The 61,566-nt window shown below is 39.5% G+C and overlaps 1 protein-coding gene across 2 annotated transcripts; it reads left to right on the top strand.

The window, feature by feature from the left end:
* Positions 1-23,841: 23,841 nt before the first annotated feature.
* On the top strand, positions 23,842-36,185 carry cxcl12b (chemokine (C-X-C motif) ligand 12b (stromal cell-derived factor 1)). 2 transcript variants are annotated; one of them, XM_012867016.3, is made up of 4 exons: positions 23,845-23,993; positions 26,180-26,297; positions 31,607-31,690; positions 33,420-36,185. In XM_012867016.3, exons 1-4 carry the CDS (start codon positions 23,927-23,929, stop codon positions 33,457-33,459), a joined length of 309 nt encoding a protein of 102 aa, XP_012722470.1. In that variant the 5' UTR covers positions 23,845-23,926; the 3' UTR covers positions 33,460-36,185. The 2 variants fall into 2 exon arrangements, with proteins under 2 accessions (XP_021174421.1, XP_012722470.1); XM_021318746.2 differs by lacking the exon at positions 33,420-36,185 and having other exon boundaries at positions 23,842-23,993; positions 31,607-31,694.
* The last annotated feature ends 25,381 nt before the right edge of the window (positions 36,186-61,566 follow it).

The raw sequence follows: 61,566 nt of genomic DNA, 5'->3' as shown, positions 1-61,566 counted from the left end.
CACGGTTAAGTGCCTCTCGGTTGTGGGCATAGCTGAGTGGTGATAATGTCTCCCAGATTTTCTGATACGCAGGTTGTGTACACGTAAGGCAGCACGTAGGCACACATTTCAACACAAGCGAGCCTCACACTTGAAGCTCTTGTCTGTGTCTCGGAGGTAAACACGGATGCTTCCGAATGCTTCCCGATGTCGAAGATGTCGAAACATGTCGAGTGTGTGTTTGTTGAGGAAGAAACTCCTCAATGTTCCTAAAATGTCCGAAATATTCCAATTATAGACCTAAACCTCCGCTTGCTCTTGGTATCCTCGCCAAATGTGGTGTTTATATCACATTCCCAGTTTATTTTCATATGGTGAAGGATGAGTCTTTATGCGCCGAGAATGTTCCGGCAGAATAAAGCAGGCGCATATATACAAACACCAACACAGCAAGTCTTCTTCCTTCTTCCATCTCACACTCCAGTGACCTCAGTCTCCACTGTAGTGACTTAAGCTGTCAACAGATGGCCGATCCCACTGGGTTGGTGTTGATTTAGTCGAAGATGTGAAAATAAAACCAGGTGTTCTCTTCTACTCTCCGCTGGCCAGCTCTGCTCAGATTTCTTCTTACTCAACTCGTCTAATGATCCCAATCTGTGGACAAGAATCTCATCACACCTTTTTATTGGCAGCAAATAGAGAAAGTCAATAAATCTTACAAAGGCCAACAGTCCTATCAAACACATTATTATAAAACATACAACCTTCAAACACAGATTTTATGAGATGCTAATTGTCGGTTTAAAATAGAATGAGTTTGATTTATGAATCAAATGTTTGGGAAAATAGTGATATGGATGATTGTCAAATATTTGCTTTTACTACAAGCCTTTTTTCATTGACTTTTTAAAGCATCAAAATCCAGTATTTTCTTGTCCGTCTAAAGTCTCCCGGAGATCAAGTCTCTTGAATAGTTTTAAAGTGCTTGAAAATAATGACATCTCTTTGCTTTTAAAACTTGTACTCACTGTTATTGTATGTGTAAATGTTTGAAATTATGTCTTAAACTATGTCAGTGCTGCTTTCTGGGCCAGGATCCACTTGTAAAACTTCTTTTTTTTATCTCAGTCAGTGTTTTTTGCTTTAATGAAGCAGAAATGAATGTTTTTTTTTCATTTAATTTTTACGTTTGTGCACCGTAAATTTTAACACTGTAGTGTATAACTGTTATTTTGTTGTTGTTGTTTTTTTGTAATTAAGCAAATATCATCATTTTTCAAATATTCAGGGGTGGGAAATACCAAACATTTTGCATCATACCTTTCCCATGAGTCAAAATCCGTTTACATAGATGCTACGTCGTGGAGTAAGCAGAATGTTGTGAAGCAAGACCCTACATGTTGATGCATTCTGTGAGTCAGATGACTGAAAGAATGCCAATAAACTTTTTCCCTTGCTTACAAATTTGGCTGTTTGAAAATATTTCCTGTCTATAACACAGAAAAGTCATAGTACAATACAAGGATGGGTGACACTGACTGAAAAAGTTACCACAACATCTTATATAAAATGTCTTGAGATTATAATAGAAAGAATACCTAACAATATCTGTAGCATACAGTCAGAGCCCCACGAACAAACATTGCTGTAAAATTAAAACATATGTACTACTAAACAGGCTACATTAGTATGCTAATTAAATAATGTAGTACTGTTGTACTGCTTGCAGATATCAGTGTATCATTATTCCGATAAATCTCAATTCTTATCACAGTTATTTTGTCCAGCACTAACAATATGATAATTACCCATACCTAGTGAGGAAACTAAAGGATTTTATTATAATCAGCTATTTTAAATCTTATGGTTAGTTAGGTGCTGGAGGACATTTTGACATCTTTTTGCCACTGCTACATTCTACTACTCTTCAGTTTTGCATCATTTGCTGTTATTTCAACAGTGCTCTCTGATATTTGCTTCTCTGCATAGTAGCTACAGCTTGCCTGACATCCTGTTTAGCTGTGACACCGTCCTGGAGGGGGTCAGCGGCTGGGCTACTGGTGCCAAAGGCTTCATGTTCTCCTTCAGAGTCAGAATGGTTTTTATTTTGTCATGATCATGTGCATATTCAATGAATTTGGCTTTGGTCAAAGCATTCACGCAGTACAGACGTATAAACGTATAAGAATAGTATTTTTTTTTTTTGTTTTTTCCTGATGCATCTCAATGATCCATACTAATGGGATGTCTGTCAGGCAGTTGGCAAAAGGTTGGCTCCAAGAGCAAATAACCCCTCTATTAAAGCAACTAATTTCCTCTTCCTTGTTATGTTAGTCGCTTCATAATTGCTGCGGTAGGTCCCATTAATTGCCTGAACCAGATGCAGAGTATTGCGCCTTTCCTTAAAAATAAATTTAAAACAACAGGAAGAATACCCCTCTTTATCCTACTTTTAACTAAATCTTCCCCAACACTGCAGGGAAACCGAGTCTGAACTTCCAAGATTGGACATAAAGAAAAATAATATATGACCAGGAAATATAAGCTCTTTTTAAAGGCTACATGCATTTCAACATAAAACCCAGAACAACAAAATAGGTAGCAATATTCTGCACAAAATTCTCCTGATATTATATTAATATATATTTGCTATAAATCAAAACAACAATAATTAGTTGCAAAATAAGTAATCAGTGACAAGAAAATAAAACCATTATATTACTTTGTTATATTATTTTATCAGGAGTATAAATAATCGCTGCTTTCCAGTTTCAAATAAAATCATTTAGCTCATTTTCTAAATTTCTGTTATAGGATTTCTTGTAAATATCATGATACACTAAAAACCTTCATATTTTTTCTCAACTTTGTAATACCGAGAAAAACTGGCACATACTTAGTTCTGTTTTATTTAACTGGGATATCACTAATAATTTCAATGCAGACTATAGAACTTTCACATTTAAAATATTACTCAGCCAATGGATTTGTTTTAGAAGTCCGTTGTTTTCTAAAATCAAGTTTACTTCTGCAGTCCAGGAGCTGTTGTCTCACTTTAAACTTTCTTGCATGAAAATTATCCACTTCAATTCAATGCTACTGTAAATGAACTGCATGCACAAAACGTACAAAAGACTAAATCCTTGACTTTAATCATCCAAAGCTGGGTCAGTCCTCCACCCTCAGGATGGCTACGAGTTTATTGTATTTCTGCATATTTTGACCTGTCATGTACTGCTGGTTAAACAGTGGACCTGTCAAGATGTGTGGGTTTGTGAAGGACCCACGTGCAGCCAGAATGGCAAACGCGGGATATTAATAATTAATAACAAGAAGCACACACAGAGTACAGGGCAGGGACACGAACCACGAGGATCAACGAAACATCCTGTAGAGCTACAGAAATATCCAGTAACAATGACAATGGGATAGCTTATATACAAAGGGAAGGGTGGAGAAAGACAAGACAACACAGGTGAGCATATTCAGTTGTAAAATGAGCAACAGCGGAGATCAATGAAGGCAGGAGAACAAAGGGGAGGAGAATAATGAGCAGGACCTGAGAAGAGGGAACAGGGAATAAAACTATAAAACAAACAAAAAAAACTGAACTAATAACTTAAAACTGCAACCATGGATTATAAACGAGGAAGAAATAGAGGCATAAAAAACCCAAAGACTCAAAGATCTCAGGATCTTTGAGAGGATGCTCTCTTATTCTGATTGAAAACAAGTAAAACATTTAGTTATGATCTGTGTTATTTTCGTAAATTCATAACACATGAAAATAAGCCCAGAGGAAGAAATATTTTTACTCTGTTTTGCTTCCTATGACCATCGGTTTGATTCTCGGAAAACTCAGTAGCCTATAGCCATTTTCCTTGATTGTGTCAACTGGGAAAGCAAATGTCCCTTGAGGGTTGCCGAAGCCACGGAAAATCTGCACCAATACGCAGCTTCAAGGTCAGGGCTGGCCACTATTTTAGGCACATTATCTTCTGAAGCATAGCTCTGCACCCTGGGACTTATCAGACACAAATCCAATGGAAACTTGGTTTGTGAATCTGTTTATAGAGACTGCTGAGTAAAGGAACCACCATGGGACACAGGAAAGATCCATATGTCCTTGTTGACATGAGAGATTAGAGGAAATGTTTTAAAAGGGTTTGAAGATGCCTCCCAACCGGCCGGCCAGCATTTTCTGGTAATCCATGTGCTCTGCTTCTTTGGAAAACAAACCATTTGGTAGCTGTGGTGATACGGGTTGTATCGAGTTTCGTAACCAACTTTAAATGTAGAGAGATTCAGAGGTAACAAGATTCAGCACGACACACAATGCACATTTGCGAACACGCAAACAAACGGCTTTCCGTTTTTCACCAGGGCCACCTCTGGACCATCTGCTCTTCTATTCAGCAGGGTCTTTGGACTGGGGCCTGGCGCTGGAGGTCATGGTGTGAATGCGTGTGTCACAGCAGACAATAACCTCTCTGGACAACCCCACCCCCCCCAAAAACACTTCAAACAGTTTGCTGAGACCTCACACCTCAACCAGACTATTGGCATCTTTCAGGACGGGTGTTAGGTATACAAAAAGAGCTGAGGGAGGAGGATCTGTTTAACTGCGTAATGCGTTTGTGTCTTTTCCACTTGAACCTTGTCCGCTCGCATTCACACATCTATCAGTCACGTATACACAAGAGAATGAAAGCTTTAAAGGTAGCTCGCTCACAAGCGAACGGATCGATGTACTCAGTCCTGCATTAAAAGTGTTAACATCTGCTTGTCGCCCGGGAGTAATTTAAGTCCTCGCACGTATTGATTTCTAAAGGAAAGATCAATCTGGGTAGCTGTCAGACACTTTAGGTGTGCATGTGTCTGCTCCTCCATTTCTTAGTGGACACTATCAGAGTTCAGTCTTTGTACAGCGCAAAAATCACATAAAAAGTTTAAAATTACTTTATTTGGTCCCTGAAAACAGGAGTCATATGTCAGTAGGTACATGAAGAGGTTTTGTCTTTCATTTCTTTTCATTTCTCTCTTTCAACACTCACCACTTTCTTCTATTCCTGACTAAACCAAAGGATATTTTTACTGGAATATCATCAAATATAGATCATTCTTGGAATGGCCTTTTCTCATCCACAACTAGAAAACATTATGCTTCAGCATTATGTTCACTGTCTTACAGTTGGAGACAAGGTCATTGGTGCAGTAAGGAGTGGCAAGAGTTGACTAATCGTTTTTGATCAAATAGAATCGCATGAAAAGACAGGCTTTGGTGTGAAAATCCAAAGCCAGCTCATTAAATCCACGAAGAACTCAGCTGTGAAACATTTTTGAAATGCTGGAAGTTCTCCAAAGCAGAACATTCCCTGATTTACTTTAAAAACAAAGGTCAGAAAGCACTCACAAACAGATGTGCTAGTAGCATTTCATAATCTTTGCAACAACAAAAAAATACACACATTAAAGATTTTTCTGAGCCTTTTTTACAGCAAAACCCTATACTTCACATTTTAAAGATCTACACCTTTAATGAATAGAAATAAACCAAATAGGATGGAGGAACGCTGAACTGTGCATATTTTGAAAAATATATTAGATTTGGGACATTAGAATTCGACAGTTATGCTAGATTTATGACTTGATTCTCTGCAGAAATGGCAGGCAGTAATAGGCTCTGTGGGGCATTACATAAGTGCTCTCACTTAGTTTAAATGAAGCTACGTCAGCTTAAAGCACAAGGAAAATTTATGACATTCTGTTATTACACACTGCCGCTCGATTACGAGTCTCATTAGCGTGGGAACTTCTGAAAGGACTGTCAGAATGAAGATAAATATCGATTTTGTTCCCCAGGATATCGTCGGCGAATGAATGTAGATTCTTTGGAAAGTAGATGGCATATTTCATAAAGTTAGAAATTCACATGTTGTTGGGGCTCGGCATGGCTCAGTGGTAGAGCAGGCGCACCATATACGGAGGTGAGAGTCCAGATAACCTAAGTTCGATTCCTAGACCCGGACCATTTTCTGCATGTCTTTCCCTTCTCACTCTGCCTCTCTTCCTGTCACGTTGTTGATTAATATGGGCCAGTGAAGCCACCAAATCTTAGAAAAACAATTAAAATATGGCAGACAGCTTTAGTTTGTCTCTTTGCTCTTGGTATTTTATTCGTCAGTTGCTGAGATAATTATAAAAATGCTCAAATCTGCCTATTGTTTAATCTAACTGAACAATATTTTTCTGAGGACCTTGTGGTACACCCTGCTTTATTTTATTTTGGTTTCCCACTCCTTTTTGAGCCAGTTAAATTAAAATAAACTTTGATACTATAAGTCAGAAGTACCTCTGTCCTGCATGATTTAGGTGTCTCCCTGCTGCCACACACCTGACTTAAATTAATGGATGATTGAGGGGTTTCTGCAGCACTTGATGGCATGCAGGGGAGACCCTGCGATCATTTGAATCAGGTGAGCAGGAACAGAAACGACCTACAAAACATGCAGGATAGGGGCCCCAGAGGACCAGGGTTGGGAACAACTGCTGCAAGTGATCAAATCAGAAAAATTCAACCCATCATAACCACATTTCCTTACAGGAGACTTTAAATACAATGGTACATGCCTGACTGTATCAAGCCAGTCAAAAAAAAAGTACAAAAGAAAACAACTGGACTTGTTTTTCGTAGTTGAAGACCTTTCGCTTCCTCTCCAGGAAGCTTTCTCAATTCAAAAAGTCTGGAGTAATGATGAGTACCAAGCTTTATACCATTGCCCAACAAAGGCCTTGTAAAGGCTTAGATAACATGCAAATTCATCATAAACAGGTCCACCCCTTAGTAATGGGCAGTCGTTAAAGCCATTAAGCCAGCAGATTGAACCGAAACTGGTCCACTCCTCTGTAACGAGGACTCGTTAGGGTCGTTATTGGCCTGGCTTAAAGGAACAATGTTTTGATCACCCGAATGAGGGTGAGAATTGAGGTGATGATAGGCCGGAATTAATTCTATAGCTGTATTGTAAGTTTTTGAGAGTTGGAACCTAAGGCCCCCTCCTCTGTTTAAGGTTGGTTTTTCTCTCTTAACATAGATGTCTTCCTTCACACCGCTTTCAAATCATGTATCAAGCCAGGTGTAAAGTTTTGTTGAAGGGGGATTCTGGTGTGGAGCTGTTGTTCAGGAGCTGGGCTTGGCCCCCTTAGTTCCAGTGAAATTATCTCTCAATGCTTCAGCAAACCGAAAGCTTTTTGGCAGGTCCACGCTCCGACCTTTGTGGGAAAAGTTTTGAGATGGCGCCATCCTCTTCCAACATGACCATGTCCATACAGACATGGAAATAAGTGTTTGGTGGTAGAACACCTTTGTGATGAATTAATGGGGAGACTGAGAGCCAGGCCTTCTTGTCCAACATCAGTGTATGTCTGAAGATTTCTGACCATTCTTCCTCTTCTTGAAGAATGGTCAATAATTCCTATAAACACACCTCAAAACTTTGCGGACAGCCTTCCCAGAAGATTTAGAGCTGCTATAGCCGCAAAGGGTATACCAGCGTCACATTGAACCGCATGGATTCAGAATACTTTTGTGCTCTACAGATATAGCTGCATCTGTCATTGCGATTGTTCCTGCCTGTATTTTGTTAGGGAGTGTTGCTTTTGTTTCGGGTAGCATCGAGTCCGTGGCACGACTTCGAGAAGAAGACCACATGTAGACTTTGATTTGTCACGTCACATTTGGTCTACAACTCTCCTCCATCTGGATAACGTCTTAATGGGACTTTAGTGAGCTGGTTGAGTTCGCCTCTAGCTGTTCCTTTCACCACAGAGGCAAAGGACGAGGAGGAGGAGGAGGTAGAAAGTCCTGCCATGTTTTCACAGGCAGGTCATAAATTGGAGATACTGCGAGTTACAGACCTATAATGGTATTTAATGGACCACAGTTGAGTGCATGAAACAATCAGAAAGAGTTCTTAGTCTCCATAAAAAAAGCTAAGTCTTTACATAAAAATATTTTACACATTAGCTAATGTATGGCAAACTTTACAATCAAACAGGAAATGTTTATGCCCTAACAGGTCTAAAATCTTTTTTATTTATGACAGAAGGTCTGTTTTCAAGTACAAAACCCTATTTTCTTGATGGAACCAATTTTGTCACATTTTCTCTTTTTTTTCTGCAGTCTAAATATACATGACCTGAAGTCAAAACATTCGCTGATTAATGGCTGGCGTTTCACTAACAACAGTGTCTGTAGTTTTAGAACAACTATTAACAGTAGAGCCCATCATTTAACCGGAGAATCCATGAGGACATACACTTGTTTCTGAGACAGACCTCGGAGTTTTAAGCCAGAAAACCCCAAATAGAGAATGTTTAGAGAGGTTATATGTATATGCAACAGAGCAGGAAAAGAGTCATGTTAGGACGAAGATATCTGAGCACAGGCTTTTTTTCTACTTTTTTCTACAAAATAGAACTAAAGTTTAAAAAAGCAAACGTAAAGTTATCAACTAATGTAAGCTGCTTTTATGAATAAGGAAGTTACTCAAGATCCCCTTCACACCATTATAGATCACTGTTCCAAAGCTGCTGGACTGACAAGTATTAGTATTATTAATTTGTTTATTTATTTTTGCCCTGCTGCTCTCCAGGGTATTCCATTGCAATGCTTACACACCACATATATAAAATCTGCTCTGTAACACTTTGGATATTTCCTAAGAGTTAGAGGGAGGGAAGCCTCCCACTTCAGTTTCAGCCTTGCTGTAAAAAAGGCAACAATATCAATACTTTCATCAGTTTTTCTGCAGCATAAGACGATGTTTGTGAGGTACGGTATTTTTAAATAGAGTTGCCCATTCTATGCTCAACATTAATGCTGGCAAAGCATTCTGTGGGGATCACTTCATGCCTTCAGTCAAAAAGAAATATCCATAGAAAATTCAAAATCTTTGCAAAATCATTTTTTTATTGATGACTTTGAGCACAAACACTTATGCCTTGCTCACATTGAATGCGGCCTGGGTTGTGGTCCTGATCTGGTTCCGGTTTTCCGCAAACCCCGAAGAATATACAGTATTATTTAATACGACATGTATAAAGTGACAGCTGAAGATAATAATAGGGGTTTTCTGTATAGTAGTGAGTCTGTAAGTACCTGGATCCAAGCACCTGTAGGTGTTTGTGAGTTTGCACTTCTTTATGTAAGGTTTATCCATGAGAAAAATGCTCAATAGTGGTTGTGAAGAGCCAAAGACTTAACCCCCCCCCCCCCCCCCCCCCCCAGAGCACCGAGGCAGACACCAGGGGAACCAAAACCCCAGATGCCCAAAGGGTTCCCCAGATTAAAGGTGCCTAAGAGAGCCCAACACAGGAAATCTGCCTCCCCCACCCAAGGGAAGACGGCCCCAGGGACCCCCACCCCCACCCCCAACAGCCACGATGTCAAAGTCTCCACATTTAGTGGAGACCTGAGATGTCCTGGGAGAGGGGGCAGGACAAACCCAACCTGATAAATAAACAAACAGAAAACTGCACAGTCACACACAGTCGCAGTCACTCGTTCCCACCCTTGTGCCCCCACACGCAAACACTCCTACAAAAAAAAAGAAAAAAAAGGAACGCAGTACATGCACTAGCACTTACCACCCACCCTATACTCCCCTATATTCCCAGGTCCAGGCTCCACCATGTTGGTAGCAACCACAGTGCCAGCAGTGTTACAATGAATCACTTCGAGCACTGCCAGCCTAATGTGAGCACAGTGAGGTTGTAGGTATTAGGCCATTCTCTGATGACCAATCCATACAGGTGTGCCGGCCACAGCTTATGTCGCTGTAGTTACCAGGGCCCTGATATGCCACATTGATAAATCACTACAAAAACTCTGCAGAAGATTTAAAATAATCCATATTTTGGCAGTTTTTTTAATGCTGTGGAGTGGTCTTAATCTGGCATGAAGAGAAGATAAAATAGTACCCAAGTTTAGTATCATTTCTTCTGAGAAATCCACTTCACAGCATACGGTGCGTGAGCTGTTGCGATGGGAAATATGAAAGAAGTCAATGCAGTAGAGCACATAAACCCCATGGGATGCAGGAAATAAAAAGAAATATGACGAATGCAGTTATATCATTAGATATGACATTAGTAGTGTGCTTTTGATATTTTTTTGTAAATCAAAAAGCGAGCAGAAAGTAGAATTGTGGATGAAACAACATTCATATGGCCACATTTGTCAACAGGATCCTTGGAAAGGACGTTGCAGAAGATTTTTTTGCTACATCTGCTCCCTGTTTTTTTCATGCTGATCTCCTGGACGGTTCATTCCTGCAGTATTACCTCTCTGCGAGAAGTCCAAATACTGCGGACATTTGCATTCTTTGTTGTCATCTTTTTGGAACTGTAGAAGACTGCAGTTGGATGGCCTAAGCAGTTGAAGCTACAACGAGACACCAAACTTTATTTTTACATTGGTGAGACTCATTTTGCAGCAAACTCTCTACTGCTTCCTTTGCTCTCAGATAGATAGATAGATAGATAGATAGATAGATAGATAGATAGATAGATAGATAGATAGATAGATAGATAGATAGATAGATATCTTTATTGTCATTTTGTATGCACAAAGTGCGTACAGAACGAAATTTCGTAGATTGCACTATTTTTCAGGATAAAGATGCAGCAGCGATTTATGTAAACAATTGAGATGAAACATAATATAACACTGTAAGCAATAGTCTATTTGTGGCTTCAGCATTTCAGAATCCATTTTGTGGCTTCATCAGTTCAGCAGAATGAAGCATATGAAGCATGTACATTTCTTTCAATGCAGTTTACACTAATAACAATAAATGGTAAATGGACTACAAGTAGGGTTCCTCAGAAAATGATGGGCAATTCTATTAAAGGAATATTCGTCCATCTAAATCTATTTTAGCTGCAGCTATATGTGCAGGACGGTTGTCCTGTTGGATCAGTCACTTGTTTCGTCTGCATTTAACTCTGACTAGCTTACTTGTGCTTGTGAGACCACCTTTGGTTAAACTGGATTATATTAGCTGTATCTGAAAAAAGGGGGTTGAATACAAATTCTCACCACACTTTCAGAGTGTTATTTGTAAAACTTAGTAAGAGTAAGTAAAGTGCCATTTTACATAAATATCACGTGTACCAGGAAAAAGTTCTTTGGATATGGTTAAATTTGCAACATATCCAAAAAGCACCTTTTTTCTTCAGTTTCAATGTGTAAGGTTTCTTAGAGTCCAGCAATGGCACTAAAAATGAGCAAAAACGAGAAGCATAACAGACATGACTGATGCCAAAAAGCACAAATCGTTGTTCAGTCTTACCTAATTATTCATTTAGCATTTCTTATGGCCAAGAACCTGAAGTGAAAGACGTGTGATACATCTAACATATCTCCAGCTCTGATTCGTGGTGGTTTCTAAACGTGTTTTCGACACCGTACTCCGTCCACCATCAGCAGCCAAAGATGACATTTCATGTAATGAAATATAATGTGTGAGAAATGAATATCTGTTAAATCATGCAAATACAGGAGCTAGAGATATGCTATGCCACTAAATGCTTTCATATGTGACCCTTAGTGTTGGGTACATCTGTAGATGTTTGCTGCTGTGCATTAATGTGTCTGAACAGCCAGTCTGGTTGGTCTCATTGCTCATACAGTCGCTCTCGAATATGTTGACGGAACAACCGCTGAGTTCTCGTAGATCCGATCGAGTGCTGACAGTGAGAACAGGCTCTAATGCTCTGAAAACAAGCGCTTTGTGACCTAAAGATGGATGAAATAAATTACTGGTAACCCTAGAAGAAGCAAAGGAATGTGACAAAAACACACTCGATGAGGTGGATGGCGGAAAGAGAAGAAGCAATTTGACCAAATCTGAGACGTCAAACAGCTTGGCATGAAGTGAGAGTCGTTAGATGTTTTAACTCACAGAAATATAGTACTGTTATAAACTCATACACATTTTTCTGAAGGCTAGAAGTGTGGATCAAAGCATTTTGTGGCATAATCATGACATGCTGCAAGTTATTTGTCCGTATCTGGATGGAAATCATCCTGCTGGGCTGTGCTTCCTTAGTTTCAGAATGTCTTGCAATATTCTAAACTTCTCAATAGTTCTGGAGGTTTTCTTTTGCCCATTTCTGTTATTTTTTTTAATCAAACCACTTAACTCCAGGGCTTTAAATCATTTTCTTCCCAGCAGCCTGTCACAAATACCCATTTTTTTTTCTAATTCTGTAGTAGAGTCTGAAATGAATGAAATGCTGTATTTGATATTTTTTTTAACATCATGCAAGATATCCATCCATTTAAGTCTATTTTACTAAATTTAGCATTGCACAAGGTGGAGCAACATTTACCCCAAATAAATCTTGATTGACAACAAGATTGGATCCAGTGAGGCTGTCCAAATTCTAACTAAAGTACTTTGCAGTCGGTTGAGGCAGATGACCGTTGACACTGAGCCTGGTTCTGCTGGAGGTTTTTCCTCCCTGTTAAAGAGGAGTTTTCCTTTCCACTGTTGCTTCATGCTTGCTCAGTATGAGGGATTGCTGCAAAGCCATGGACAATGCAGGCGCCTGTCCCTGTGGCTCTACGCTCCTTCGGGAGAAGTGAATGCAGCTTATGCACATTTACACATTTACACATTTGCACATATGCTTCAGACTGCTGAACTGCTGAAGCCACAAATGGACTCTGTACCACATTTGTATATTGCACATCTGCGCACATGCCATCAAACTGTTGAACTACTGAAGCCACAAAATGGACACTGTATCACATTAGTAAATCTGCACATTTACACATGCGCAGATATGCCATCAGACTGTTGAACTGCTGAAGCCACAAAATGGACTCTGTATCACATTCGTATATTGCACGGTTCTAATAACACTCACCTGTACACTGTGAAATCGCACACTGTCTATTTCCCCTGCATTGTTTACATTTCAGTTGTTTACATAAATTACTGCTGCACCTTATCCTGAAATGTACTGCAATTTACTCTGATTTTTCAAGCTGTATGCAAGCGAAATTTCGTTCTGTACGCACTCTGTGCATACAAAATGACAAATAAAGTTTGTCATTTTGCAATCTTGGTGCAAGATTGCATCCAAGTCTTGTCAAGACTTGGATGCAATCTGATGGGTTTCCTTAGATAGGACATTTTTTTGACCAATCTGTATAATCTGATTGAATTGTATTATACAGATTATACAATCTGTATAATCTCATTGAATCTGATTGAATTTGACTTGGAAAGTGTCTTGAGATGACATTTATCATGAATTGGCGCTATATAAATAAAATAAAATTGAATTGAATTGAATTGAATTGAATTGAATGGTAACAACATCAAACATTTTTACATAAAGTGGTCAAATCCCTTGTCTGTGTAACACTTGTAGATTCAGACTGGGTTGGTTGTAGACGCACAAACACTGTCAAACACTGTTGCGTCAGTGAAAGTACCGGCTGCCTCCCACCTGCCACATTGTCAGGGGTGCCCAGACTGAAAGAAGTGCTGAAGTCTCACACTAATACTGGTTGTCCAATCTGCTGGGGTCACGACCTCCCCCCCAGTCCCAGTTCAGAGATCTCACCGCCGCATGGCCTCAGATCTGGCCTCCTCGGAGTTGCTCTGCTCTGTTCAGTATCTGTGTGTGGCATTTAAATGAAGTTGTGCGTGCGTGCGTCGATGTGTACGTGTGAGAAACGCATTTGTTCCTGATGTGCCAGACATACAACCCATTAAGCCTTCATATGCCATCAGGGATTTACATCACAAAGACTGCATCCATGACTGAGCAGGTTTTAACTCGGTGGATTGTCTCAAGGAGAGCAACATGTGAACTCAAAACAAACTTTTTTTTAGATCTGTTGCTATTAAAAGCTGGAGCTGGATTAACAGGTGGACTAATTCCTCTTGATTTTCAACTCTGACATTCAACAGAGGCATGTTAGCCTTGACTCTAGGCTGTGGTATTTGATGTTTACAGATTCTCTCTTCATTGCTTGCCAAGCCCCCTGGCCTTCATTGGCTCTGGTTTGAGACAAACTAGAGGAAATTAAACTTGTCAATCTTAACGCAGCCCTTCGATCCTATGTCACTGAGTGGGATGTTGTGTGGAAGAGATGGAACTGAAAATATCTTGTTTTTGTTTTTCATGTTTGCTGCAGAGGTGACGATAAGGAAACAGGCAGATTTATCCTAAAACTGTATATAGTTGCATTAAAATGCCTGATTTGGGTAACTGTCTTGGTGACGTCATACAACAGGACTGACAACTCATGACTTAGAATAATTTTTTGTATAAATCTACCCCTTATCAGCTGTACAGAAAGGAGACTAAGTGACTCTGTAAACAACATCTACCTGCAGGATGTTGCTCAGAGTTATTTTCGTTTGAATCATACTTCACCGTAGTTAATTGACGTAGTTGTCAGTTATCATATCCACGATGAATGCAAATAGGGCACAATATGAAATCTTAAACATTAGGAGGTATTTGATGTATTTCAAAATTTTTCTATTTTCTTATTTTTTTTTCACATCCATGTGCTTCAGATCGTCAGAATAATTTATATATCCGATAAACGTAACCAGAGCAAACACAAAATGCAGTTTTAAAATGATCTTGTTTATTAAGGGGGAAAAGCTCATCTCCGCCAAGATGGTTCTATATGAAAGTAATCTCCCACTGTTCTTGTTAAATTATAAGTTAACAGTGTTTAATCACTTTTTTTTTTTAAAAGCTGAGTTTAGTTTGAATTGCCATATCCACACATGATTAACGCCAGACCCCTAGAATCATGAATTCACTTTAATAGTCACCAACCTACAGAAATTCCTCCAAAAAGTGCCTTGACAACTCATCCAGGAGGTCACAAAAAACAGAATAACATTTAAAGCACTGCAGGCCATGTGTGTGTCTGGTAAGTTAAAACTAGACTAGTTAAGGACAACTCCAGTCCACCTGTCTCACAAAAAAAAAAAAAATAAAATAAAATCCTGATGATCCTTTGATTTTTGGGAAAATATTCTGTGGAGCAAAAGAACATAAATGGGTTTCTCTTCCAAAATGTGGAATGCATCATCACCTCATAAGACCATAGAAATGAAAGCTTTAATTAAAAAAAAAAACATATTGTTTCTAGATGCCATTAGGGAAACCTAAATTTAACGATTGAGGGGGTGAAAAAAAGAAATTGTTTCTTTCCCCTTTTGTTTGAGATTTGTTTATCGTGGTTCACTTATGTTTGCCCAAAGCCGGCGTGTAATAAAAACAGATAAGGGGGCAACCTTAACAAACAGACATTCACACAGCCTCGCTGGATCGACCACACATTTATTTTAGCGGAGTAGTCACGGTGCATCCCATCCAATTAGAGTTTGCCTTGTGATGTCTATCCCTTTACACGGCCTCCCTGCTCTCTGCATTTCCCTGAGAAAAAGAGCCGACAATTACCAGCTTCTGAAAACACACTTAAATGCAGCACCAAAGGACACAGGCACTCAAGTCCACCCTCTCCTTTTTTTTTTTTTGGGCATCCTCTAATATATACAGTAAACACATGTCCTTCCCCATAGAAAGCCTGAAACTATGGCAACGGGGATCACATGCAAACTGCGCTCTTGACAAATAAATGAAAGACGTGGCGGATTTCAATGTGCTCGTCAAGCGGGTGACAAGGACAGAGGAGGAGGAGAGGAGGGGCGGCCACTTTTTTGCCTTTGTTTGGTAGAAGCATCTATTGAGTGGCATTTGGTGTCATGCCAGATTCTCTCCTCCGCGGACGGCCACAAAGTAAACTGGATTTGTCATTGAGGCCATTCTCCATTAATGACGGCGAGGAGAGCTGGAGACTTCAAACGCATTCAGTGCATTCCTGCCCCAAAAACCAGCCGCATATTCAAATGGAAATGTATTCAACGTCAGTCTCTGTAGGTCCCCGTAGCTTTTTGACTGTATGTGCTGTACATCGAAAAGGGGGATTAAAACTGTCAAGGGTTTTATTCAGCGGAGAGCGTTTCATACATTATGTTCAGCTAAGACCTTTTTTATTCAGTCTTTAATCTTTGTTAATTTCCTGGCTAAGTGCGCTGCTACAGCCTTTCGGGCTCCACCTTTGCATCAATGTTTATCGTTCTTCAACCTTTAAAGTGTAGCCTGTAACATTGATTTTGTGTTTTATAATGGAAACACTGTTGCATGTCTGTTGCATGTCTTTGTATTTCAATGACATGGAGAGACGGGCCATTTTAATGTCATAAAACTTGTTCAGTTCACTTTGTCAATTTGTACCACCACTTGGTAGTCATGGGGAGCAATTTTTCCCCTTTGTTCTTTCATTTGTACTTAAATAAACCATTTCATTCCTACATACGTTTTTTTTACCTAAGTATGTTTAATAATTAAAAAAGAACTGTGATTAAAAACTGGCACCATGTGTATTATTGAATTTAATTTCAAATTTCTGAAAATAATGTATTACACCCCTTTTCCATCAATTTATGTCGTGATCCCTGTTTAGATCAGTGGAGTCTTGGAATATGACAGATTATGACACCTGACTAAAAACATACTAAACTGAGTAACCTCGTGTTAGTAGTCCTCATTCATCTGAGTCACAATCACAGTTCTTTACACAAGTATAACTAAAATATAAAACATCACTTTTCATTGCAAAGGGATTATTAGAAAAACATCCCGACTGCAGGTGCAAATTAACACGTTAACCTATTCTATCGCAAACAGCTCCACTTTATACCCAACAAAAAGTGGGATATTAAAAATGACAAAAACAAATGGTGGAACGAGCAAAATGCACCAGTATAAAATAACGTGTGGCATGTATTTGGAGCACACTGCAGCAGAATGAAAGCAAATGCATTTTGACAATCTGATTGAGCGTAAATCTTTACTCTTGTTATTATTTTTACAAGTACCTACCCAATCATTGGCAGTTAAGTGTCTGTTTTGAAATTACTGCACAATGATGTGAACTGACCCTTTAATAATTTAACGCACGATTATTGCAGACCGTTAAGAATGCTTGAATATTTAATGAATTCACAGAAACTTCATCCTACCTAATCAATGCTTGTGTGTGTGTGTGTGTGTGTGTGTGTGTGTGTGTGTGTGTGTGTGTGTGTGTGTGTGTGTGTGTGTGTGTGTGTGTGTGTGTGTGTGTGTGTGTGTGTGTGTGTGTGTGTGTGTGTGTGGTGCCCCCCTGAGAAGCCAGATGTTGAGACTAAACCTGTTAACTGATAAAGGCGACCCCGAAAAACACTGTATTACATACTTATCCCCCACATCAGCACCCACCACAGATCTTAAACCCCCATTCGACCTTTTTGTGGGACCAAAAGCCAAAAAGGCAAAAAGTGCATCCTTCTCAGAAACATACAGTCTTTTTAATTAAGCTCAAGCAAAAAATCCAAATTCGGTCAATATGCCAGATAATTTACATGTTTCTTTACATGTTCATTTATAAAACTCAATGTAAATCTTGCTTGTATTGTTGCTCAAAGAAATTGAAAATAAAAAAAAACTGCTTTAACTCAACACTTTTTACTTTTTATGATTCAGCTACTGACTTGCAGGCTTTGCTCCTCTTAAACATTTCTCATGTTGATTAATGTTTGCTTACATGTCTCACTTTGAACCTCTCATTCAGCACAGGCCCGATCGCCAACTACTGTTTATCTAAGCCCGGGAAAAACCTTTCATCTGCGCAGCCACAAAATAAAACTTGTCGCCAGGGTGAAACGGCTGAACCAACAGCGTACACCCGGAGCGCAGATCTATCCTCAAATAGATCTGCAAAAAGGAACGGAGATCCGCCGTCAGGCAGGGCATTACCAGAAAGATTAGTCTTGGTTTATTTGGGTTCGTTTTTTGGCGAGTAATGGTTTCAGAAGACGTTAATGACGTGTTTGCATGGCGTTGGTTTGTTGAAAGTGCGGTGAAAACCCGTGCAAATTTACGAGGAGCGACAAGTGAAAGCAAACCAACAGAGTGGCAGTTAAATGTTTTTGTACTCTCGGTTACAGCCCCATTACTTCCCAAACATTCTCAGATCTTACAAGAAACTGTCACATCTGTTATGTGAGTAATAGAATAACTAAACTATTGCCCTTTACTTTTCCAGTCGCCTTCTTCTAATTGTGCGCTGTTACATGTTTGGACCCATGTGCCGCTCGTCTGCTTTCTGTCATATCCCTCATCGGGACACCCATTTGTGCATTCACGTCTATCAGGAACAGTCCAGAACAAAGACCTGGAAGCTCAGGGCCTGTAAACCAAAACAGAGACATGAAACGCTGACCTTTGACCTTACGTGTGATAGAAGTGACAGTGTTGGCCCACAGGTCGTTGATAAAGGTTCCACTGAAGGCAATATTGCAGCATGTTGGTGTCTGTCATTTGCGTGTTTGTGGCTTAGTAAATAAAAATCCTAAATACGCTAGAGACGCTTGTTTTTTTTTTTTTTGTTTTTTTTCATTTTAACAAACAGTATCAAAACTGATTGGTTTACATCCTGTTCTCGATGCATGAACACTGGATATTTGATGTAAAGTCAAACATTAACCCTTAATGTCATATCTTGAATTTAATGGAGCCAAATGTTGGAAACTATGACATTATTATGAGTATTAGGGTCATTGTAGATAGAAAGAAATAAAAACAGCAGTACATTTCCGCCAAAAAAACTCAGAACTTTTGAGATCGATTTCACATATTTTCAAGAAAAAAATAATTCTCTGATGTCAAAAAGTCGTAAATTTGCACAAAAACTACCATGATAAATCTCATCGATTAAAGGCCAAAATGTCCCTCTTTTCACCTTGTTACTTATTATTTTCTTCCATTGTAAAGTCAGAAATTGACAAGAATAAAACTCATGTATCGCGGGAAAACTAAGAGGTTTGCTAAGAATTGAAATCGGATATTTACGACAAGAGAAAATGCTAGAAGTCTTCTAAGATTTAAGTGGCACATGTACGAGATGTGCTTCTGGATATTTCCCAGAGTGTAGCTGGTACATGGGGGCTCTTTCCCTGTATGAGAATGACTTCTCCTTGCTGCAGACTTGCCATGCAGACCGCAAACAGGATCCGCCGGAGACTGTGAGGAAGAAGCCTCAACATGGCCGCGTCAAGTATAGGTTGTTATGTTGCAATAACTAATGCTGGAAAGTAACGAGTCATTTCTGCTGCTATTTCTTCTGGTAGATAAGCACCTCAGTCAGCCATTCTTTTAGCTAACGCTAATAACATGGTGATCTGTTTTTATGATTAAATTAAACACATTATGTAGGGTTAATGTAAAATTTGAAGGCTATTGGTTGTATTAGGGTTAATTTATAAGTGTCTGAGTAAAAGGGGCTGGCTGTAAATCCACACCGCACTTTTGATATTTCTGTTGGTGAAAATGCTTTGAAAACCATGCAATAATAATAGTAATGATGGAGAAGGCTGGCATTATGTGAACAAAGGGAGTGGATAGATGAGTGGGGTGTGAGAAGGTCCTTCAGGTATCCTGGAGCATTGCTATGAATCCACGGGTGAGGGATGAGAGCAACCATGTGATAGATTTTGTAAGTAATAAGGATTCTGTGAAATTTATCAAGAATTGGAGTGATTCGTTCCACTCTACCAACTTTCACGACAATTCTAGCAGCACAGCTCTGGACGTATCATCTTTGCAGCATCCTTGTTCATCCCCATGAACAAGGTGTTACCCAAATCCAGTCAGGAGGAGACAAAGGCACGGACCAGTTTTTCAGCACCGTTGAGATTGACAGAAGGATGAAGTTGTTGTTCTCAAGGTGAAAGAAACAAGTTTTAAACAGATGATCGATGTGATGGATGATCATCCTTCCCCTATTGTGGACTTTATGCAGCTCCATCACATAAAATCCCAAATGAACACGTTGTTTTTGGTTGAAACAAGAAGAAATGTCAAAAGGTTCAAGATGTATGAATGGGTTTTTTAAAAACAATGTACACCCTTTTAAAGCCTGATACAGGTAATTGTGAAGAAACTTCATATTTATTAAAAATAAGTTGGTTGCTTTAAAAGAATAAAAAAGGAAACGTCAGGCTTTCAGATTGTCTTTGTATTTTATTTGATACATTCGACCAAAAAATACATTTACCTCATGTTTCTGCATTTTTATATAGGGTGCGTAAAATGAAGCTGAAGCGCAAGTTCAATCGAAGAAACTCATCGCCTGCCTCCATTTAGAGTCCGATCCGCCTCTGATGTGAGCCAACCAGCTACGAACCGCACCTCCATGAAGCCAATCAGCATCCCGCGCTCATCTTAAAAGCAACTTCAAATCCACGTCTCAGCCTGCTAACCAGCAAGCGCAAACGGATTGCATGTTGGATTTCGAATCAGATGTCCGATTCAACCCACCCCCAACCCCTTCTCCACCATCATAGCTGAGTTCATCTAGCTTCCAAGACGTTCCTTCATCCTCAACCCATCAGAGTGTTTTCTCCCTTCAGTCTTCATCACTCCCTATCGCCTGTTATTGGTCCGGCAGAAGACCACCATGTTGGGCCCGGTTCTGCCAGAGGTTTCTTCCCAAAGGGGAGTTTTTCCTCTCCACAGTCGCTTCAAGCTTGCTCATCATGGACAGTTCATGCAACCTGTGTTTATCAAGTTGGACATCTATCTTAAACAGATCACCATATGGACTGAACAAACTTATTCTATCTCCACTCCACCACCAGTTTCAGACCTGGGGGGAACATCCCTGTTCTCATACATCTACTTATGCATATTAAAGTATAATTCAGCATTAATGTTCCTGCCGAGGTCTGAGCGCCAAAGACTTAAAATATTGTGTCAATAAAATCCTTCTAATTGCTATTTCTTTCTCTGTGAGTTTTTCAGATTGAAATATATTTGGTTGTATGAAATAATTATATCAAAATGATACATTTGGAGTAATAGGGTTAAAGTAGCTACACCCCTGGGTTGTATAAAATGTTTTGAAAAAAATTCATATTTTTTCCTTTAAAGGAGTACTGACTGAGTTCCTATCAGGTAAAATGCAGGTTTGTCTCCTCACTGCTCAGTTTCATCTCCCTGTTGTTGAATTGCCTCATATCGGCTGCCTTTCTGGCAGACGGTGAACAGCCTCTCAGCTCCACAGCCGACAGCAGGCCTGAGATCTGCAAGCGCTCTCTCAGCATGCTGCTGTGGTGCGGGCCTGGAAACCACGGGGGAGGCTGTATGAATTGATGGGCAGTCATTCACAGTGTAAGGTTTCAATGTGCCTGCAGGAGCGCAGGGGGATCCAAAGTCCAGCTCCGGATTACCATCTGATGAGTTCAGTGCAAAAGGCAACAACGTGCATGATTACACGGTTGTTTGTAGACCCGCATGCACACGTCGGCATGTACCCGTATGCCTTTACTTCACGGCCACGCCCGCACAGCTCGGTTTCAATAGAGTTCATCAAGATGTGAAGCTGCAAGTGCTTCATCTGATCATCGAGAGCTGCGGAAGACGTGAGGACTCACATCTGTCCCTTGAAGCTCTGTTTACAGTCCTCTTTCTGCGGCATCCTGTTCGTTCGCACTCAGCGTTTGCTCACTTACGCGAACATGTCCAATCAAATCAATTGCTTAAAATCATGGAGGCGCACCTCTGGAACCTATAAAAGTCCATCGACCCACCCTGTCTCTGCTGATTTGTTTGTATTTCCTCACGTATAAATAGAAACGAAGAAGCAAAATGCAGTTTCACTCTTACGGGAAAAAAGGTTTACCGGCGGGGAATTCTAGTAGATCATTCTTTCCGGGTCACATCGCCCCTTTTGCCAATTTATACCTATTTATATCTGTATAATTTATAGATTTCAACACATGGGCGTCACAGTTCCATCCCAACCTGCCTCTTAACAAAACCATTTATATTCATGTAACCATTTCCTTTTAGCTTGGTTTTAGCATTTGTTAGATATAAATAATAAACCAGTCAAGTCTCACACATAGTTTAACTGCACACTGGTAAAGACTTTATTGTGAACTCTATTTCCATCAATCAGAGCAAAATAACTGCTGATGAAAGATAAGATTCATTGGAGACACATAACCACGTTTTAAAGAGGTAGATTTTGTAAATGTTAGTTTAACATCGGTTGTCAAAGTGGAGACAAGAATTCCTCAAAGTAAGCACAATTTGACGCGTGGACAGAACAAAACTCTTCAATTCAGTTCAACAACGCTTAAAAAGGAGATGAAATTGTTGTTGAAACTTATTTCAAATATACAGGTTTCTTCTACATTGACGGCCAGTCTGCTGAGTGTATACAGCTTCCGTGTATATATCCTTTTACTTCTTATTTTACTGTATTCTTATTTTTTGTCTGCACCATCAACACCAAGTCAAATTCCTTGTAAGTGCAAACCTACTGGGCGATTAAACATGATTCTGATTCTGATTCTGAAAGAGTAGATGCCGATCGTTGTGCAGTAGGAGGTCATCTACAACAACGGGACCTTCTCCTGGACCAGGCTACGGCTGAGATGGTGCTGCAGGATCCCACAGAGCTGCTCTGCACAGGCCTTCAGGACTCTGGGGCTGACCCCATCTGGATCTGCAACCTGTTTCCAGTTCAGCTTCTCCAGCTGCCTCTTCACCTGACCTCTGGAGACTTACCGGTTGGTAGGGGGAGGCAAAAGGGAGCATTGGCATGGTGGAAGATCAAACATCGAAGGTGTGACAGGTAAGCTTTGGGTGGAAGGAACCGGGATGTTTGGCTGTGGGCAGGAGAGGAGGATGCTGAGCTTATTCTAGAACTGAACCTGGTGAAGAATGTTTTCAGGGCATTAGCTCTGTCCAGACCTCTCTCTGCTTGAGGCCTGTGGCTGAAAGCTACAGTTGAAATAGAAGTCAACAAAATTAAATCTTCACTGTCCCACTGTGGGGAAATTCAGCTAGGATTCACTGTTTTTTTTATTCTGTATAAAAAGTGGGGACAATTGTTTTCTTCTTGTTTTAGTCCAATTTATGCATTTTATATTCAATAAAAATGACTCTACGCCATCTTTGCCTTGATTGCAGAAACCTCCGAACCCTCCAAACATCTGCTTTTTCTTGATTTTCTCCCTGGCTTACACACAGGAAATCAAGAATCACAGAAGTCCTTTTTCGAGATCTGCGGTTCTTCTTATTTTTCTTTCAGCACGGGCTTACCCCCCCCCCCCCCCCCCCTTCCTAATTGTGGTCCAGATGTGACGGATCCATAAGGGTTTAATCACAGAGCAGACAATGAAAGTCCCGTGGAGCCCATTAAGGACGTGAAACAGGCGTCGAGGACAGGAACCGAGCCACAGGACAAGGAGTCAACGAGACGGAGAGAGAGGAAAAAAAAAAAGGGGGGGAAGCAGTCTGTGTCCCAGCAAACAATAACACAACACTCAGCATACAGCATTAGTGGTCCAGCAGCAGGGACTTCTCCTGCTCACAATGGGCTGGCTTTGACTGGTGGCGAACTGCCGGCACAGGACCCATGTGTGTGGTAGAGAGAAACGTGATAGACAGACGATAGGAGGAGATAAAACAAAGATACAAAAAGATGAAATCTGGAAAAGAAACATTTAAAGAAAAAAAAAAGGATGAAAAACCACCCTCAGACTTTCTCGTTGACTCCATGCCAACACATTCACAATCAATGAAGTTTCCTTTTTTTTCTTCACTCACATCCTCTCTCCTCTCTCCTACTGGGACCCACGCCTCTCCCTCCAGAGAAAGTGGGACTCCCTCTCCGCTCTTGCTCCCTCCCACTGAAGCTTTAATAGCGGCCGGAGCGGAGCTGCGAGACACAGTTGTGCCGCTGGATTGTAAAAGAGAGAGAGACAGAGAGAGCAGCCCTCCTGAAGCCATGGACGTCAAGCTGCTGGCACTGATGAGTCTGCTGGCCGTGGCCACACAGGTTCCCACCTCCACCGGTGAGTACTGGCACAAAGAATGAGAAGTCTGGGGACATTTTCAGTCCAATATGCTGGTTTTGGGTCATACTTTGGGCTGATTCTTGTAAAGAAAGCTTGATGTTGATTTGATGGGCATTTTAGATTTAATGATGTCTACTCACGTGGAGGAACTTCACCTTTCTGGTTTCAGACTGGATGATGTATGTGTGTGATGATGTATTTAGGTGGTTTAATATGTTTGCCAGATCTCACACATTTGGTTCATTATTTTTCACTGGTTGCAAAAAAATGAAAACATGGCTTTTTTTGAACAAATTGTTGCTGCATGTTGTGCATTCCACTTTCTCACGTATGTGCTAGACTTCAAGAAGTGTTCATTTTTATATGGTAGAGGTTTATTCTACAATATTCATTCATCATTTTACCAAAAGAGAGTGTTCAAAGATTCGTTTTTTTGCCTGTTTTTATTCTTGAATAGTTTGATTTTGATTGTCTTGCAAAATGTTTAACACAAATTACTTGTTTTAGTTCTGGGACAAATTGATCTATTGATTGTTCCATTGTTATTTAGAAGTAATGTGTGTATAAAAGGGTCTGATGGAGCTTGTAGTACTGTAGAACTTTTTGGTTTTTTTGCAAATGCACCAGTTTACAAAACTTAATCTTCTTTAATCAGAAAAGCAACGTGTGCGCCAACATTCTTTCATATCCATGATGTCAAACTTTTCATATTCTAGATTTTTTTGAATGTATAAAATATATCAATGAATGAAGAAATCATTTATTTATATTCCATGACAGAGTCACAGAGTGCTGTATTGGAAAGGATGTTTTTTTTTTTTTTTTTTTTTTTTTTTAAATAAAACATCAAAATTACGAGACAAAAACAGGGGCATCATAAGTGCAAAAAAAAAATGTAAGAATGTGGCTAAGATAAATAAAATAATTACTAATATCAGTTGAAATCCAGAGAGGATGCCTGACTAAATATTAAATATAAATACAATAAATATGACTAATATATTTCAGTAAAACCCAGCCCTCACTTCCATAGCGATATTGCAGTCGTGAATCTTAATTCTCTAGTGCAGCCTTTGCGATGACCCCACATTAATCTACAAGTTAACCTCTGTGCTGCTGAGTCGCCCGCTGCTGCTGCTGCTTTGTGCCGAAGCTTGTCGTTTCAGCCCCGGCGGCTCGGGCGACTTGGGCCTATATGTGTGTATATTTGTCTTTTACGCTTTGCTTTCCTATAATTAGTTTCTAATTAGGGGGAAAAAGAGGGAAGCGGAGAAAGCAGTGGGTCCTCGCATGTGGCCCCTGTGCAGCGAGCTGCATCATAATCCCTTAGTTTGCATGAGAAAGGCGTCTGAAAGGGTGTGAATCATTAGGCTGATATTACTGAGGATTTGGCCATTTGTGGAAGGACAGTTGGTGGTTCTCTATAAACATCAGTGGATGCAAGTTGAAGCCCAGAGCAAATGTTTAAAATATAAAGAATTACCTGTTACCTGTTCATAGTTTTCTTCTTCTTTTTTTAGAATATTCTGACTGATGTTGTTAAACTTTTGAAAATGACTCCTTTGTGATCTTAATAGCCAAAGAAGCAATTATTTAGAGTTGCATGTCGGTTTTCCTCAGAGCTCAGCAGGTATCCACGGTGCTGATGTGTAATCATTTTAAGAATGCACTTGAGCTGATTTCCACACAGCCTGCTGATGCCGTCTCAGCTGCAGAGGAGTCTTTTATAAGAAAAAAAGAAAAAAGAGAGAGAGAGGAATATTGGAAACGCTGAGGACCCTTTTCCTTTAGAGTGGCCGGGCTAAATGCTGCTCCAATGAAAGGCTAAAATTCTGCACCTGTTGTTGTGTGAAAGAAAGAAAAGAAGTGGTCAAAAAGGGCTAATCTCTTTTTAATTGACATGTTCTGGAAGAAATAGCAGCTAAACTCATAGATTCCCATGCTTTGTGGTGATTTGTTACAGTAGATTAAACTTGCTTTTAACTTGTTCAGTGAGGAAAGAGGCACATTTCTAATCACACCTAATGTGCTTTGAATTTGAAACAAATTGTTATATTTTAATAAAAAGCAATGCAGTTTAATTTTAGGCACCTACTGCTATTTGCCTCATTGTATTGAGTGTATTTTGCCTGTTCGCAGCTTGTTGTTGAGCCTTTTTTTTTTTTGTGTTGTGTGTTTTGCAGCCAAGCCCATCAGTCTGGTGGAGCGGTGCTGGTGTCGCACCACGCTCAACACCGTTCCTCAGCGCTCCATCAAGGAGCTCAAGTTTCTCCATACTCCCAACTGCCCCTTCCAAGTCATGTAAGTAAATGACTTTAAGATTTACACGGGTGCCTGACTAGATTAAATGGGTTTCTAGCCTTTCTAATTGGCTGGTTGTCTCACTAATGCGCTTAGTTTGAGCAGATTTTGGTCTGTTAACAGTTATTTTTTCTGTCTGTTGGATAAAGCATCAGATAAACAATAAAAATTAAACTCAAGCTCCCAAAATCCTTCAGTGTATGTATGGATGGTGTTTAAAGTGTCTTTTTCTTCTTATGAAGAAAAAGTTAAAGAAGCTCATGCATCTCAATGACAAGTAATTCATGGGGCTTTTTATGTTTTCATTTTTTTATAAGTTCTCAGAAAATATATAAAATATGTATTTAGTTTCTGACAGGTCTGTTTGAGTTACGGTCGATACTCTGCCCATAGGATTCTAAGAATTGCATGGATAAGCATCTTTTAACACTTAATATAAAAAAGCAACACAAGTAGAGCACATCAGCATCACGTTGAGCATCATGATCGGTGAAGTTCAAATAAGTTAATCAAAGCTTTCTAGGGAATCAGCACTTAAGCCTGACTTACGCATTGAAGCTTCTCATCATTCATTTATACCGCGGCGACCTTATTCCTGTTTTTGCTGACTGCTGTTTGATTTAGACAATCAGCTTTCGGTATGCAGAAAATTGGAAGAAAACTTAAGGCACAAACAAATATAATATCTTACCTTCTCTCTATTGACTTTATGCCCAATTCTTTTGGTCAAAGTGTGAATGGTGAACATATCATGCCCTAGCTTATGCTAAATACTTAGCAGTAGCAGTCGATTAAATTGACTTATGTCTCAAGTTAAGGCAAATCAAAAGTGGGTTGACTAATATATCACCTACATCATAAAAAAATCAGTTATTTTCATTTTTATTTTATTCTTAATTGTTTTAGAATTTTAAGTTCAAATTTAAAATGATAGGTTAAAGAAATAAAGACAACACCCTCAATATATCTATGACATTGTGGTCAATTCTTCACTGTCTGACTATTGAATCTTTTGTCAGCTAGTTTCTGGCCAAAAGGCTAATGTTAGCTTTAGCAAACAAGTTAGTACTACCAGCTCGCACTAACTACTTAGCAAGTAAATAGCAAATGTAAGCTTAAATGGAAAAACTCACTCTGTCCTGTGAAATAAAATCTTTTTTAAAAAGTCCGCTGATATTAACATTATTATTATCATCATCATCATTCGCCATTCCTCTGAATAAAGTGTGAATTGGTGAGCAAAGCTAACAGTAGTTTGCACTAGTTACTCAGCAGGTAAAACACTTTTGTTAGCTTAAGAGAACAAATGCCTTCTGTAGTTTAAACAAAAAAAAGAAACAAAAAAAATTATATATATTAATGCTAACACTAACATTAACATTATTACAGAACATAATTTTCCAATGTTACTGTTTCCTATTCCATCATGTGGGTGTTCAGTGAAGTCCGATCAGTTCGCGGTTAGGTTTAAAACCGGGGTCTGTGAACGGTGACCAGGCTGCTTCTAGTCTCCTGTCCATGCCAGCAATCTTTAATCCAGTAATTGGCCAAAGATACTCAACTTCTGTCACAACAGCATTAACCCAGCCTTAGGGCTAAACAATTAACATAGCAGGAGTGAGTGCGTTTGAACCTTTTTGTTCTACATGTGTGGATGTGTGGGGTAAATGATGTGTGGGGCATGATGTTGATATCCTTTGACTCTTCCTGTATGGAGAGAGATTAAAACAACACAATCCACTCGGAGAGAGGAAAGCGATAACAGCCTGAGCTCGAGGGGACCATTTCTGTTTTGTAAAGGAAGCAATAATTAAGGGTCAAAGAGATTACCTTTGTATTTCTGCTGACCTCCTGCGTCCCTTATGCTCTCTTTTTTTTTTTTTTTTGTTATTTATTTTCCGTCTGAATCTGCTCGGCAACGATGATTATAATGTCGCTGCTCTGGAACGTATTAACTCAAAGGTCTCGTCAGTTCCTGGCTAAAACAGAGTGGACAGCAGACGCCTCGCAGCCAAAAGGCTGAAAATCTACAGAGTTCCTGCCAAATAGAGGGAGGGAGAGAGAGTAAAAAAAAAAAGGAGGGTGACCAAATGACAACAGGTCACAGGGGACAAAGCGTGCTCTGGCCAGGCCAAAAGCTTATCAAACCCACCGTCCAGATGGGTCAAGAAGTCATTCAGGTGAGAGCTTCCAGAGTATCTCTACTGGAGCAGAAGAAAGAAGGCTAGAAACACTACACCTCCCCAAAAGGAAAAGACAACCCTCCCCCATGTGTCCCGCCGTGTGCCATCATCCTGACGGACCTTAGCATGCTGTTGATATTAACTTGCTGTGAAGTAATTACTACCTGCTGCTCGCGGTGCTCCGGCCCTCAAATTCCAGCCAAGTCAATTAGGGTTCAGGCTCTCTGTGTGTCTTCCAGACAGAGAAACAGGACGAAGGGAGACACGTCCAACCTTAGAGAGCTGATGAATGGATGAGCTGGCAAGCCCTAATGAAATGAAAAAGACGGCGAGGGGGGAAAAAGAGGAGACATCCCTTGAGGAAAAGCAAACAGATCCGGTTTCTGAGCCACTTGGCCTCCTGGCTCAGGTGTTGGTTTGTGGGATTTGGGCCTGATGCTCGGACCGATGCTACTGAAGGGCTCTTTAAGCTACGTACGGGGCCACATGTTCATTCGTTAATGTGTGTGTGTGAGCTTCTAAATGGGTTAAAGGAACAGTGAACGCGGTGAATCACGGGAGCAGGGAAGACGGCCGGAGTCTGAGGCGCCGAGGAATGTGTTTAATTTACAGTTGTGTGACAGAAAGACGGAGGGAGGAGACGGGGGGAGCACCTCTGAGCTGTTAACTCGCATACGTGACCTTTCGGCGCCGAGGTGTGATAACCACATGTTTGGGAGGAAGTGAAACTAAACCAGCTAGGCGAGACAACAAAACTGATCTTATTACCACCTTTTCACCGGCGGGTCAGGAGCATCAAGAGGCGAGACAAAGTCCAGGCGGTCGATATCGTATTTGGATGGATGAAAACAGCGAATAATAACTAGAATAAAATTCATATAGGTGGCTCAAGGAAGCAAAAATATCTTTGAGCAAAAGTGTAAAAGTGTCTCTTTGCATCAGTTTCATGTATAATAAGGGTTTAAGCATAAGAAGCGTATAAAAATATTTAAAGAAGAATTTTATATTATTAAGAAAGAGGGGGGAAAGAAATATTGTTCTAACTAAATTTTTAAAGCTAAACTCATTTTAAGCAGTTTGTAACGTGACGAGGACGTATTGACCTCATTAAAGCTTCAGGCCGGACGGGGTTAAATCTAATGTGTGGCTGTTTTAGACAAAACCTGCGACACAGTAAACAGAGTAAAGCTTTTTCTATAGCAAGATTCGCCTTTGAAACGTAGCTTCTCCGTGACGGAGATGAGAAAACCAAATAAAGGCATCAACTTTCACAAAACTGGGCCAGTTTATAACAAAAATAACAGCCCACTTACAGTAAGACATGGCAGAGATTTGATTGTGTTTTGGGATGTGCTTTGCTTTGCTTCTGTTTCTGGAGACAAAAGGGGATCTAACAGATTACATGATAAGCGAGTATCACATTGGCATCTTAATGCATTTTTGTAATTCGGTGTCAGAAGCCTGGGTTCGTATAGATAAGTCCTTCTGCAGGCCCTCAGCAGCGAACGCAGCAGACATGTAAACATGGAAATGTGATTAAAGAGGAAGAGATGGAACGTTTTAAAACTGGCCTGCGTTGATTCCCTCCTGTAAATCCCAGCGGGGGCTTTGGAGGAAAGCCGAGCGCTAACATTGCAAGAAGACTTCGATTCTGTCCAAAAGAACCTGAATATGCAGCAGAAATGTGAAACAGAACCATGTGGGACGCATTTTGATGTCTAGAGGAACTGTTATTCATTAATGCCAAATATTCTTCAAACAACTATCAGTCGACCATATCCACGGTACTTAGGACAATCGCTGTTCGTGGTTGACCAGTAACATTGACAACATGCATATATTTAGGTATCTGAAAATGATCAAGCAACGGGAATAATTGTTTATGAACGCAACTGACAAAATAATTGTATTTAAATTTCAAGAGGATGTATGCTGGAACCATATTTCCTTCATTAAATAATAATAAACAGGTTTCCTGCATGCTAAACAGCACAATGTGTGCAGGTGCGTGGAAAAAAAAATTGCATTATTCATATAGAATCTAAAGTGAATTCATTTTAAACCAAAACTGAAGAAAATCCCACTGCAAGTTTGAAATGAACCCGCTGTGATCCACGGCTTTTTCATGCCAGATACACAGAAGGTTATTTAATGTGCTTTGCAGAGATATCTTTACCTATAAAGTTTGGTGCAATCAGCGATGTGAGCCTCCCTCCTACGCTGTCCCTGAGTGGAAACAGAGAGCTGTGATTTGTCATCTTCAGTCCTAAATATACAGCAACAGGCTGTTATTGATGTAATTTGTCTCGTTTAACAGGATGTGCTGAGATTCTTTAAAAGCCCTAGACAAGGTCTTTGGAGCAAAGTGTTCATAAACAATATTATGGACAATTTACCACAAAGGTTCCTCTGATTCTTCTGAATCATGAAGCTAAAATTGGGCCCTGAATAGATTAGTTTTTTTTATCAATTGATAAAGAAAGCTCAGACCGACTTAAAATAGTTTAAGATTAATACAATTTTTATTTCATATTTGATTGGGGCTGTTAGTGGGTTGAAATAGCTGTGGTACCGGACATTTTTGATTTCCATTTGAGGATTTTGTTACCTCCCACATAAAAATGTGCTCAAATTAAAGGTTAGATCTTTTAATTTCAAGATTTTCAATACAACATTTATGGGGGTGCAAGTAATTGTGGAAGATAATGTTTCTGTATGTGTTTACTTTCAATAAGATCTAACAGAAAGTTCTTGTCAGAAAGAAAAAAAGTACTTATTTCATTAATATGCCAAGAAGTGTTTTTGTTTTTTTCAGTAAAGGTCAATATGCATGGTCTTTAGCAGATAGATAGTCTTTATGCTGTGCACCATCAACAGATGTAGGGCTAAAAGAAAGGTCCTGGAACATAAATATCCCTCGCCGTTGTCCTTGAAACTGATTTATAATACGTATGTTTGGACGAAACTCAAAAACTTCCTCTGTATCTCTTTGTGTAAACACAAGTGTACGCGAAGAAACTGGAGAAGTAAATGTCCGTCTGCATGTCTAATGGTAGTAATCAAAGTAAATAATCCCAGACAAACGGTATGTAATCCATCTTTTGTCTTTCTACTCTTCTCCCACAGTGCCAAACTGAAGAGCAACAGAGAGGTTTGCATCAACCCTGAGACCAAGTGGCTGAAGCAGTACTTAAAGAACGCCGTTAACAAGTAAGAAACAAAACCCGGCTCCTGAAAAACGATGTCACTCGCAAAAGCATCAAGCATATTGCTTCTCTCACAAGAGTTTAGATCCTTCAAGAAAGAAAGAAACCTCGGCTAAAATGGACAACTTTTCACATTCCAGCTTGCAATTACTCGCTGAAAATGTTTACATGCAGCAGATGCACCGTCAGAGAAATAATGACCCATATACCTCTCCTGCCGTCGATGCTGTCACTTTTCCACAAACCCGCTAAAGATTTCATACAAGTTTACAAAAGAACAGCAGGAGCAGATGTTCAGTATTTACCCTTTGTATTCACATTTCCACATCTCCACTAACTGCACATTATCAAAGGTGTATGTTCGGCTGCGAGTCAAATATTAACATTTATTTTAGAGAAGAAAAGAAAGTAGGTCTTGTTGAAATGCGTCTTTGACATGTCAGACATACAACACAAAAAAAGTTACATTTTATTTCAGTATTCCCGTTTTCTAAAACATTGCAAATACTCAATAATTCCCAACATCAAAGCAATCAAAGGTGCATTTCAAAACTTCAAACAATATTGTTTATCATCTGAAAGAATTATTAATATCATTGAAGTTTAAATAAAAGTAAGCATTTGAAATTCTAGTAAGCAATTGAACATAATTTAACTTTCAACAAGCAATTACCACGTATCAACAAATATAATGGAAGTAATTACATAACCTAATTAGTATCTTCCTTCAGATGTAGGTGAGCTGTTAAACTTGATGCCTAAGAAGCAGGAGGACATGTCTCAGAAATCAGAAATCAGAGTGCATCATTGGATATAGGATATAGGTTTTCCATGTGGATGGAACGATGTCATGTTATGGCATCGCTACGGAGAAATTGCTATGGTAAATGGCTTGTACTTGCTTTAACTAGTCTGACGACCTCCAAAGCGCTTCACACTACAGTTCAGTCATTCACCCATTCACATACATTCACACCCTGACGGTGGTGAGCTATGTTAGTAGCTACAGCTGCCCTGGAGCAGACTGACAGAGGCGGGGCTGCCATACACCGGCGCCACCGGGCCCTCTGACCACCGGCAGCAGGCGATGCATACCTATGGACACAACGACGGAGACAGTCAGAGCGGGGGATTGAATCGGCATCCCGCCAATTGCAGGACGAACTCCCCAACCTCTGCACTACTGTCGCCCCAAAACACGAAAACACCACAGTCTCTTACATCCTGTTATCAGAGGAATGATAAATGACAGAAAAAAAATCAGCGGCTTATTCGTTCCACTCTAATCTGTGCTCGGCTAACAGCTCTGTTGCGTAACATCTGCCTCAATGCATGCCGCATTTCTTGCGACCTCCCTCTGTAAGCTAGGTCGGGTGGCTTCCTCTCTTGCGGTGCAATGCGATGCGTCTTCTCTGTCGGTACCGAACTGTTTACTTTCGTACATTATTGAAAGCGGTACTGATCACCACGAAACCGCACAGTAAACGCATAGCCGTTTATCAAGCATAAGCGTAAATTAAAACAGATCTAATATTTATCGGCTCAGATCAAAATTGAGATATTTGGATTTATTGGATTCCGTGTTTATAACCATGCACAGCGAATTAAAAAGGATGATGTCACCAGCCCACTTTGAACTAGACCCTCAACCGCGAGCACAGCAGACGTAACAACAGCGATCCGAGTGAGAAACACCAACCCTAACCTTTTCGTGCCTCTGCTTCTCTCTCCAGGGTGAAAAAATCCAAAAGACGCAACACCAAGAAGATCTAGACTCCCGGGAAGGAGCACGGAGTATACCGCCTCCAAACCCGAAAGCCCCAGGTCAAACCTCTATACCTCCCCGTCACTGCTTTGGACGTATGCAAACACGCTGTTACCTACCTGTCCACCTCTGTGGACCGCTTGCAGAAGCAGCACTTCACCTCAAAATCTGCACTGACCGCACTGCCATCATTCCCTCTCCCCCCCTCCCCTGACTAGGCGAGGAGTCATCTTCAGAAATCTTGACAAAGCTCCATATGCAATGAAACTTTGGAACAACGGGAAGCAAACCACCATCAGATTTAAGAGTGCTGCGAGAGCCTCAGAAAACTGAACTAACTCTGCTTCTGTGCCTCTATATATAAGGGGCTTTTACACCCCTGTAAAGGAAAACCTCAAGCTTTTTGGCTCATTCGAAGCTTTTTGACATTATCATTAGTTTAATTTATAAGGACCTCTTGACTGAGTTGAACCTGAATAGAGGCTCCAAGAGGACGTTGATGCACTGATAAATCAGTCGTGCTTTGGTAAAATGAAGAAGCGATTCATTTGCGAACACCAAAGGGAACTCTTTCAAGTCAACATGACATCATTTTCTATTAAATACATCATGCTTTGAATTACCTGCAGAGCAAAGATTGCCCAGTTTCCATCTCCTCCCTCTTCTTGTGTCATGAAAAATCACCTGCATGTTCGCCATCACCACCTCTTGCAGAACGTTCGCTCTCTGGCCTCCGTCTTTTTCTCTTTCTACGTGGGATGTGGCTTTTCCAGACACGACCGCAGAACGTTCCTGTTGACCAGAGGTGAACGTGGCATCCAGTTTTATTATAGAGCTATTGGGAGAAACACAGGAAACAGCTAGCCTCAGCGGATTACACTTTTAAGCTCGCTGCAAACTGTGTCGACGCAAGTTCTGTTCTCAAGGTGCTGTAACTTTCATGATGAGAGGTCAGAGCCATTTATGTGGCTGTATATCACTTGTTTTATCATTATTTCATGCATGAGGGAACATCTACTAACCTCTGGGAGTTAAGATTGTGTTTTAGGCATTTGGTGATGAGGGGACTTTTGTGGAATGAAGCTGAGGCCACACAAGGAATAAATCGTATTTCTGGCAATGGAAAACATGCCCACCTTAAAATTCATGGTTCACTCCATGATCATTCTTAGGTTTAGGTTTTTTTTTTTTGTGAAGAGAGTTGTCTATATAGAGTGCCGTCCACATTTATTGGCACCTCTGTGAAAAATGTGTGAGTCCTAAAATACATTCATCTTTTGCTGCAGCAGCATAATGCCACACTGGATAATTTGTTACATTTGAATAAAAGTGAAAAGGCTGGATTCCTACCCAGCTTTTTCAGTTGTTTTAAAAGTACGTATTTATTGACTAAACAATTAGGCAGATTATCGATGCATTGAACATGATGCATTCTTGTCTTTTCGGTTTTAAAGCTTGGCTACAACAATTTGACCTCTTTGTCAGGTCATATTTAGGGAAACATTTCACGAATTACTATTAAAAAGCTTCTTGACATTTTAGTTAAACAGAGTCAAATATACAATGAATTAGGCTTCAGTTGCATTTGTTATAAAGCAAGTCTGGTCCCAATGGACGTTCATATCTTTTCATTATGAATAAATCTATCCAGTATAAAGGTAGGATTTTTGCTATTTTTAATCAGTTTGAGATTATGCTGCTGCAGTAAAAGAAAAAAAAAGTTAATTTTAAGGCTTTTTTACACATTTTCGAGTGCCACGGCGCTGTATGGTCACAATTTTAGTGTTTTATACCAACACCGTTCCTTGATAGGAATAAAAAGCTAATAAATTGTCAAAATTAGTTGGGTAATGAATGTCACAAAGGGAATGTTAAGGTTGGCAAAAGGGAAGTTTTTGTTTATCCACTTTTATTTTTTACCTATATTTGAGCCACTTTATTATCAGATGTGTCTTTAAGTGTGTTTTTTTATGATTTTTATATGTGTAATCTTACTAATTGTTTTATAAAATGTAGAACAGGTAAGAGCTACTAAATGAAGGCAGTTTTTCTTCCAGTATTAAACTTCTTTACCACACATAAACAATATGTAATCCTGCATGTTCTTGCAAAGAAATACAACACTACCACTGTTTGACAGCTTAAGTTAACTGTATATTTCCTTTTTCTCTCAATGTTGTTACTTTACCAGTTAAAATGAGATGTTAACAAGCCAGCGCTGAGTAAAATCTGTTAACTCTGACATGATTGAAAGCTAAAAAGGGCTTTTGTCATTGCTTTTGACTCCAAAAACCCTTCAGCTCAGCCCTCAAGTCAAACCAAGTGAACAATTAGATTTTTTTTTTTCATTGTTTTACTTTGGATGATGTATGACGTGTCAACAGAGCCAATGAGCCAAGACAGAACCAAACCTCAGTTTAGATCTGAGCGACCAGCATGTGCTTTCAATCTGGACCCTCCCAGGACACCAAAGCCTTTATCCCCAGTTTCACTCAAAACTATTCTTTCAGATCCAGGTGGTTTTGATCATTATTGCATGCTCTTCTTCATCTTTTTTTGTGTTTGTTTGTTTTGTTTTTCACAAAAAACTTAGCTGTTCCTATCATTTTCTTGCAAGTTTGCAGCAAATGGTGCAATAATCTTGTAATTAACTTCTCATAAATGTAACAGCTCATCAACCCAATGTGACTGAACTGATTAAAAAGCCACTCCGCTCATTTCTTAAACTGGGAAAGGAAAAAAAAAAGACATTCTGCAACCTCTAACATTTCTTATGTTGCATCTCTGCATGTGACAAATATGTTGCATTACCAGCAGCAAAACGCAGAATTTATGGAAATTAAACATGGTAATAATGATTTTCACCAAAATGTCTGCTTTAAAAGTTAATTAAATCTACTAATAGCAAATTAATAATAAAATTAAGCTATTTTAAGCTGTTTTTCCTTTTACTTCGACTACGGATACTACTTTATGCTATTGAACTGTCACTTTTAACACCTTTAACATTGTGCCAATACATCTTTTAAGTACATTTGATAAAATTCACTTTTAGTTTGACTTCTGCTCTGTACTGGTGTCTTAATAAATTAAGCGAAATGAGTATACTTTGGAGCCCAAGACAATGTGAAAATGTTTCTTTCGTGGCAGCTTCTGACTTATTCCTTTGTAATGGATTAGAAGATTACTTCCTGTATTTGTTTCACAGCTTGTAAGCCATGAGGCTGTATTCTTCTTTTTTTTTTTGTTATATCTATTCAAATTTTTTTCAATAAAGTATAAAGAGATAAAAATAATTAAAGTGTCTGTGTTTCTTCCATTCAAAACTATTTCAGTTTCAATTTATATCTGGTTGTGTTGTGTGACTTCAAATTACACCTAAATAGATTCTCTCTTCTTCTTTTTGGCAATTTATTGGAGATAAAATCCAGAAGGATAGTCTAACCAAGGCGGAGGTCAAAAGTCCAAACAACGCTGAGTCAAATGAGAAAGGGCTGGTATGTGGACAGGAGTCGAGACAAACTAGCTGAGAGGGCAGAAAACAAGAAGGCCTAAACAGGAGACAGGTGATTGTGAATCCAGATGTAGCACATCAGGACAGGATCAGGGAGACCCCTGAGCGGAAAGAAGGATATAAGGCGACCGAAGTGCAAGAACGGACATGACAAGAAAAAGAATAACAGGTTTATTCGATTGGTAGGCAACATAGAATGAAGTGCCTTGCCCATGGGAACATAAATATGTGACAGGAGGAGACTGGAATTTAATCAATTACTCTACCCACTGTGCCACAATCGTTCCACTATGACTCTTAATAGTTAGAAATTTTATTACATGGAGGTTTTGGTAATGTCGCTCATTAGTTTACCTAACATGCAGTTCGTCTGTACAGATTAATTAACATTAACATGGTGTATTTTATCTTGCACTGTGAATAAACACTGAAGGCTTGTAGTGTACAGAAGACACCATGTGATCGTTGTAGTATAGTTCTCAGATATTTAGAAATGTGATTTATTTTGCTTTGTGTCAGCCGGTGCAAGTAGAGAACTAGATTGTATAAAAACACAAAGCAGAAGACGTAAAGTGGTTTAAGCAGCTTAGTGCCAATAGGCAGGAAACATCCGACGGTTCTGGAGCTAAGCTGATCCACTTCCATGTCAAGAGGAGCTGTTTCACTCTGTGCCAAAGGTGAATCGTTTAAACTGGGGGTTTTGTTCTACGCATTTTCTGCTTTTATAAGTTATAAGCATGTGTTATGATAGCTAACATGCTAGCACAATTTATTCTCTCTAAATCCAGGAAATATAGTCAATCTTTTTTTTTTTTTATAAATGTGCCCTGAGAGCAACTTAATGCGGTTTAAAAATGTTCTGGGTTCCTTTTCTTACAATCAGGAGCTGTCACGTGGGGGTTATTCACTTTGACGCTAATGAAAGTCGGCAAGATTACACTATAGGCAGCGGTAAAATTGAACGACAGACCATAAAATCTTTCTTTGGAGGAAGGAAAATAAAAAAAAAAACTCCTGAGGCCTTGCTTCCTGCTGCACAGAGACAAGCCTTGATAAACACAGAGCGTCAAAACTTCAAAAAGTCTTGCTTTGAAGAACCACCTCTTGAGGGCTAGTGAATAATTCATCACTGCTGTCACTTTACATTATCCAACAAAAAAAAAAAAAAGAAACTTGTTTAACAATACTTTTTTTTTCCAGTTAAGGAGTTAAGGAGTAAAGGCAGATGTTAAGCCCATTGGAAACCCGGCCTGAAATGTTAACACCTGAGGTTTCAGAGGTATCCTTGTGTACGTTCGTCCGCAGCACCGGGGAGCCCGAGTGGCTTTATGATGCTGTCAGTTCCAATAACAGTGAACCACGTAGAGCGGATTAATTTCATGGTGCTGCCTTCTCCTCTGACCTGTGTGTGCATGCATATACGGAATAAGAGACATGATTTGGACGCAGACCAAATGGTTTACGGGTTCAGAGTTGCGTGTTTAGACCTTTTCGGGCACATTCAGAAACGATTATGGGATTTCTACACCACGCTTACTCAGCTGAGACCCAGGCGTGATGGAGGCGGCTGACATACATATGGGGCGTTTATTAAATCATATATTTTAGGGATGCATCGATCAGATCCTGCACAGCTAAGGAATTTAAAGGGTTTTTTAAATACCTATAAAAAAAGAAAATAAAACCAAACGCAACACGGCCTTGGGTCAGAGAATAAAAATATTTTTCAATAATGCTAAATCAAGTATTAAAGGTCAGTTGGGACTAATAAAATGTGTCCAGAGGGTTTATTAGTGTCTGAATGAGATGTGAACTGTCCAACCATGAACAAAAAATAATAATCTAATGTTGATGAGGAGGCATTTGATGAAGAGAGATGAAGCAGGAAAGACAATGTTTACAGAAATGCTGCAATGGAAAGCGGACCTCACATAAGACTGGAGAAGAAGGTTCAACACGCGGCACCCTTATTATGTGTCACAATATGTCTGTTTTCCAGAAACCTCTCTCTTTTCTTTCTTTAAATCATTACAAGCTAACTGGTTTCATTTGTGTCCCATTCCAAAGGGCTTATTTTGGAGTTACGGGCCTCTTACCCCTCTTTACTGCAGCCGTGGGTAATGTAGCCTTCCTCCCATCCTCAGACGATAACACACAGACACATAATTTGTAACAAACCAGATAATAGGAGCCTGTCTTGTCAACATTTCAAATGTTTGCTTTGTTTTACCATGAGAATAAGACAGAAATTCAGGCACCAACTGGTGTTACACCTGCCTCTTAGTTATCTCTTCAATAGGTAATACATTTACTCTGTGTTGGGACGTGAAATCTGTCCATGTGCGTGTTGAGCTTGTCGTTTGACCGGAACACAACACACTGTACAAGCAAACCTGTTACATCTGCAATTTTTTTATCTCCATGTTTGGGTTTCTCAGGTTTTGAAAATCAGCTGAGAATTTCAAGATCCCATCGTGTGGACCAGGCATAAATGTGACAAAAAAAGGCAAAATAGAAGAAACCTGCATGGGACAGATACTGTCTTCACTGTGTATGAGGCATTTTCCACGAAGAAAGCTCTTTGGATCAAGAGTTAGTATAGTGTTACTGTCAGATGAATGTTCCCCGTGGGTTTTCATTCCTTCGGGTTACGTCCCCTAATCCCCCCAACTCTTCCCAAATATGACTGCATGGCATCCTTATGTCTGGGATTTTCTATACTGTAGACAGAAATAACAGAAAGAATCCTGGAAAGTTTTTCTCCAGTAGATATTTTCATTACTGTAAGCTCACTCAAGGTAATAAATTACATCTGAATAGGAAGATCGTTTTATTGTTTTCTGCTTCTGAGTGATCATATACGAAATGGATTTTTGTGCCATCAGATTTTATTATGCTTTGGCTGATTTTTTTTTTTTTTAAATATTCTTTACAATATATTACATTTTGTGCATCTCTGCAGGACTGCATAACGCATCGTCTTTGCCTTCCAGATTTCTGTTATAATCTTCCCTCCTGTCCATTCTCTGGTTTGCTTCATTTGTCTTTTTTCCTGCTTTCATCCTGAACTGGTTCAGTGTTACAGCCGCAGGTTTTCATTTGTCAGTTCATTCTTGTACCGTTTATTGCTCCGTTTTTGAAGGGATTTTCCAAATTAAGTCCACGTTGTGTTTTTTACTGCTATGGCAGTACTTCTTTTGTTTTTTTGTGTCAGTTATTCTTTTAGAGACTTCTATAAACCAGCAAAAAACTTTCTACCAGGTTCTCTATGCCAGATGGGGACTCGAGTCACACTTAAGTGGCAACTGGAGGAAGAAAGTTTCAAAACATCGCTTAGACTCGAGATCTAAAGGCTGTAGACTTAACTCTGTCTCTGATTTTCGGGAAGAATTTTCCGTTAATGGAACTGAGATTCATATAAGCAAGTGTGGATGATTTGAGTGAATGGTTAAGGTTAAATAATCGCATATGGATTGTTAGTTGTCACTGTAACATTTCCCACAATACACATGGGTTCTCTGTAATTCTGTTCACCAGTTAAAGGAGTTCTACCTTCATCTGTTTACATTTAATCTTTTATGCAGTTTTTACAATCATACTTCAGCTAAGGACACAGAAAACAGAACAATAACTCCATACTGCAAATAGAGCAATGCCACAAAGGTTTGTTTGTTTTTTTCTTGAAGCTGAATTAAGCTTCTGAGTTGTAGGTTTCTACCCCAACCACAAATAAGACCCAGAGATGCTTAAATTCCTTCAGCTCAAGCAGTAATACCTCTTTCCACGCTGAAAGGTGGCAATCCTCCCCCTTTTCTGGTTATAAAAAATAAACTATGTCCACTTCACGCTTGACTAATTGCTTCATTAAGACAGAAGGAGCATGCCATCCACAAAAAGCAGCAGCGGAGTCCAAAGCCTTCCATTGACACACTATCTTGCCTGTGGCAATGCTGTTAACAGATCTGAAGAGAAAGAGCGAGCAGTGAATCAATGACACAATGGGTGTAACACATTTAACCCACAATAAATGACACAAAGTGTTCACAAAATCTGTTCACAAAATGAGAAACGATTTTTTCCAATTTAAGGTTTTGGCAAAAATGAACTTAAAGATAGGGATAACAGGTTGTTGTTGTTATTGTTATTTTTAGAAAGAGAACTAAAGGTTTAACAAATCATAAAATATTAATTCAATGTGGTATATTCCAGTCCAGCTTTGACTAAGCCGTAGATTTGGTAATGTTTTTGTGTTTCTAGTTCTAAGGTGACCTTGCTGCAAAAGAATCACTTAAAATACTTCCCGTTTGTGTGTTTGGCAAATGGAGTCAAAGTGCTTATAAATCATCCATATCTTGTCTGTAACTGTAGTTTCTGTAGTCAGGTATCCAAAATGCTGTCAGATAAAAGATTTAAAATCTCCTGGGGCCTCCTCCATGCTTATGTAGTTGTGTCAACCTGCCCCATTACATCTTCCTCAGCTGCGTCTTTCAACACAACACGACAACCTAAGAACTGCTTCCTTTTATAGTTGAGATTGTTGTCACACCCCTGGAAGACATAAAAAACAATGTTCCTTTCCATCTAAGCATTGCAGATATATGGTAGAAAAGTGAAAGAGAAAAGGTTGTCCATGGTACAATGACAGCTGATGCAGAAATGTGGTTGAAAATGGTTAAAAGTTGGATTGCTGAGTTGTTGGCAATCAAATGGGCAAATAAAACTTAACTTTCAATGTATGTATTCAGTTTAAAGGGTACCCCCAAATCGACTTTTTTTTTTGCTAATAAACTATACGTTTTATAGCGCTGTCTACAAGTCCAAGTTATTGGCACAAATTAAAGCACATTTGTTGAAAACATGCTTTTGTGTCTAAAACTGTCTTTGCGGTGCCCTCCTCAGGTTTAACGTGTACTGCATTTAAATGTTGACTCCGTAGTGGAATTTACTCAAAAGATAATGTGGGATCACCAAGAAAAACGTTTAAGGTTAGCTGTTTATTAAATTGGCATTCAGTTAATTTTTGTAGTGTTTATTTATTTTGTTCTAGAAGCCAAGACCATGCCCAGCCCTCACCAACAGAGCTGGTCTGCCGGGCACCGCCTCCTCTCGGCACATTAAGAAGAGAAATGCTCTGGTACAGGAGGTGAGTTACACTTTAAATTTGGATACAATCCGTTGACCAATAATGACTCAGTTTTCAACATTTATTTCTAAGCATAAATAATAAAAGCATAGTGGTACAAAAAAAAGGTTTCTTTTGGATGTCCAGTGTTTGACATGATGTTGTTTACGACAGTTTTCCTCCTGCTATAGGGACTCCTCAGACAAATTGGTTTTGGATAAGTTTTTTTTACCTTAACTTGGTATATTTGGCCTTATACCAGAGCCAGGCCAGGGGGAGAGATTTAACAGCCTGCATTTGGTGGCCAGGGCGTTACCAAAAATAACCTCAAGTAACCTCTTTCCTGCAGACAAGAGGCATTAATACGACTGTCAGACTAGAGCATAACAGTCTTTTGTCTTAGCAATGAAAGGGATGATCCATCTGTTAGCTATACCCGCTTATCCATGTGGGCTAGTGTCTATCTCCAGAGGAGATTGACCAATGCGTACACCCTGGACAGGTCACAAGTCCGTCATCATGTTTTTGAACTGTTGGAGGATGCCGGAGTACCCGGTGAGAACAGGGAGAACATGTCTAAATGCAGAAACACCTCCTGGGTCCTGGGTTCAAATCCTGGACCTTTCTGAAAGGTAACAGCTCCACCAACTGCACAAACTGGGCCGCCTGAAAGGGATGATGCCATCTGAAAACAATAATCACATCTGCCAAGATTTTTTGAATATGTAGAAAGTTGCTGATAGAAGTTTATCCTGTTGAACAAGAAATCAAACATCCCTATGATCTATAAATGTTAAATTCATACAAACAAACAGCAAAAGTGAAAAAAAATTACTGATATGTTTTTTACAAACTAATCTGTATCCAGACTGGACGTAGATTAGTTAGCAATAAGACATAGCTAGAATTTTTCACTAGCTAGGTCAGATAGAATATTGCCTTTTTCTGTAGTTTGAAGCAAGAATCAGAGAGACGACGTCAATAAATTTTTAGACATTAACCTGCTCAAATATTGTTTTCGTATGCTGATTGAGAGTTTTCTATTAAGTCAGTTATTCTGGCTGAAATTTTTGTTAAAAACATCCTGTAAAATAAGAAAAATTAGAGAAATCCTCTGGAGAAGGAAAAAAAACTGCTCCACACAGCAGCCTTCAGCTGAAATCACCTTAGACAGAGAACATAACCACACTGGACAAGAAATCGGCCCGCTGATTTGGTCCTTGAGGTTGTGTGTAATCCTGTGATTTAAGACTCATCTTTGAACAACCAAATACCCGACCTACTGAATGGAAGTTAATGGGAAACATGTTGGCTGCAGGTCCACATGGACGGGGGTGTTGTGCTGATGTGTGTCTGTCTTTTGTCTTTTTAGACAGCCAAGGGAAATTAAACTATGTGTGTATTTGATTCCTGCCGCTAACAGAGCAAACTCGCATAAACATAAGCAATTAAATAACCATCTACAAATGCAGACAAATTCTATTCTGAAACTGAAGCTAAGCCAAGACCTACAGCACGCATCGGGTTAGTATGAAGTGTGAAGCAGCAGCGATCAGCTCCTCCAAGTCCGGGACCATGGTTCTCGACTGGAAAAAGGTGCCACTTTTCTCTCTCTAATCCACTTATAGAGGTACGTAACTGGACTGTGTCGCAGACATCACAACTCTCATTGAAAACAATGGAAAAAAAGTCAAAATTGTCAATTAATCCGGCAACAGCGATGTTCCAGATCCTCTTCTTTACAATGTGACAGACATATTTACAAATGTTTTCTTTGTTTTTATGTATTTTTCAAGGAAAATTTGTCTTTGATAAACTCCCTATAAGACAATCTCTTTACAGATCTTGCAAATTTGTGTAATAGTAAAAAGCTGGTCCTGACTGCTGGTGCTGACTGCTGCATATGACACCTTCCCTCGATCTGCGGGAAATTATTCTGTGGACTAACAGGACAAAAAAACTAAATATTTTTGGAAGGTGTGTGTCCCATTATATCTACTAAAGAACTAACAGCATTTCAGAAATAGATCATATCGGTGCGGCGGTGGTGCAGCGGCAGAAGAACTGGACCCATGTGCAAAGGTCTCAGTCCTTGACGTGGTTTTTCACAGGGTTAAGTCAGACCTTTGCCACATATCATTCCCTTTCTCTTCCTATTTACTTTCAGACATAGTGGTTGTAGTGCGATGATCTGGGTCTGCTTTGCTTCTTCAGGACCTAGACAATTTTATGGAACCACAAATTAGGCTTACAACCCTAAAAGAGATTGTGATAACAGTTTTAAGTAATGTTGGGTTATACAGTAGGATGACAATCAGTTATTAGGTTCAAGGGGTGATTACTTGTTCACATAGGGTCAGAATGGTTTGGTTAGATTTTTTTCCTTTCATTGATTAAATAATCATTTGAAAACTACATTTAATATTTCCTCAGCCTATATTGGTTTGATATTAAAATGTATTAACGATGGGAAACATTTAGTTTTAACATAAATGAAAACAAAACCTATGACATTTTCACTGCATTCTATTTTACTCTTAATAAACATTCTTGCAAAGTCAGGTGTATCTGTAGTAACTGGGATAAGGCAAAATATTTAACTTTGTAATACTTTTCTTTCTTCAAGGATTTCTTTTCTTGATACGGTGAAGGCAACTGATACCCAATAGTTGAACTCCATCAATCAGCACAGAAAAAAGAAACATAGGCTCCATATAACTGACAATATTTGAGACACTGAAAGTGTCCTTGTATAGAGAAAAAAAAAGTATTAAACAATTAACAATTCCTGCTGTCACAAAAACTCCACACAGCCCTCAATACTTCAGCATCAAATTGACAGAAATTAGCTCCCAGGCTCTTTGGAATGTTGCTAAATCCATCACAACTGGGGGTTTAGTGTTTCTCTAACCTTACAATGGAAAAAAGGACAAACACATTGACAAACACATTGATTGCAGTTTCCATTGGAGGACATCCTTTATGTCTGACGCAGGGACAAAGCAGAGCAGCTGAAGAAAGGAGACCAAAAAGATGGATATCATTATTTGTTTGCAAATACAAGCTTTGAAAAGAAAAAAGTTAAGACTTGTTTTCGGTCATGACCCATTTTGGAAGACATTCTGAACAAAAAAGGGTTACAAAGATCCCCATTTAGTGAGTCGTCCCACTGTGATGCAGGACCATGGTGTTTGTGTCTCTGTGGCCTGGTTGTCACAGTCCTGTGCAGGCATTCAGCACACCAGCATCATTAACTTAGAGAAGCGCTGACTTCTCTGCAATTTCCTTTTGTGGGACAGGTGGGCCCCGCAAGAACTTACCATTGAACTGTTGAAACAATATTATAACAAACTTTGTATTTTTGATCAAATCGAAAAGACTATATAAATTGTGAAGTAAGTATGAAACAATAATTTGTATTTTAGGTTTATAAATACAAATCTTCTGACTCACCTCTTGTTCGATCCTTAAAATAATTTTAAAGCTTTAACACTGCAGTAATGTGCAATAGTCTTTTCCTTATGTATCACTTACAAGAAGCCAGACTTTACTGATAGTTTTGATCATTAATTCTTACCTGACTCTTCGAATATCATTAAATTTCTTATTTATTCAGTCATTCATTCCTTCATTCATTTATGCTTTGGCTGCTTTTTGACTCAGTTTCAGTCCAGACACTGATACTTTTTGGGGAAATGGTCAAGACATACCAATTCATTTAGAAAAATACAGCAAGAGTGTCATACCTCTAAGACATTGCATGTATCATATATGGACAACTGCTAAAAATGTACGCAAGTGGGACTCAAATGTTGCTGCAATGACCTAAAAAAGATTACCCTAATTTCCTGTTACACTATACAGATGCTTTTTCTTCACTGATGAAGATTCACTTGTCCTAGCTTTCTAAATGCTTAAATTGACGGACCTACTTTCAGACAAATTCTGCTAATAGTTATTTAAGGGTACTGAAAGGCTGAGAGGGTGTTAAACTTTAACCCCAACATGCTGGGTCGAACCCCAGAAATAAACATTTTCACATAGAAAAAGCTCCAGCAAGGTTGGTCAGGGATAAACCCTCAGAGGAAATAAATAAAAGTGTATTTTGAGTTGTTTAATAGTGACCAGAAACTGATGATTTATTACTGTCTCTATGAAACTCCTCAAATCTTCTCTTTGATATCAAGTTATTGCTCCAACAACCCTGTCAAACTTTTTTTAAAACATAAAGTTGAATGTCAGACATCTTCAAGATTACCTGATTAAAATCTTTTGTGTATGTGTAATTCTGTTGGCATTAAATACTCGGACCTTTGAAGAGAAATTTTTCTCTGAAGTCTCTGATGACTCATAGAAAGCAGAGTTCAGACAAATATGCCCATTTACTTGATCGCACATCACAACTTGTTACCGAGGTCTGAAATGACATGGGTCCTGCTTTTTCTCAGCTTCCTCACTGTTTACCATTATTCTCTGTGTGTCGTTAAATTTTCCATCTGCTGTGTCATCTGTTGAATTTTTCTCACACATCTGAAACACTTAAAGGTCAAAGAGAAAACAGTATTTTGTCCTCCATTGGTGCTTTAGGAAGTTCTTCATCACTTTGATGCTGACGAGCAACTCTAACATTGTCTGTGTCAAAAATTCATTGAATTGCAGTCGTTTTCTAATGACTACTCTTCTTTTCTCCAACTTGTAATTTGAAGACCCTCTATATTTTCATGGTGTTAAAAATGAATTACTTACAACAGCATTAAATTTAACTCTTAATATTCTTCAGACCTAAGATGTTAAGCAGTCTGGTACTGAATAGATTTGGTTTAAAGCCAAGATAAATTATTGTGAATTATTGTGTTTCCAAGTGTGTCAGTCCCTATAAAACCAGCAATCTGAGCAGGTTAGTGACAAGCCTGATTACTCACACGACCTACACTGTTGTGACCCTGTGTGGCTTACAAACAAGCAATCAGACATTTTGTTTTCAGATCAGAGATTGGAGTGAGACGTCAAACTATATTGGACTGGACTTTCTGGACTGACCCAGGAGATTTTAGATTTTTCTCATAACCATTATGAACTTGCTGTATCAGGGGGGGAAAAGGCCAAAGTGAAATCCTCACATGTGTTTCATAAGCCTCTGTCTCTGAAGACCTAATTTTGTAGGTGTGACGTTAAATACGCTGTGTGGAGACCAGAGGAAGTGACCAGATGTAAGCACATGTAACCCAAATCCCCAGTGGTGACCAGTCCCAGCCAGTTGACAAACACCAGTTATTTAATCACGTCAAATTAATGGAGCACACGTGCATGCCCCTCTGCACTGAATGCGGTGTTGTATGCTCTCTGCCCGTAAAGACCCTTGTGAAGTTTCAGCCCCCTTCAAAATTCTCTAATTTTATTTTTTACCCCACAACCAAAAACTTGTATTTTACTGAGATTCATTGATACCTTTGAACAAAATCCCCTACAGTCAATTGTCTTCAGATGTCCACTGATTAGTAAATGACGTCCTCCTGTGCCTCAGAGGTTTATTAGAAAATATTAGAGAACACATCATAAAGACCATAGAAACACAGCAGACATGTCAGAGACTAGGGTGTGAAGACAATCACAAGCAAAATGCTACTTGGAATAAGTACGTAAGTAAAACTGTATTTGTGTAGCACCTTTCACAGGTAAAATCACAAAATGGTTCACAAAACAAAGAAAAGCACAGCAACCATAAACATCACATTAATTAGAAGCCTGTCTGTACACATATGTTTTAACCTGCGCTTTAAAATGATCAGTAGAGCTGACGCGTCGTGCAAACAATGGGAGAGAATTTCACAACAGGGGTGCAGCGGCATGAAACGACCAATCCCCACCGCTCTTAAATCGTGTACGTGGTACTAACAACAGGCTCTGATCAGCAGACCTCAGAGCTCTGGCAGAAGACTGGGGTTGAAGCAATTCCAAGATATACTGGGTGGCCTGACCATGCAGTGCCCTAAAACTAAGAAAGAGGAGCCTCAAAATGTAACCTAAAACTAACTGGTAGCCAGTGAAGCAAGACCAGGACAGTAGTGGTATGTGCTCTCCTGCTTATCCCTGTTAAGAGTCTTGCCACAGTAATTTGCACAGTCTGAATGTGCTGCACAGCAGATTTGTTAAAGGTCCATTACATTAATCCACCCTAAATAAAATAAAAGCAATTTCTAGTTCACATCTAGACAGCATAAGCTTAGCAATATTTTTAAATGATAAAAACAATTTGGAGCTAATTGCTGAAAGAGACATAGAAGTGTCAGAAATCACACCCAGGTTTCTGAGATTACACTGAAGTGAGGATCCTTGGAGAGGAAGATCAATCTCCTTGGCGAAAGACAGTGGTGGCAGAATTACGGTATGGGATGTTTTTCTTCAGCAGGAACAGAGTGGATAATCAGAGTTGATGGGAAGATGGAGCTAAATACAGGTCAATCCAGGAAGAAAACTCAATAAAAAGCCACACAGGACGTGGGACTATGGTATTCACCTTTCAGTAGGGTAAATATGGTAAACCGACATCCAGAGCTACCATGGAATGGTTTATTGCACTTTGATTGCACTGTTCATGTAAATTCTAATTTTTATTTTATTTTTTTCTTCTACTGTAACTGTGATATTGTCCTAAAAGCCCCCTATGGACTGGTGTTGAAAACTAGCACATGTGCAAACACATTCCTAAGCAGTATATCTGGTTGTCCAATGTGTATCTGATATCCATATCAACTAAATGAATGGATAAACAAATAGATAACAGCATATTCATGTGTTGGAATGGGCCAGTCAGAAGTAAATCCAATCAAGAATTCGTGGTTCACCAACACTCTGAGTCCCATGTGACTGAGCTTCAGTCGTTTTGCAAAGAACTAGTAAAAGCCTTCCGTCTCTAGCTGTGCAAAGCTGGCAGAAACATATCCCAAAGATTTGCCACTGCAGCAGCAGGTGGTTCAAAAAGGTACGGATTTACAAAAGAAATCCACACTTTTCAGATATTTATGTGTAAAAAATGCAGAAAGCTATGTATCATTCTCCTTCCAGTTCATGGTTATGCACTACTTTGAGTTGTCCTGTTATATCAAATCCAGCATAATAGATTCAAGGTTGTGGTCTCACCGTAACAAAATGTGGAAAAGCTCAGGTAATGGGAAAGTTTTTTCCACGGCACCGCAAAGATAGCGTCACAGAAACTGTGGAGTGGAGGCACGGTCACAAAGTGGGTTTTGCCAAGATCTCAGAAATACCTTCTCTTTTAATAAGTTGTTACTCAGTGAACTTAAACCGTAATTACGCAGATGTTAATGGATGTTGTCACCGTGCTTTCGTCAGCTGATTCAAACGGGGCAGCAGAGATACGGGCTTGTTAACCGTGAGGTCATCGGTTCAAATCTGTGGGCTGGCTGAGAATGTGAATGGAAAACATAACACTTCTCAGTTTCATCATCTACAATGCTCCTAATCCCCATCTATTACAGTCCAGCTGCTCAGCGGACTGTGTGTTTGCTGTGAAAGCAGCTGCTTGGTGTGTGAACTGCCAGTGACATCAAAGGGAAGGTTGTCGGTGCCCAAAATGACTTGTTTTTGTAATTTTGTCGCAATCAGCCTTGGTAATTCTGTAAAGCAAGGAAGAAAAGCCAATTTGGGCGCACTGGAGAAGTTCAGTAATATTCCCTTCCAGATACAGACCCCCTTTTATGCATGTTATTAGCTCTGGTCACTTTCCTACTAAAGGTCAAACCAAACTGTATAGGTTAAACACATAGTTGTAAAATGTTCCTGTCACTTTCAACACTCTGTTAGTGAAAAGCAACTCATTGAGGTGGAATGCTTTTTTTTTTTTCTACGGCTTGCCAACAGCCAAGAAATAACGGTTTCAGAGACTGTAATTTAACCCCAAAAATCATGCGGATATTTTTTGCATTAATGGACTTTCTTCAGTAATAACACGGAGGGAAATGTTTCCCATAAAACATCTCCAAAGTGGGCCAACATCACAAAGTTGTATTGGCATCATATGAGAACTTTAACGGCCTTCCTGTGTTTTAGTCCCTTATGATAAATGCCAAATGAAATGCAAACACAATGGCGCTTTCAGTCACAACCGAGCAAAGAGTAACATAATCTGGAAGTCATGACCCGTTTCTGAATGACATGCAGCTGGTTTAACAATAAACGTAGGTGGGCTGTCTCCAAACTTTCAAAGCCAAGTACCTCGGGTGACTTGACATTTAGATACTTCACAAACTTCATTTTTTTTATTTCTTGTTACCTCAAATTGTGATTTCTTTCCCTTTGGTGTAGTCATTCTTTTTCCTTTTGCATTGGTTTGATATTTCTCCAAATTCACTTTGGATATCTGCAGCATGCAATTTGATCCCAGCATTGGCAGGACAATGTTGCAATGTCAGTTTTATACATTGATTATTATGAAGAAATGTAACACCTAGCTCTGACCATCTCAGTGCACACACACTGACTCACAATATGAGTGAATGAAGCAAGACTTGGGTTCCACCTGTATTAAGCTCAAAATTATTCACATCCATGACATTTTTAGATGCACCTTTTTTTTATTCAACCACTTTGGCTACAAATGACATAGGACTGAATAGGGCTTTTAAATATAAAGGTTGTTAAATGCTTGATTTAACAAATTCTCAACTTGTTTTCATGCAACTTCTAAAAAAAAAATTCACCACATAATTACATTGGCAGTACACTGGTGTATATTTATTTTTTTGTTCAGTCATTTAAAATACTAGTAATTTGTAAACGACATGTCACTTCCCATTATTAAAGTTCTGTTGAAGAAAATGTTTTCACTTTCTCTTTTGAAAGACATCAACGTAGAAGCGTTGTCCCTTAGTCGTTTTGTGTCTTGCTTCTCTATTCAGATTATATTTATTAGGAGCGACCCCAAGAACCCCCTTTTTATTTCAGTTCAGTGAACTTTGGAGATTGTGTTTGCATCCTATATCATCCTGCTCATTGCTTCTGGTGGCACAAAAATATGTAATTCATTTTAAATGTATATATATATATAATCCCACTTTGCTCTCAATGAAAACATTTTAAGTATAAATACATAAAATGAGAAATATATATATGTATGTGGCGCAGTGGGTAGCGCTGTTGCCTTGCAGCAAGAAGGTCCTGGGTTCGAGTACACCCCTGGGTCTTTCTGCATGGAGTTTGCATGTTCTCCCTGTGGCATGCGTGGGTTCTCTCCGGGTACTCCGGCTTCCTCCCACAGTCCAAAAACATGACTGTTAGGTTAATTGGCTTCTCCAAATTGTCCTTAGGTGTGAGTGTGTGTGTGAATGGTTGTTTGTCCTGTTTGTCTCTCTGTGTTGCCCTGCGACAGACTGGCGACCTGTCCAGGGTCTACCCTGCCTCTCGCCCAGTGAACGTTGGAGATAGGCACCAGCACCCCCTGTGACCCCATGAGGGATAAAGCGGTTTAGAAAATGGATGGATGGATGGATATATATATATATATATATGTACAAAATATTTCTCATATATATATATATATATATATATACACACACACACACAAAAGCATGGCTGGATTGATGGATATGAGCAAGGCATCAATCTGGCCACTCTGACTGAGTTCAAATGTTCATCAGGCTGACAGCCTGGGGAAAGATATTGACATTAACCATTATTAAACCCGAGCTTGTTTTGAGATTAAGCTAAAGTGTTTATCCTTGTTTAATTTCGAAGAGTGGTTAACCCAGGAAAACATGGAGTGATGGATCACTGTTTAGCTATTTTCAGTTCCTGGACAGAAACCCAGAGGTCCCTATCAGCGACATCCTCTAGCTCATCCTGGAGGAACCCAAGGTGTTCCCAGGCCAGATGGGATATATAGTCCCATTAGAGAGTTCTGGGTTTTACCCAGGGTCTCCTCTCAGTGGACCACGCCCGCAAAACCCCCAAATGGTGGCGCCCAGGGCACATCACGATCAGATGCCCTGACCACCTCAACTGGCTCCATTTGATGTGGAGAAGCAGCGGCTCTACTTTGAGCTCCCCCATATTACAGAGCTCCTCACGCTATCTCTAAAGGTACACAACCAACAAGAACATGTCGTGCCATCCTACCGTAAATCATGAACAAGGCATCAAATTACTTAAACTCCTCCACTTGAGGCAGAGACCAACCCTTACAAGTTGTGAAATGTGAATCTACATGTTAAATTACATACGGTCCAATTTATTTTTATTTCTTATTGTCCAGTTCAGTGCAGCCGTAACAAAATGATTCAATAAAACTGTTTCTTCACGTCATTTTTGACTGGCTGGTGTTGCACATCCACCTTCACTGTCATCACTGAAAGACACAATCAGTTCACTTGAGAGCTGAAAACGTTGACAATATAAATATAGGTTACCGTTTTACTGGCACACAGATATATGCCATTGAAATATCAAACCTTCCTTTGCAATACTAACTGCAAATGATTACATTTCAGATTAGAAAAGAATGCAACAATAAGGATTAAAGGATCTTTACAATATGTAAATTCATCTGGTGACTATTATTGTTTATGATTATGATGTGATTATTTGATTACCTTCACAAAAAGCTCAGTTTCCACTCATGTTTTGTTTCATTCAGAAAGATGAATTTTCCAGGTACCCCATGCAGCTTTAGAAGGTTAAAACTCGCGTAGATTTTTTGACTTTGCAGCAACAGCACAGAGGCACGTCCTTTCATGGCATCCAAAGCTGGCTATAAATAAAAACTGATTTTTGTCCCACAACCATCAGCCATGAGAAAACCTCTCATAGACATTTAGTTGTTGATGGGCTGGAATGCACTTGGTTCAACTGTTTGAGCCCGGTTCATCTTCTCTCATGAGAAATATTGATTTAACACAAAAGAAAGCGCACATAGATTTTCACTTTTATGTAGAATATCAGCACACTGGCGAGGAAAACACCACAGGTCACACAGGAGTTTAGAGCCTTTTTCAATTTGCAGCCAGTAGACGCACGGTGTTGAGAGCTCACCGTGGAGTTTGACGGCAGGGGCAATAAAACGCTGCATTGAAAATAAACCGAGCTGTAACTCCCTCCTGTGGCGAGACAGATCGCAGAGTTTGAGAGAGAGAGAGAGAGACGGACGGGTGACACGAAGGGTCGGAGGTTGGGGAACTACCCTGGGTGGCATGGCTTGGCTTTCCTTTGCAAAGCGTCCTCTTGGGAAGAACGAGTAGAGCAAAAGAACAGACACCAAGAAGGAAACATGTGTGCCGATATTTCAACAGTCCCAGGGCGACTCCAAACTTTCCCCCGATGTTTTGCTGCTGAGCATCACCGTGTTCTGGAAAGTAGCTGGTGGGAGATCTACAGACGTACATTTGGACCTATAGCTAGGGTGGACCATCTCCAAATGTTCTAGTCCATTTGCAATATCCATTTATATGACTTTTTAGTTTTAGTATTTGCTAGGGTGGACCATCTCCAAATGTTCTAGTCCATTTGCAATATCCATTTATATGACTTTTTAGTTTTAGTATTTGCATTTAACAACCTTTAAAGATTCTGGGGTTTTTTTTAGAAATTGTTGGACAGAAAAGTGTGACATGATAGAGGTCAGACGTGACTGTGTTATTGCTTTAGGCTGTAAGTAGTTGTCTTCTTGTTACCGGTGTTCACTTTAAACCATTCTCAAATATTAACCATTGTATAAAAGCATTTCTGGTAGGTAAGTATGGTGACAAGGCTGGAAAAGGCAGTTATCGAGCCACAGCGCTTGATTTTGTTTCAATTCTGGAAAGAAATTGCAAAGTGAATGCTTCTGAAAAATTCTGTTTTACTCCTGTTCTCTGACAGGTTTTCCCTGCAAACCTTTACATGTTTTTTTCATAAAATGTTGACACTAATCACTACGGCTTAGTGGCTGAAACATTTCCATGTACGTAAGGTTGATTTTCTGTAAGTCTAACAATATCAAACTCTGAATAAAGTGTGCCAGAAGTTTAAATACACTGTATAAAAAGATATTTTCTTACTGTCTGACATAAAAACAACCTCAATGTTTCTTATTTTAGTTCAGTTACGATCACCAAAACTATTTCTATTTTCTGAAGGCCTCTCCGTAGTTTGTGTCCTGTAGGCACGCTGCAGGAACCAGGGAAGAGTTTTGTGTTCCTACCAAAGTTTCTCCGCTAGTAGAACGTAAACAACAGCGCATGTGTTTATTCGACTGAATGTGATCCAATCTAAACCAGATTCCTGTTAATCGGCACAACTTTACAGACAATAACAACCGTTCATCATCGGAAACTTGAACATTGTCTGGTAAGTGGAAGCCTCCAAATGCGCGGCTCCTCTGGGACGTGCGGTGTGCGACTTGACCGCGAATCTTGTGTACGTGTGTAAACACGAATGTCCAGCATCTTTCCAACAATACAGGTATGCAACAAAGAGCTCTGCAGAGAACACAAAAACAAAAACAGAGGAATTATCAAAACCATCTCCCAGATAGTGAATAGACAAGCAGGGAGGGCGGCCTGCAGGCGGGGTGAAGCGGCTGTGCGGGGGAATTTCTGGAGGCCACAGGAGGCCACTAAACTGGACTGGTGGTGTTTCCCCTACTGTTTGGGCCTCGTTCAGTCCTCAATAGATGGTCTGAAAGTCATTTGTAAACAGCTGGCGCGATCATAAGCCTTTAGACGGAGCATTGGAGAAAGCTCTCTGATGAATTCGAGGGGAGGAACAGAACAGGTCGGGACAAGAGAATGGAGATGTATATCTGAATGTTGTGAATGAGATAATAGGTTGTAGCGGTCCCCGTTATGGAAACAATGCCTCCTTTGTGTGAACAGAAATAGTGACTTTATGTCAGATGTAACTGTGTTTACCAGAGCTCCGCAAATGTGCATCCCAGCTACAAAAAAGAAGCAAAATTGAATGTGAAAATACCGTCCCGTGATCAGAAGATTTTCACAAAACTCCTGTTGCATTGGGGTTTAGAACTGCATGACACAATGTAGGTCAAAGGTTAGTCAGTAATTTGATAAATTAATAAGGCATTGTTCAGCGCGTCATTAAATTACCAGAAAAAGCATTATGTGAGCGCTCCTGGGGCTGTTTATATTGGCCCAATGTTAATCTGGATCCTTAAGGGCTGCTTGCTTTGATGATTTAAATGTTTCAGCCAGGAGTTGCGGCACTCCTCATACTTAATAGCGCTCAATTTAATGAGGATACGTCCAATCTAATTCGATCCAGCTTTATTTATAACGCACTGTAAAATTCCACATATCAGTCTGTGATTGCAGCAGCAATATCTCACCTTAAAAAAATAAAAAATGCAGCGTTTTATTTGTATACATTATTTCAGGGAGGAAATGAAACTTACAAAGGGAAATTATTGCTAATTGCCAAAGGTCCAGTGTTTCACGTTTTGGTACACCCGACAATTCCTATAAATTGAATTTAGCTGAAGTATTTTTATTTTTCATTATTATTCATATTGTATACAATACTTTTCAAAGCTGATAAGTATGTCTGTTGCTTACGAAGGGTGTCAGAATTAGTTTTTGTGTAAAGTTGTGGAGTTTGCTAAATTTGCTGGGATGTTAAGTAGAATATTAGATTAGGGTTTTCAACAACCAGCACTGCAGGTGATCTGAATATAGCCAAGAACTAATATATGGATCAGCATCTTATGCTCACATTTAGGTATGGTGGAAGATCTGTCATCCTGTGGGCCTGTTTCTCTTCAAAAGGTGCCATGAATGTTATTGGAATTTATGCCATCATAAACTCTTGGAAATACCAGGACATTTTGAATGAAAATAAAATAATAATAATAAAAATGTAATGGTTGTCTATGTGCAGGATAATGATTAATTTCATACGTCCAAATCCTCAAAGATATTTTTCTCCAGACACACAATACACTTTCTACCATGGCCAACTGTCCACAGACCTAAATCCTATGGAAATCCTGTGAGATACCCTGTAGATAAGCGAGCATAAGAGATGAAAACACTCTGGATGATCTGAAGAGATTTGCAAACAGGAATGTTCAAAAATCCTTCTCTCTGTATGCTCCAACTTTGTGGAATGTTCCAGCAGAAAAAGGGGGGATTGCGGAAAAAAAATGTGTACAGCAGGGGTACCAATAAGTGTGGCAATAAAGATTTATATTAAAAAATCTTTGTTTATGTGATTATTTTTCCACTCAATTAATTTAAATGTGTTAAAGGTTAGATTGCTGTGTGAGGGTCGGCTTCTGCATTCAAAGATTAGTCTATTTTTTTCTCACATTTTACTTTGAATGCCAATAATTGCCAACAAGACACTTATTTATCAGAACAAATCAAACTAAAGTCACATTTTTAATACTTTTAATAAATTTCTTCTATACGAATTATCATAAAATAGGAATATTTGTTTATTTGTGGAAATATGCTGGATAACGGAGCCCGAGAGAGCTCACTTCAAGTGATATTTTTTTTCAGGTCGTGATAATTTGTGAGCAGGTTTTCATTTAACTGAGCACTTGAATTAATAAAACGTGAGCACGTTTTCTTTCAATTGAGTCCTCGAATTAATAAAACTTATTCAAGCACACGTTTTAATTATTCATGGGTGCGTTTTGGTAGATCGAGATCTCGAATATACTATAACGTGCTCATGTTTACATGTGTCGAGACAATATTGAGCGCACGTTTTACATATTGTGGCCACGTTTAAATAGATCGTGCACACAATGTTCTATAACCATGTTCACTAAATTGTGCTCTCGTTTGAGTAAATAGTGCACTCGTTTAATAAATTGTGCCCTCGTTTTACTATGCTTAAAATGAGAGCTTAATTTAGTAAAATGAGCTCACACTATAGTAAAATGAGAGCACAATATAGTAAATAGTGCACACGATTTAGTAAAACTAGCGTACGATTTAGTAAAATGAGTGCACGATTTAGTTAAACGAGCGCACATTCTCTCAACGTGCAAAACATTTTGCGATGACCCCCCTAGGGCTCCGTAGGATAAAATAAAAGGACTAAATTCTTTTTGGTCTCACGGAGAAAGCCACAAAAAGACCAGCAACAGTGTTGTAGACATTGTAATTAACCCCTCATTTAAAAGTCATGTGTTGTAAAAAAAAAAAAAAAAAAAAGCACATTTGAATTTTTTTTTTTTTGTGCCAGCGTGAACGCAACTGAAAATGTTTTTAAAAATGCACATGTCCGTGGAGGTATCATGTTTCCATCGGTGCTGCAGTTGATGAAAACCTGTCTCTCTCTTTTGACCTGGCAAATAATGCCAATTGTACCTTTCTGACTCCATAGACAAAAGCCAGATGTTGGTGTGTTTCGTATCTCATACGAAAAGAACCAGAGCGTTTTCCTTGGAGGGCGCACCTTTTGCTTTGAGGTGAGCGTCCTGGCAATGCTAACAGGGAGATCATCATCAGGCACGATGGTGGTTATGTGTCAGCGTGCCAACATTGTTAACGGGGGATTAAACGGCAACAAGAGCAGAGGGCGGTGGGAACTACGCCGGCTTTGCTGCCGCTCAGCAAAGAGGTTTTATAGTTAGATTCAAGCACATGGTTCAGGTTAGGGGATGGATGTAGTGTAACACAGAGGAGACCACAGTGAGTTGCAACATTTTCCTATTGCTATTCAATCGAAGCCAGTCTGTCCTTGTGATGTTATGTTGTTGCCTTTTCGTTGCCACAGCTTCAAACTGCAAACCACTATTTTGTTTATAGAAAATTGAGATGTGGCGGTTTGTTCTGTCCCTGCAGCTTCCCAGGCCAATTACACACTGATTCTTGTCTTCAGGCAGCAATTGCTTGGATTGTGTGTGCATGTGTAGGATGGTGGGTGTTGGTGGTGGGGGGTGGGGGTAAATATATACATGCACGTCTTTGTGTTAATGCCTCAGACTGCCAGCATGACAGCACTTTTAACCGCATGTTGAATATCTGCCGGGGACTCGGTGTATCTGTCGACGCTTCTGTCAACACGGCGGACTGCTCACACGCTTTATCAGAGGAGGGAGGATCCAGGGGAAAAACCAAACTGGAGTTAAAAAGTCATTAGTCTTGATTTGCTGTCTTTGTCATTTGCAAGTGTTAACCACAGAGCAGATAAGACACAAGCTGTTTGGTGACACACTGCAGCATGAATGGAGCGGCAGGCCGACAGCTCCCGCCGTTTGGGCGGAGGAAAAAAAGAAAGGAGGAAATGTAACGAGAAGCAGCGAAGCAGTTTGAGCAAGAGTTTAGCCCAGATAGAAAAATTTAAAAAAAAAAATTTAAAAATAATCTTATCTGGCTAAAAGGGAGAAGATAAGGTTCACTTTATTCCTTAAGGGGGAATTCTTGCATCTTGACTTGTTTTACAACAAAACACATGATATTCACAATACAATCGACATGGAGTACCGAGAAAGAGATTCTACACGCCAAACTTTTTTTTTACTGTAATGCAAGGAAAGCAGGGAAAGCATGTGAACAGAATCATAGCTAAAGAAGACACCCTAGGGCGCTACTCCCATCATGGCCTGTACTTGTATAGCACTTTGTATAGCACCGAAGACGTCAAAGCGCTTTACACTACATTCACTCACTCATTCACACCCTGACAGCGGTGAGCTGCATTGTAGCCACAGCTGCCCTGGGGCAGACTGACAGAAACAAGACTGCCAGAGAATCGAAGCACACTGAGTGCTCTGACCTCCGCCAGCAGCAAAGCAGGTGAAGTGTGTTACCCAAGGACACAATGACTGAGAAGATAAAGCGAGGATTCGACTTGGCAACCCACCGATGACAGGACACACTGTCTCAAAAGTGTAGACACAGTAAACTATGAAATAAGAAGTACTTACCATAACCTTGGATTTTTCAGCATCCATATTACATTTGGATGCTGTGTCATATTCATTGGTCCTGAACATACTCACAATTAAGTGTTTAGCTCAGTACATATTCATGTGTTAGAATGGTTTAGTCAAAGCCCACACCAACATCCAATCGAGAATCTTTAGCAAGACTTGAACATGTACGTTCAAACACTCTCCCTAAAATCTGACTGATCTTGAACTATATTGCAAAGAATGATGGAGATACCCCATGACACCTACATCTATAACTGCAGCAAAAAAAAGCTTGTTCTCCACAGTAATGATTCCCCACATTTCCCAGATTTTTATTTGGAACGTTTGAAAAATCTGTTGTTTTTCTTCCATTTGACAAATATGCAATACTTTGTGTTAGTCTACCAAATTAAGCCCCAATGTGATTTTCTGAAGTTTGTTCAAGAGGTGTGAAAAAAAGAAAAATAAATAAATAAATAAATAATATATATATATTTATTTGTTTCTTATTCTACGAGGAGCGTGTGTGTAAACTGCTGATTAAAGGTAATTCCTGCATTCTTCCCAGAATGTTGTTGTTTGTTTGTGGGAGTATTTGGCAGCCAAACAAAGTGCCTTTAAAACAAAAGCCACAGTTTGCTGAAGGCCGATTTGTGCCAAAGTAAGTACGCCCTCTCCTCACAGTCCATTTCAACAGATAGTTCAGGAAGCCAACTCAAACTTGCCATCATGTTTACATGATAAACTATTTTATTATCACTAAATTAAACAAGATAAATGTTGAACCAAATTCCTGTTTTTAAAAGGGTTTTGGGATGATTGCAAAATAAACTTTTGTTCTGTTATATCATGTTATTTTTCGTTGACAGGGGCGTCCTTGAACGTTTTTGTGAACCAAAATCTGTGCAGCTCTCAGGCATCTAAATTGGTATAAAAATGGACTTCTCAGTCATTTGTGCACACTTACAACATCACCTTCAAACTTTGTTGCTAAGCATGTAAAGTATGTTTAATAATGTACATAAGCTGAAAAGTTCAAAAGGATTTAACATATTGTACAGATGTATTTCCCTCCTGAGAAATTACTTCTCTTCATGCTTTTAAGTCAAACTTAAATGTGTCGTAAAAGCTAATTTTAATATCAGACAAAGATAACCTGAGTAAATAAAAAGAAATCTGTTTGAAATCAATATTTTGTTTATTAAGGGTAAAAAGTTTTAAACCTTCCTGGTCCTATATTAAAAGCTAATTGCCTCCTGTCCCTAATCTGGTGTGTCAGGCCTGTCTGACCTGGCCTTCTGGGTCTTTCAGGTGAAGTGGGAATGGGCAGGAAGTGTCGCTGCTGATGGGAAGACCTGGGCCCAGTGTTCCCAGGCTTTTAATCCAGGCTGCTGCTTATTAACTCGGATGCTCTGGTTCCCCTCATAGCAGGCATTTTGACTCATCCACTTGTAGCTCTGGCTACCTCCATGGACACGTGCATTTTTTTTCAGCTCGGATTACAAAATCACAGTGAAAAGAAAAATGCTTGATTGATGAATTTGGTAGCCTAAAGTCCATTACCTTTAGCAGCTCTGCAGCAAATTCTGTGATGTAATTGTTCAAAAACACTAAATTGATCAGCTTAACGATATGACCCAAACAGAATATGAAGACATCTACGCAGGACATGGACAGACAAAAATAAAATTGATCCACTCCTATAGAGTCCAAGTACACAACAGTTGTATTTAAGTGCTAAAAAAAGTGGTTTTGCTTGATATGTCCCCTTTAAAAAAATACATTTATAATTTCAAAAAGTGTCAGTAGTGGACTCCCTTATATAGGAAATTATTTGACCAATCTGTATAATGAGATTGAATTTGATTTTGGAAAGTGCCTGAGATGACATGTTTCATGAATTGGCGCTATATAAATAAAATTGAATTGAATTGGACTTGCTGGTGTGGTTGAGATCTTTGTCCTGCTGTATAACTCCTGAGTTTGAGCTTACGGTCTCAAACTGTTGGGCTGATATTCTTCAGGAGATAAAATATTTAGTCACGTCGGGGGGTTTTTTGGGCTCAGGTAGGGTTAGGTCGGGCTTTATGGCCATGAGCCGGGTCGGGGCTGAATTTACTGGACCGATCTATACTCTAAGGCTCTCCGCTGCTCCATGTTTTCTTTTTTTAGGTAAGGCAAGGCAAGTTTTTTGTATGCCACATTTCAGTAACAAGACAATTCAAAGTGCTGTACATGAACAGAACAAAAGAGGGGAAAAAACATTACAGAGGAAAAACACATGTAGTGGAATAGCAGCAGCAGATCAAGATATAATTTGGTCTACAAACTTCAACATTAATATTCTAAGACAACTCTAAAAATATTTTTTTAGCTTTGATCTAAATTAACTCAGAGTTTCTGCACTTTTACAGTTTTCTGGCGGTTTTTTCCAGATAAGTGGAGCATAAGAACTAAATGCTTCTTCTCCGCTTTGGTTCTGGATCTGGTATGCAGAGTAGATTTGAGCCAGGCAATGCCTCTCACTGGGGTTCACTGGAGTTCCAAAGCCTAAGAAATGGCTTTAAAATCCTTTACAGACAGATGGATGTAAGAAACGT

The sequence above is a fragment of the Fundulus heteroclitus genome, chromosome 5, assembly GCF_011125445.2.
Source record: "Fundulus heteroclitus isolate FHET01 chromosome 5, MU-UCD_Fhet_4.1, whole genome shotgun sequence".
In the NCBI taxonomy this organism is placed as follows: domain Eukaryota; kingdom Metazoa; phylum Chordata; class Actinopteri; order Cyprinodontiformes; family Fundulidae; genus Fundulus; species Fundulus heteroclitus.
This window is presented reverse-complemented; position numbering and strand designations above follow the sequence as displayed.

Excerpts from the sequence above, each read along its gene's own strand:
- cxcl12b (XM_012867016.3), top strand. The coding sequence starts at position 23,927 with ATGGACGTCAAGCTGCTGGCACTGATGAGTCTGCTGGCCGTGGCCACA. Across the intron at positions 23,994-26,179 it reads ACAGGTTCCCACCTCCACCG|CCAAGCCCATCAGTCTGGTG; the intron begins GTGAGTACTGGC and ends TGTGTTTTGCAG. Across the intron at positions 31,691-33,419 it reads TTAAAGAACGCCGTTAACAA|GGTGAAAAAATCCAAAAGAC; the intron begins GTAAGAAACAAA and ends TTCTCTCTCCAG.